Source organism: Arachis stenosperma, chromosome 7 (assembly GCF_014773155.1).
Source record: "Arachis stenosperma cultivar V10309 chromosome 7, arast.V10309.gnm1.PFL2, whole genome shotgun sequence".
Classification (NCBI taxonomy): domain Eukaryota; kingdom Viridiplantae; phylum Streptophyta; class Magnoliopsida; order Fabales; family Fabaceae; genus Arachis; species Arachis stenosperma.
This window is the reverse complement of record NC_080383.1, coordinates 90,847,622-90,906,013: the sequence shown is the minus strand read 5'-3', so window position 1 is coordinate 90,906,013 and position 58,392 is coordinate 90,847,622. Positions and strand designations below refer to the sequence as shown.

The following is a 58,392-nucleotide window of genomic DNA, read 5'->3' as shown; positions in this document are numbered from 1 at the left end:
TCAAGTGTTCTATTTACTTTATTGGAATTTTAATGTTCCATGTAAAATTAAGTTGCAAGTTGATTTTGTCTTGTAGCTATTCATAAAAAGACAAAAATAACCTTTTAATCATAAAAAAAACAAAAAATAACACATGTGACTTGAAAAAACGCTGCACAGTAAAATAATGTATAAAAATTTTATTTCTTTATTTATTATAAATTATATTATTTATGAAGTCTCATAAAAAAAAGAAAACTTTGTTTAAAAAATACTTAAAAATAAAATTATTTCCAATAATGTGAGATAAACTTATAAATATAACAAATTTATTAAAAAAAATAACACTTTTTTATATTTCAAAAATTATATATATCATGTTATTTTATATTGATTAAATAATTATGTATCTATTTTATATATTTTTTCTTAATTTAAGAAGTTATGATTTATAAAATTGGCATATTGATTTTAATTGAAAAAAAAAATTAAAATCATAAACTTTAATCTTATCTTGTACATGATACATGACAAATTATTAAATTTAATATTTGCAAATATGATAATATTATGTTGTTACAATTTATTTTTTCATTGCTCAAATAAAATTATTCAATTTGAGTAATTTATTTTTATTTTTAAAGGTATAAATGGTAATTATTAATTATGATAAATGATATGTCTAGTAAAAAAAATAATTAAAACTTATTTTACTTCTACTTTTTTAAAATCAGAGTATTATTGATTTTTTAAAAAATCAAATAATTTAATTTTTTAGTAAAAATTTTTGTTTTAAATACATCTAAATATGTTTAAAATTTAATAAAAATACTTTATTATTTTAAAAAGTATTTTTCACCAAAAAAAAAAATAATCCAAATAAATACTTTTTTGAGTAATACTACACATCTAAATCTTTTTATGAACCAACTCTAACCAAATTAAATTATAAGAATTGGAATATATTAGCTAGAACTGATTTTTGTTACGTTAAACTAACTTGGTTATACTTGATTAATAAAAATATTTGGATGTATAGTATTATTTTATTTTTTCTTTAGGTTATTCAATGTATTTAATGTTAATATTATTTCTCTTTAATAAGTATAGATAAACTAAAAAAACAATCTTACTTACCTTACATATAATAATTTTTTTAGTTTTTTCTTATATAATAGTATTTAAATACAGCATGAATATTTCGCTTTAAAAATATTTTTATAATATATGATTGAAATTTGTCTTTTACTATATTATTTTATTTAAAAAAACAAAGAAAAATAAAAGAAAAAAAATTGGTGATAAATATTAAATATATCTCTATAATTAAAAATATTTTTTTCTTTTTATTTTTTTTATTCTTTTTAAATTTTCTGTTTCTTTGCATTTGTTTATCTACTTATTTATAATATATTAAAGGTGAAACTAAATATTATTTATTCTATATTAAAGATAAAACTAAATATTATTATCTTAAAAAATTAACACATAATATAAGTAAAAAATATTGCACATGCATCTTAATAGTGAAGTTAACATATTTTTTCTATTCAATATTTTTTTCATCCTACTAATATTAAAATCTTTTTTCTTTCGTTTACTTTTCTTAATCATCATACGGTATGAAAAAAATATTAATAATAATATTTATTAAAATCTAAATTAAAAGATGATTATTCTAAATAGATTCTAAAAAATCACAACAAAAAAGTTCATATATGCTCATTTATTTCTTTGATAAGAATTATCACTATTTTTTAAAATGTTAAACTAAATTTTATCATAAAACAAATAGGAGAAAAGACTTAAACAAAATAATATTAATTTAGCACAATTATGATTCTAAAATTTTTTATTTAATCAATTATAAATAGTATAAGTAGATATCTTTAACTTTTAACTTATAAGTGTAAGCAATTAGTTAATATAATTTAACAAAAATAGATTTAATATTTTTTCATATCCTGACCCAACACTATGACCCAGGTCCAAACACATGCTAAAAGGCCCATTCCAAAGAATGACCTTCGCCAGACCTCCCAAAGAAGTCGGGCTCGATGGATAGCTGTCAGATAACACTTATTTAAATAAGTAACTGTCTCTGAAATCTCTCAATCTACTTCCAAGAGCCATATCCCAACTACCCTAAGATAAAGGGACGGTTATCCACCTTCAAAAGTGGAACTACTCCAACGGTGGTTATTGGATCACCATTATAAATACACTGACACCCCTCAGGTATCTCTAAGTTCCAATATTCTCTAAACCTGCTTACCCCCTTGCTAACTTAAGCATCGGAGTGTCTTTGCAGGTACCACCCCCCATTCTTTCACACATACAACTCAGACGGCGGCTCTCAGACGTGAACCAAGTTGGAGACCACCTTCCATTAACGTTTGGGCTAATCTTTCAAGCCCAATCCACCTATTTCAGATTACCCACGTAACAATATTAATTTTAAATTTTTTTTATTAAATAGTTTCTTATATACAAAAAAAATTAATCCATTATAGCTTGATAAAATTCACGAGTCTATAATTCTAGCTTTTTTTTTTAATTTGACTATAGATGTCTTTCACTTAAAGATGTTCATTAATGACTTAATATTTTAATTTTTTAATAAATATTTTTCACCAATAATATTAATGATGCACAAAATTTATTATTTATTTTTTCTATCAATCCCTTATTACTTATTTATTGTTAATTTTTAAGTTATTTTTTGCCAAGTCTTACCCATAAAACTATCCATACCACTATCTTATATCATAATTTAATTAACAAGAATGATGAGATTAGTTTTTTTTTCTAAGGCTTATAATTAATTAATTAATTAAAAATATTTTAATAAATTTATTTCTTTAATTAATGAATATCAGATAAAATTAATTTATTGTGAAATTCTATATTATCCTTAAAAATTTAGCACAATAAATTTAATACTTATACTTTAAAATGAGTTTAGTTGATAAAATTAAAATATAAGTAATATTATTCTTGCACAAATTTTTACTAATATTATTATAATAATACTTACTTGAGCAATTAAATTTAACTTATACTAATATTAAAATGGTCATTTTACTCTTTTTTTATTTTTTCTCTTTTTTAAATAACTTAATAAAAATAGATTAATATTTAAAACAATTCATATTTAAAATTTTGAAAAATAATATGCATTTAATAAAATAATATATATTTAATATAATAGAGAAAATTGAATTAAGTAAGTACTATATATGTAGAAGAGAAACAAACTAAATTACAAAATAGTATTATCTCATATAATAATAATAATATCCTTGTAAAATAAATAGATAAATAAAGTACATCGTGCCAAAGGAAGTCATTTGTTTTAAAGGAACGGAAAGGAGGAAAAAAAACTAACAGAGAGATAAAATGATCAATGAAAATTGGTTAGGAAAAAGAAAATAAAAGTAAAGAGTGTATCAAAAGGAAACAACACAACACAAGTAAAAGATAGTAATTTCTTCATTCTTTTCTGTGGGCTAAGGAAACAACTTGTCTTTGTTGTATGGTGCTCTTTAAAAAAGCAAAACTACTCAATATATATCTATTCAATCTTAGCCTTCTAATTATTTTATTATATATCTTAATGCTAAAAAAGATTGGAATATCAATGTACCAAAAAAGTACTGTGGTACATGTGAAAACCTTCCAATGGTATATTAACACTTTGGTAATAACGATACACGTAAGATTTTTCCGTTAAGAATTTATAGAAAAACTAAATAGAGGAAGAAAATTGTCTATTTGATCAATTGATTAGAGACTGAAAAGATGTTTTACTTTTGTGAAGGAACGAATTGTCATATATGTTTTACTTTTATCGAGTTTTTCTCTATATAATTTGAAGTCTAAAGTCAAAACTACGGTTACTTCATTAAGACTCGAGTGTATTAGTCAAATGATGAGCCGAAATATTAGAATTGAATCATACATGCTCTGTTAAATAATTAAAGAAGAGAAGAGAGAAAGTAAAAAAAATAATAAAAATAGACAACAGATTCTTCAGCTGTTTTAGAATTCATATCTGCCTCATAGACAATAATAGTCCAATGCTGAGTTTAGATAAAATTAAAGCCTTAAAAAAAGTTCCCATAAGATAATTAAGAAATTTTATATTTTATATATGTATTTTGGTTTGATACTTTATTTTAGAAGGATTATTATTAAAGAATATTTTAAGAGAACACAATGCACAAGGATTGAATGAATACTTGGTCAGGCTGTTGAAGAAAGCATAAAACAGTAATAATAATTATAATAAATTAATAATACATGAGTTTGGTTTGGTCAACAAACATGTTGAAGAGAAGACTATAATAATTGTGTTATTGAAAGTAGGTAAGCTAGCATCTATGGGCAAAGCAGTGGGAGAACATGGATACCCAAGGTAATACATTGGAAATCGATATTTCCTAAGACTTTAATTAAATTATCATAGCCATTAACATTATCATCACATATTGCCGTGACCATAAAAAAGGATTTCCATAACAAAATCAACTTTTAAATTGGTTGGACTAATTAAATCTCGCGTTGACCGCAACTTGAGAATAAATTTATTTCATATGGCTGGTTGTTTGTCGCTTTTTAATTTGAATATGAAAAGAAAGATGTGTTTTATTTCGTTGTGGGATTAGAAAAACTAGAATTTGGATTTTGTGAATTGTATTTTTGAAAACGGACGGTGCAAATTGTGTTTTGTTCAACAAATTTAGTCAAAACAAGTAAAATGGAGGGTCTAAATTACGTGTTTCAGATTTTAAATTCCATCAGCTGCAAATCAGACTATGTGATTTGTGAAGCAAAATTTTATTTCTAAAAAACTCACATGGTCCGAGTTGTTCTACCTTTGACTCAAAAAAATCTGTCTCACATTTTTATCTTATACGCTATAACTCCACATTTGGAAATAGTACATCCAAACCTTCCATATTCATAAAATTGAGTCATTTATTGTTAGTATGAGTATATCATACATTAATTAATAAGAAAAATATGAGGAGCCAATGAAATATTTATACAATGTGTACAATGGAGGTTTATGGAATATTAGAGATATAATCATTAGTGTTACTTTTTTCTATCAGCTGAAACTTTTGAAATGAGTGGTATCATGACATAATATTAAAGCGCTAGATCTAAAAGGTCAAGAGTTTGATTCTTGGTGAACCCCAAAATCAATTTAATTTTTCAAGAAGATGTTTATTATCTCTAGTACTCGGATGATTATTCTAGATAATATGGATGATGTTTATTTTGTAACTCAATAAACCATTGTATACATTATACAAATAATCTATTGTCTCCTTAGCGGTATCCTAATTAATATTCTAATTCTTCCAGATTCCTTATTCTTATCTGATCTGATGGGAAATCTGGCTTATCTTGAATAATAATAATAATAATAATAATAATAATAATAATAATAATAATGAATATAAGTGTGACCAATGCATGTGGTGGAGCCCAGTGGAGAAGAGATTAGAGTGTGGCAGATGCCACCCTCATCCCTCCCTCACTTCTCTGTCTCTCAATCATTAATCATAGTTTACTGTCATTAACTTTGTCTTTTTAAGGTTTGGGTTTCTTCTTCATTGAGTCCAGGGTTTGGGTTTGGAAGCTGAATTAATATGTCTTGTTTCTACACCTTGAGTACACCTAGGAACCTGTGTTCTTCACTTATCTTGAATGCAGATGAAGGTGCCAGATTCTCTCCTCCTCAAGCTAACAAGAACCTTAATTCTGGAAAGCTTGCATCTTCTACTCCTCTGTTCACTCATGGCACCACCCTTGGTATCATTGGAGGCCTCTCTGTTGATGCCACCCTCACTTTCCTCACAAAACTTGTCCACTTGCATGGAGGACATTCCATTCCTTTTCTTCTTTGCTCAGATCCTCTCTTGAATAAGGACCTTCTCTCCTATGAAAGGGGTCACTTTGTCTCTGCCACAAGTAAGAAATCTGAGTCTCTCAAACTGGATTCTTCTTCCCCAATTGTGCAGAACCTTAGAAACAAAAGGGCTTTTCTGGAGAAATCTGGTGCTCGTTGCATAGTGATGCCTTGTAACATATCACATTGTTGGTATGAACAAGTGTCTATAGGATGTTCTGTTCCTGTTCTTCACATGGCTGAGTGTGTTGCTAAGGAGCTCAAGGAAGCTAAGTTAAAACCACTTGAAGCTGGTAGTCCTCTGCGGATTGGAGTGCTGGCCACAAATCCAACTCTGGAAGCTGGTTTTTATCAGGAGAAGCTGAAGAGTGAAGTGAGTTCCCTCCCTTCCATTTGCAATCATATCTTTGAAGATCCATTTTCTTCACTTATCAATTACTCTCTTTTATAGAGTGCAATTTGATTCTTACTTGTTGAATGATTTATTGTACTAATTACTTTAACTTCCATCACATTGAACAACTCTGCACTGTAGTTTGGAGGTTGAATTGTTTTGACAAGCAATAGAAATTGAAATTCATATGATATGCAGGGCTTTGAGGTTGTTCTGCCTGATAAAGCAACTATGGAACACACAGTGATACCTGCAACTGAAGCCTTGGACAGAAAGGACATTGAAGGGGCATGCAACCTATTGAGAATTGCACTTCAGGTTCTTCTGGTGAGGGCTGTTAACTCTGTTATCCTTGCTTCTGAAGACATGCGCGCGCTCTTGCCCCAAGATGATCCTCTTCTCAAGAGATGTATTGATCCCATGGATGCCTTGGCCAGATCAACTATCAAATGGGTAAGATCAAGATCCTCTGGCGATAATACATGAACAACAATGGAAATTAACTCTTGTAGTTCATTGCATTATGCAGCAACAACATTCTTCTGATGTCATTGGTATTGTGCAAACCTTTTGTATTTACCAATATTGTAATCAAGCCAAGGGTGTGTGTTGAGTACTATAAGAGAATGCATTCATTCTGTGAAAAATCAATGTTGTTTGTTCTTATAGAACCCTTGTGTCTTTATATATTATATACTACAAAATCTGCAGAGGAATCCCCGGAATCATTTATAATGATGTGCTGAATAATTCTTGATATAATTTGTGTGGAACATTCCATTCTTCTTTTGAGCTAATACATTGAAGTATGCTCTACTAGAATCTAAAGGGGTATGTATATAACAGAACATAAAGTGTACTAAAATTGTGAGGCTTTATACAAAGAAATGAGTATTCATACATGCACAAAATACTTGCTAGTTAAGCATATCCTCATAACAATTCTGGTGAGGCTAAACAGCAAAGTAAACTGTTGTTAGTTTTAGATCCAATCTGCATAGATGCGACTGATCCTTTGGAGTTCATGATCCTTGAAAATGCACTTCACTCTGCATGGTGGTGGTTCATCAACATCATCATCATCATCATCATCATCATCATCATCAGTTGCCAATATGCTGCTTGAGGCATTTGTAGCACTTGTTGTTTGCATTGGCCTGAATTCTGCAACACCCAAAACCAAGTCTCTACTGAATCAAAAAATGGGCAACAAAAATGCTTTCTTTTTGTTGAAAAGGGAAAACCCAAATGATGATCACAAACTCAAAAGTGAAAGAATACAATTAAGGGGACCTGGTGGTGGAGCATGATGAAGGAAGTGAGAGGTGGTGGTTGGTGATGATGAGTGAAGGAAGCGACAGGTGTGGCCATAGGAGCAGTTTCTGTACTGAGAGAACATTCTGCAAACTTTAGGGCATCCTCCTCTGAGCTCAGAAAGCCCATGGGCATACCTGCATTTTGAGCCAAGCCCACAGGTACCCGCCATGAATCTCCTGCAAAGCTCTGTCTTGTACCTGCTTCCCATCACTGACATGGTGCCCTTCTTCTTCCAATTCAAGTCCTCCATCTCCATCTCCATCTGATTTGATCGCAACAACACTCAAAATGGCGCCTTTCCTTCTGGAAAGACCAAAATACCCTCTCTCAACATGCTTTATGTTTTGGGCTCAAGCTCTTTATTTATAGTTTACCCGTCATGCCTTTGTTTATCGAAATTCAAAACTAATATAACTTTTATTTTTTTTATTTGTATTGAAGTAGGTTTCTCGCATGTTAATTAATCAGAAAAAATATGATTAGCTTTCTTTTCGTTAGGAAGCAATTGGCAAAAGGATTGCAAGTACTAAACATGATTAAATTGTGATAAAGCACTGCAAAAACCGTACATCATTCTAAATTTGCTATTTACCGCACCACAATATTGCTTGCTAAAAAATCTCTAAGATAATTACAGCATTGCAATGGATACAATGAATTATTGAATCTTTATTCCAGGAAATGATGGCAATACAGCTATAACTGGGTCTCCATATCCAACCGGTTCTGCAAAATAAATAATAAAAAAAAAATCAATTTGCAGAGACATACTATAAGAGTTCAAGACTCTTCTTTTAAAATGACAAAAACAAATTGAGGTAACTAACCTCCATCCTTTCTCAGTATCTTGATGATCTCCCCTGATACATCAGACTGGAAACAAATATTAACAACATTAGTGATTGCAAAGCTAAGTCGTAAATCAAGGCATCATGGGAATTCAGAAAAGCAAGGCTACATTTGGAGTCAAGACCATTACCTCAATTGGCAGCTCGCCGCCTAGCTGTTCAATGAAACAAATCACTTGTCCCTCCTCAACTTTTTGATTCTGTCAGCAAGTATGGATTTCATCACAATCAATAATCTTAATTATTAACCAAGTATTTCGAATTTCTAGCCGGCGCTGTTGGCAAGAAATTTAAAAAAGAAGCAGCAAATTGAATGGTTTAGTCTGAACTCTGAAAGCCTTAAACAACTGTACCTCTTTACATGCTGGTGGAGTGCGTTTCCCCTTTATGGTTCGAGATCTCCTGAAGAAACCAACCTGCTCTATGGTTTTAGAGTGCATCGAAAGATATGCTAAATTGCTACAAGAAATGTGCTTTAGATTCTTACCTTTGGAGACTGAATTATTACCAACCCTTCATCTGTTGCTTTGTCTAGGAATCTCTGGATAGACTCTGGAGAAGGTAGTGGCTTTGAGATGGCCAATGACAATGCAGAATTAGAAGCCAATCCATTTGATTTTGGTGCCTCTGTGATGGTATTTACACTAGTACTAGCAGGAGTTAGAGGAGGTACAGTTTTATTTTTCTCACTCAAACCCCTCACTACACGCAGGTGAAATCCATCAAGCTGGTATCATTTGAAGGGTGCAATAGAAAAAGAAAACAACAATAAGAAGCAAGATTTAATGTAGAACTCCTAATGTCCTCAGAGAAGAGAATGAAAATTATATTATATGGGAGATTAAAATCTATAGGCCAATAACTCTGCTTACTTTTAATTCAAATTCCCCAACTGAACTTGAATCACATATTGTGTTGAGCAAGAACTCCACCTACAAACATATCGAATTACAGGTCGAATCGAGGATGGGAAACTGAATATAGACTTAAAATCAGTGGCCACATAATCATGCAAGATGCAGAAGATAAATCCAACAAAGTAGCTAAATCACCATATAAGGTCATAGACGAGGACTAAATAAAAAGAAGATGATTATACACAAAGTGCTGACCTCATGAAACTTAGGGACAAGCTCACTCGACACACCAGAAGAATGAATATCTTCAGAAGAATCTTCTGATCTTGTAATAGCTGTTATGTATTGTCATCAATAAAAGCAATGCATGAAAGCCTCACCATGTGACATAAACCAAGATAAAAGTTTTTGCAAGAAGTATTTAGAAGAAACAAATGAAACAACTTACATTGGATCTCTATTGATTGAGCAGTAGATTCAGTTAAAGATTTAACTGACTGTTGCTGCATAACCAAAGTAGTGTGCTGCACTGGCTTCCTACTGATCCAACTTCTTGCACCAAATCCTTGCAAGAATCCAACTCTTCTTCCACCAAATTGCAAGTTCAATAACTTATTATTTGGGGCCCCTAAGCTACCTGTACATAAATAAATGACACAAATTACATGTGTACATTAAAATTCTAACTAGTACATTTAGTAAGACACACAGGACAAGCTTCTAGATTGCAAACACAACATCAACTTCCAAAAAATTCTTACAGCTCATCATGTTGTTGATGAATTGGAGACAATTTTCTTTCTCAAACGAAGATGGAAAGATACTAATAATGTCTAGTGGCAATTCAACAATAACCTGGTTCCTTTATAAATGAAGTTAGTAATCTGAATGGAAGTTGTTTTGATTTTTGAACCAAAGGCTGCTTACCCTAAAAACTAATCAAAAGATGACAATTTAAATTTAAAATTTAAAATTGAATCCAAACAAATTAGATTCTAATCCTAGTAAATCTATTCTAATGTTATGATTGCTTGATTAGAATAACTTTCTGATTGGTCATGCTGTTTTACTAAGAAAATAAGAATGCAAACTCAATTGTGACTCCCAAGAAAATAAATTTAATATTGAGTAACCAGCAAATCAATGAGCATATAAAAAAAAAAGTCAAATCAAAACCCATTTTTGTATGTAGGTTAAGGCACCAAAAGAACACATTATGCATGGCATCCTAATCCTAATCCAAATGAAGTAGTTGGGGCATGCATGCATCAAATTTGAAGACTTTAATGGGCAGGCAAGCCCCACAATCTGTGAGAATTCAAAGAAGAACAGCAAAAGGATCGAGCAGGCATGAAAGGTAAAGCAGAGAAGTGAAAAATAAAGTGAGGAGAAGAAAGCAAAGCAGGAAGAGGACTCACATGAAGCCATTGGAAGGAATTAAGAAGAGAAAATTGATCGGAGTTGAAGGATTGAATGAAAAAAAGAAATAGCAACTACCGGAAGAAGACAAGAGAACATGGAATGAATGAATGAACCAACGTTGCTGCGTGCGTTCAAGCTTACAGCTGCTCTCTCTCTCTCTCTCTCTCTCTCTCTCTCTCTCTCTCTCTCTCTATACTTCCATTGCTGGGTCCCACCAACAAAGATTCCACAAATTTCCAATCCAAAATTTAAATTTGATAACTACTAAAAAATTTGATCTTATTTCTAACAATTTACACGATTAAATCGGATTTTGAATCAAATTTCGAATAAAATTTTAAACTGATTCAGTTCAATATAAATCATATAATATCTTATAATTATGCTGTTACTCATAAAACTTTTAATTTGTTGTATTTTTGGTTATACATAATTTTTGTTAAATACATTTTAATAAAAATATCATTATTATTAGTGAAAGATTTGTAATTTTTTAATAAATATATAACAAATATACTGAGAACTACTTGAATTTTGAATAATTTTTATAAATTCTTTTTTACTGATAACTTTAATCAAATGATATTACATGTATAAAAAAATTATCATCGTATGAAATATATTTTAAAAATATGTGACACAATATATATAGATATACATAAATATATATTGATTATATATATATAGAATATTTTTTTAATTTTAATACTTGTCCCCAAAAATACAAATTAGTTATATTTTAATTTACTCTTTTTTTTAAATAATTATTTACATTGTTCACCATTTATATTGTTTATTTATATTTTTTTATAGGTAGATAATAAAAATATTAAATAATACGAATAATGAATATATCGAATGTTCAATTCATTAGGTATGCAGATGGTTATTCTAATATTAAGATTTAGATAAATAATTTGGAGTGCAGTGTATTTTATTTAAATTGGATAAATTTTAGGATCTGTTGTTCATATTATTCAAGAAAGTCATTAATTACTTAGCATAACCCAATTTTTTATTTAAAAACCTACCAAGTCATGTACCGTTTTAATTAATGTTACCTTAACTCGTTTATTAGTTCTTTGCTCCCTGCTTAGCTAGGCATGCATAGCTAATTAATTTCCTGCACTATCTCGTTGTTCTAAATCTTCTCATTTTCAAAACTCAAAGTACTACTATCATGATCCAATCAATGTTTATTATGAATGTTGTGTTGGATTATACTTCCATTAATGCTCACGTAGTTATTGATAGTATGACAGTGCTAGAAAGACACAGGAAATCCTGCAGAGCCTTGTTTGGAGTGTTGCTATAGCTATCGGTCTCATCGAAATTTGAATGGTAGCATCCATTTTTAAGGTATAGTATGTATTTACACTCGGTGAAAAGGGATCCAATGTTAACTACTTTTGGTCTCAAACAACAACCTCCCTCAATTATTATTATTATACATGTCATTACCAATAATAAAGAACAGAGTATTTGCTTCAGCAGTGAGATTAGAGAGCCTCGCTCTGTGATGAAGAGAATGCTCAATAAAATGGGAGAGAACACATATACATGTATTGAAGAAGTAACTATGTAATATGTATAATGATATATAAATAGCTGGTAGATGATGGATTCTTTAAGTATAGTGGCAAATGCAAGATTGTATATATTAGATTCAAAAATGATATACCTTAAAATTAACCACAAAAATTAGTTATTATATATTTGTGTATAAATATATATAATTTAACTTATTTTTAATGTATATTTTGTATTTCAATATATATTTTATATTAATAATTAATGGTAAATTTTAATGTATTCCTAGCATTATTGTATTATGTAATACCTTAACTTTCAACACGTCATGATCGTACTAAAAGTGAGGCGTTACTGACCTATTTTATGTATTTACTATTTAATATTTAATACTGAGCCTTTAGTTCAATTTCGCATTTCAATTTTTAAGAAAAAGCCGAAGAGTTTTGTTTCTATTAATTAAAATCATATATCAAAGATCTTTAAGCAATATTAGTCACATAGTTAGTAAGAATAATAAATATCATACAAAAGAATACACATGAAACTCAGATACAACTCCTATCCCTCTATATAAAATAGAATCTTAACTAACAAAGGCGAGAAAATTTTAGAAAAGTGACTCAACACATAAACTTAACTCAAATAAGATTAGTAATCGCCCACAGCTTCAAACTGAGTCTTCGAACCTGTGTCACTGAAAGGGTGAAAGATTTGGAGTGAGAATAAACCACGCATTCTCAGTAGGGAATGCCGTAAGAGTAATGAAATAAAATACAAATAATTAACTTTACTCAAAAAAACTATATTTTTATCAAACCTTTTGAAAATATTTTTTACTTTTACTTTATATAATTAATTACCTTCTTTAAATTTTCGATCTTAAAACAAATCTCAATCACAATCTCAGTTCTCAATCACCTCAATACACAAACTAATAGCATAGAAAACAGATCAACACACAAACAAATAGCAATAAGACAAACATCACAATTACAGAGAGATAAGATAAGCAAACACAATCAAATGCAAATGTGCAAACGATGATGATGCATGTCTAGTCCTATCGCAGGTAATAAGCTAATTTGTCGGTTTCGACCCGCATCCGACGCAATCCGATTCGCAAGTCAGATAAGACATTCCAGCGGCATAACCTCTGCAAGTTTCTACTTCTTGCAGGCGCTGATTCTCTAGCTGAAGTATGCCGAACATGACCTCTGCAAGTACTTGCAGGCGCTGATTCTCCAGCTGAAGCATGTGCCCCTTTCTCCTGGAAGCTATTCCATACACACGAGCGTCCCCGCACAATCATTCACATATAAAGCCCACGGCTTAATATTTTCACATCACCACCCTAACTAGTTACTTTCCGTCACCCTCTCGTGACATTTTGTTCATTTTATAATCACACGTGTTGTGTTCTCTTTCCTCTTTCCTTCTTTCTCTTAACAAACTGAACTCAAATCATAACTTAAAACAAAATATATTCTAAAAAAAATTGAATGTAAAACCTTTTACTTTCTTAATAAATCGAAATCAAATAATTTTTAGTAATTAAAACGTTTTTTTTTTAATTTAAGACACTTTCTATTTTAATAAAATTCAGACCTTTCAAATCTTATGTTATTGAGTCAAACTAATAATTTTTAATAAATCAAATCAATAATTTTTTAAAATAAGTTTATAAATCATATTTTAAAAATGAAATTACTTTTCATATATTTTTACAAAAATTGGACAACATCTCCCTTTAAAATTGGATTTCACCACACTTTTTGGGTCCTAACCGAACCATTCTCAACTTTTTTTTAAATCATTTTCAATAACTCAAACTAATTCCAATATCAAAAATCATTTTCAAATCTCAATTTAATACTAACAAATCAAACCAAAACCAATCTTACCAATTAACCACTCACAACAATGAAACCAGTCATAATCACAGCCACAATTCAACCAATTTCATCACATTCAATTATATTCACAATCACCAACAATATCAATTTTATCTATTTTCATCAGTTAATCAAACGAGACATTTATGAATTATTTGCAGCTATTCACTAAATTTCAATGGCATTCGTAAATTAAAACAGTTAATTTTAAAATAAATCCCCGTATGAAATTAAAATCATCGAAAATTTTGAAAAAACTTTTTGACCGAGCTGCTAAAAAGGAAAGCGTTAGAAATTGTTTGGGATTCCTAGAACTCCAGTTAGCCAAATTTAAGGGGAAAATGACCTACGTCATCGTCAATTTCTACCGAAAAAAAATAATGCCAATATATAAAGGAAAAATATACGAACACTTTTATCGAATTAGATTTTCAATTGGAGTTACGAATCTCAAGAAATCGAAGTTGAAATTTTATCGGGGGTTCACGGTTTTCTTTCTCTCCCTCGGCTCTTTGATTTCTTTTTTTTTTCTTCAAAGCATGAACAACCATGCGTGTATGAGGATGATTAATGGAATAAAAGAAAACATGTGTCAATTATGTATGTATATGATTATATATAAACATGCCACGTTTGGCTTTTGCTTGTTTTTGTTTCTTTAGGCTTCGGCCACTAATATAATAATAATAATAATAATAATAATAATAATAATAATAATAATAATAATAATAATAATAATAATAATAATAATAATAATAATAATAACGATAGTTATAATATAATTATAACAATAATAATAATAATAATAATAATAATAATAATTAATTTAATTTTTGTTTTATTAATTTATTTTTTAATAAATAATTTAAATTTAATAAAATAAGTAATAGTTAAATTAAATTTGAATAATCATAAAATTTTATTTAATTATTTTTATTAAAAATAATTTTCTCAAAAAATTACATCTCAATATAATATATTAACTCATAAATAATTAATTATTTAATTTTCAAAAATCCATATTTTACATATTAGATTATATATGGATTACCTTAACACATGGTGAATATATTGTAAAGACAGAAAAAAATAAGGCGAATGGTGAGTTTCAATAAAGTTAGGTGAAGGTGATGTTGATGATGATATAAATACAATAATAAGCAGCCTCAATTTGACCATCTTTTTAATTATACTTGTTGCTTGATTAAGACCATTGAAAGAGGTACTAAACTCTATTTAAGAATTTACTGGTTGACTAATGAGTTGCTATATGCACAAGGTAAGATTCGAATTTTTGACACTTAATTAAATAGATTAGTGAGCTATCCACTAGGCCAACCCAACTTGGTTCTCCATTTAAATATTTAATTAGCTTTTTGGTCTCCATATAGAAAAAATATTATTTATTGTAATTATAATTGCTACCTGTTTCCCTCAACAATTATAAGTGTCATGTAATTTAGGCCGGGAAGAAGCAAGGCCTTTTCACTAAGAAGGGCTTGTGGGCTATAGCTTCTGTTTAGTTGCATTTACATCCAACTTCTACAAATTGATCCAATTAGCCCAAAACATATTGGCCCAATATCATAGTAAAAGCTAAATGCCCTAGTCCATTAATACTAGATAGAGATACGAGGCTGGGTTGAAACAATGAGATGGAAGAAATAAATCAAATTGTTAATAGAGGAGGTGAGTACAATTATTGATGATAACCCAAGTAGCACAGCTGCACAGGTTTATTTGTATGGTGACAATTGAAGAATGACAAGCAAGTTGTCCACAACCCTAACCCTACCAAAAGCATTTACTACCTCTTCACTATTGAATTCCTCTGACCAAAAACACACCACCACTCATAAGACATGCCCCACATTCTGCCTTAAATTCGGCATTTGCATTAATATGGGAGAATGTCCGGCGTTACCAATTTTAGCCTACTCCATACTATCTTTTATCTTTTTAATATAATAGAAATTTCATTAGCATTTTCTCTTGTGTTGATTTGCCAAATTATATTGATCCCCCCTATCAGTATCATAAGGTCTAATATATATATATATCTGCTGGTCGCCTTTTCCTTTTGGAAGTTTCAGAAATGCTCAAGTCATTAGAGGGCCAATGCAATGCATTGATTGATTATTTGATAGATATTGATGTACACCCTTACTTATTTCGTTTTGTCTTCTCTTCATATTTGGCAACAAAAAAAAAATATTAACGAAAAAAATTAGAACATGTCTTATTTACTATTCATAAATTATAGTTGGGTTGTAAATTTTCGAACCGGACCGAAAATTATCGCAAAATCGAATAAAAAATTACAACAATTGATTTAAAAACAGAAAAAATTGGTTTTTTTTTTCTTTTTATAATAAAACCGATTGGTTCGGTTCGATTTTCGGTTGGCTCGATAGAAATCGAATTGAATCGAACCGAACCGAAAATATGCATCCATATCAATATTTTAATCATTTTAACTTTTAACCAAACAACAAAAACTCCCAATCCCTAACTATTTCAATGTTTTACTCTTATTATTTTAGTTTATTAACTATTTTAAACATCTAGTTATTGGGATTCATATTTTACTCATTAAGAATCAAAAATCGAAAAAACTGTTGATTCGGTTTGGTTCGATTCGATTGTTGTAAAAGCAACAAACCGAATAATTGTGTATTTATAGAAATCAAACATATCGGTTTGATTGGTTTTTTGTCCAAAACCGAACCAATAACACTCCTAAATTATTGTAATAGTTTTTTTTTTTGTTTTTTGTCTTCTTAATATTACGATAGCTAGACATGCATCCACTCTTCCTTCAATTCAAGGATACACAAAAACACTACTTCTAATTAAGTATAGCACTATATGCGTATTGAATTCATACCTATATGCATTAATAATAATACATAATACGCACGTATACGTTAGTTTTAATATATTCAATGGTTCTACTGCATGCCTTAACTTTCTGGGTACAAAGTCACCTACCTTATTAATTTTACGTACTGATCGGGAAAGAGATCTGCATCTCTCACTATGTCACACAAAAACGATAAAAGAAACATCAACGTTCACCGATTTGTAAACAATAACAACAACAGGCAACATCATCATATCTGTCACGTTATACATATTTGTATGTCTATCATCACAAGTTTTATTCACTCAACTCATTATCAACTAACTCGTCTTGTCTTCTAGTATCTACGTAATTATAACCATAGATTATATATACTTTTTTACTGAGAACTCATTTTTTGTATACTTACTTGAATTCGTGATACTATATAGGTAGAAACTCACGTGTAGTTGTTTTCATGAGAAGTTGACATTTAAAAAATGTTAGATGGTTTGACAAATCAACGTCTAACTGTTATTAACTATCAACTTCGCATGAAAACAAACAACTGCATGAGTCTTCACCTACGATATAACGCAACTCTCACTTTCAAGCGATTATGCAGAAAACAAAGGGAAATGATATTTACAACCATGTTTTATGTTTGTTTTTCTTGAGCACTTTTCTTTTATGATATAAAAGATAAATTACTTATCAATTATTTGTAATACCAAAGTTAAAAAGATGTACAAAAATAAAGATAATACATATAAGATTTCTAGAATAGATCAGAAGAAAGGTATTTGATGAGGTTGTTGACCTGCAGACTTGTTCTTGAAAACAAGAGGTGGTTTAACTGATCTGATTAAGGCCCAGTTAATCCCCTGAAAGAACTCATGTCTCTTAATCTCACAAGATCCACTGTTGTATCCCATTCTCTTCTTTGGATTCTTGATAAGAAGCTTCCCAATAAGATCCTCTGCCTTGGCAATATCCTCCCCAGAATGTGTTATTGTTCCTGATCTTGGGAAACTCAACCGTTTCCTGAGAATATTGTTCATTGTTTTGTCATGGCTTGTTGCATCTTTGAAAGGTGTATCTCCATATAAGAGCTCATAGAGGAACACACCAAATGCCCACCAATCCACAGCACTTCCATGGCCTAATCCCAAGATAACCTCTGGTGCCAAATACTCATGAGTTCCAACAAAAGAATGTGATCTTCCGTTGTTAGGCTCAGCTGAAATCTCAATCTGTTGTGCATGGCTATCACCACCAATAATGCTTGCTTTCTTCCTAGTGCTTCTAGAACCTATATGCTCATAACCATATGAATCGCTGCAACACAGCATTGGCTTATTCTTCTTCATGATCCTATTGTTGGAAACTTGTTTAAGAAGAGTGGGGTGAACTTCCAAGTGAAGAGAGAGATCAAAATCAGTGAGCATGATGTGTCCATCTTCTTGAATAAGCACATTTTCTGGCTTCAGGTCTCTATACACTATCCCCATCATATGCAGATATTCAAGAGCAACAAGCACCTCAGCCGCAAAGAATCTGTGACATGACTTATAATAATAATATATCATTCTTGAAAAAGAAAAGAAAAGAAAAGAAAAGATTTTTGGTGTGGCTAAATTACCTTGCTGTGGAGACATTAAAGTGAAGATCTGGCTGGTTCTGCTGAAGCGTGAACAAGTCGCCACCTGGGCAGTAATCCATGACAAAACATGTGTATTGATGAGCTTCAAATTTTGCATGAAGTGTTGGCAGAAAAGGGTGGTCAACAACACTCAGTACTTGTTCCTCCATCTCTGCTCTTTTCAGCTTCTTCTTCAGAGCCAGAGACTTTCTGTCCACTACTTTCATGGCATACAAACAATTGGGCTGCGGCTTCAAGGACTTGCTGATCTCACACAGGAACACTTTTCCGATATCACCTCGGCCTAGGAGGCGCAAGAGCCGGAAGTGGCCGAGCCTAAGCTGACCACCACGCTCTGCACAAAGCTTCTTCATTGCTTGAGAAGCAGGGTGGCTTGCTCTGTGTGGCCTTTGATTGTGATCTAAGGCATAACAATTGTTTCTGCACCGCAAATTATCACTCAAATCTGAAATGCTTCTGGAGACCCTATTCATTTTGCACCACTTCCACACTATTTGAGGAATTCTTTTAGGATCATCAATGGAAGAGTTTTCCTTAGCTTCTTTTATTAGTATTTTCTCTCCTTTTGGATGCTACTAGTAATCTTGTACTTTGCTTCAGTATTTATAGCGGGCTGTTCTTTTCTACTTAAAGATGGGATTACATTTAAATCCAACTTTTTAAACTTTCTATGCCAGTTGAGTAACATCCCCTGTGACACTAATTGCTTAGCAACATGATGTTACGGAAAAGAGTAATGGGTCAAAAACAAAAGGGAAAAACAAGGTATAGAAATAGTATTGGTTCCAAGTTCCAACGACACTTTGGCTCTAAACGAGTTTTACTTGCGGTGCATCGATTTGAAATAAAGCTAGCTAGCTAATAAAGGTGACTGTGATAGTAATCAAAGAAAACAAAATAGAATAGTGCTAAACGATATGAATTAGTTGGCACAATCTTTTTCTCTCCACCGTCCTCCTTTTCTCGCAATCATGCTGCCCTGCTTTAAATTCTACATAAAGAGAAGGATTCACGTCAATACGAGGAGATATACGTTTGGCAACTTAACAATTAACCTGCCTCGAATCTTAAGCATGCATGCATGCATGCATGCGTTCCGTTTGATAACTCCAACAATTTCTTCAAAGTGAATACTGGTATTAAAAACGTCATTTTTACATTAGTAATAGACTACACTTGCAGAATACTTGCTCATTTAGCATCATGTCCAAAATAGCAGACTATGCTCAGGCAATATCATTTTCATGTACATTCCAAATACGTATCCTACACCCCATTTTAGCAAAAAAATCACGATTGCCATTAGTATTGATTGAAACATTTCTTTCAATCTGGGTTTTACTCTAGTATCCTTTTCGGGTCCGGCTACTGGGACTAGCTACATTCCTAGCTCCGAGGGGTTCGGCTGAGCTGTGCAAGTTTCTATGACCAAGAGAGGAGCTTCCTCGATTTGCAGGAGATGCGGGTTGTCGAGGGGATCCTGAACTTGCTTCACTCCCTCTAGATGCCTCAGTCTCCAGACTTTTGGCTTCTTCACGCAGTGCTGCTAGCTGTTGTATCAAAATCATAAGTGCAACACATGGTTAAATGATTGACCAGACGTTGATTAGCAGATGTGAATAAACAAATATTTCATTAGCTAGGCTGCAAGAATCTAGTGGGCAAGATCAAGAAGCAACTAGATCTAAATCAACACAGAACAAAATGAAATTAGTTCCCAATACAAATAAGGGCGTTCTGTTTTTTTTTTTTTTTTTTTTTTTTCGGAAGAAGGATTTTATGTGAAATACTCCAAATCTATAGAACTCAACAAAACACTGGGAATAAAGCCAACAAAACTATGGTATTGTGACTTGAAAATTTAATACATACCCGAATTTCAGTCTCTCTGAGTCGATCTTGAAGTGAATTTATTGCAGGACTTAAACTGTAAAGTGAGAAAGCAGAATGTGTTTATTTAAAGACTAACACGAAACAAAGAAAAGAGGAATTGAAGAATGGAGACTTTGCTCTGACCAATATTCCATCAGTTTGCACAAGGAAGCCTGATAAGTTGAGGTGTGATGTATGAAGGTGAGTGGATGCACTTTCCCATCCCTACAAAAGAAACCAATAGGGAAAATTAGAGTGACCACAACATATATAAAATTTAAGTGAACAGAATGCTTTCATTTTGCCAGAAAACAAAAAAGCTTCCATAGAAATTTGACATTTGTATTAAGAATTAGCATCTAGCATATCAAATTATCACCTCATATTTTGTAAGATGGCTTGGTTATATGCACTTCGTTCCTCTTCAAATAGTACATGTTGCAGATCCGTGTACGACGACAGGGGCAAATCAAGGCTGATAAGAGACAAGGCTGGCAAAACATAAAGGGGAATTTCTTTTCTTACATACTCTGCACCACTGTCATTAAATAAAACCCAAGATTTGAGAAACTATCTTGTCAGCCTCAATGCCTCATAAAGATGAAACATGGTTTACCTGACCAATCATAATAAAATGGAGACAGAAAAATGAAATATCAGACTTCTTATGAACGTTTATCTCCATCTCCTAAATGATTATGGTTTTTAATAGAAAGTTTTCAGTTGAAATGTGCCCAGAAAAGTTTCATGTAAGAAACGATAGAAAAATCAGCATGAGGAGTCTAGAGAGGAGTTTTGTTAATAGAGGTGAAACAGATGTTAAGTTCTTTTCAAAATATAAATTGATATTAGTGCCTTCCCATATTATTCCTAGTTTTTGTTTGCATTTGTAAGTACCCTGCAGTTATCCCAATGTCATGCCTCATGTTCCCTTGTATAGCAAAGGGACATGAGAGGATCCTAATCCCAAAAATAGGAATAAATTATTGAGTTGATAACAACAAAGGTATTCAAGGTGAATTACGTACTCATCTATACCTCATGTCCAAATTAGAACGGTGCACAGCTTCCTGCATACTTTCTGACATATCCATGGGATCAACATCAACAATGGAGACGTCTGAATTGTTAGGATGGTAGTTCACTCCCCCTTTTTCTCTCCCCATATAGTTGGCATCGGCATTATCAAAGAAATACCCCAAGTCTGAAGATTTCCCCACACCCTAGCCAAAAAGTATATAATTACAAAAATTAGAGAAAGCGTGAAGTAATTTTATCCTGCAGAGAAAAAAGTATGAGCAGAATTCTGCCCATAGAACAACCTCAAGGGACTGAACGAATCTCCCATAATATCAAAAACTAACTCTTTAAGATGGCATCACATTCCATGATATGAACAAAAATGTATACACAAAGCCACTATAATCGAAGATGAACATCTTTCATATAAATCATGCAGATCAATTAGTTTAGACGAATATTACAATATAGAATCATCCAATATCTACTTTTCACATGTTGCAAATGAGACAGATATTTGATCTCAGAATTCACAGTCACCTCCTCATCAAGCATACATACGCACTTTAACTATAGTATCATTAGGAAACAAGCTATTATAAAAACACGCATTAATATTCATGAAATGCATTGTTCAACATGATAGATATACACCGCAGCTCACTAATTTTACAATTCAGATTCAATAATGGCGCATATTCTACACTCTAAAAGAAAAAGGAGTACCTTAGCAGCTGGAGATGCAATTCTGGAATCACCAGTGTCCTGCTCGGGACTGTCGGGCTTGAATTGAGCAGATCTGATGGACACATTCTCAGAGGAACTGGGCGAGGAATCGATATCGATAACGGAAGTTCGAATGAGATGGTTCTTGCCATCAGAGGACTGGAAGGCAATGACCTGAATCCTACCGACCTTGTTGGCGTCATGGCTGAAACAGGAGAAGATGAGGCCAATGAAGCCGGAATCGAGGAGCTGGTACATGGCCTGGGTGCGGACATCGACGTGGGAAGGGAGGACGGTGATGTGAGGGTGTGAGTGGTACCAGCCGATGACGCGGGTGGTTCTGCCGGTGGAGGAGGTCATGCGGTCTGCGAGGGCGGAGGCGGCGGCCAGCTGCTCGGGGTTGGTCTCGACACGGTCCTTGCGGCGATCGGAGCGAGTCTGGGGGGATGCTCCCCAAATGAGAGCGGTGACGTGGCGGCCGTCCTTGGAGTGGTGGATGTCCCCCAAGAGGAGGCCCATGATCTCTTCTGTCTCCGTCGACAATGCGTGCGTGGCGCATGTCAGCCACACCTCCTCCGACATCTTCACCCCCGTCAGTGACATCCTCTCTTCTTCTTCTTCTTCTTCTTCTTCGCTCACTCAAAACCCTTCTCTCTTTCTCTCACTCAACCCAGCTATTCAGATTTCTCTCCTTCTCCCCTTCTCTGATTTTTTATGCAAATTATTATTAGTGTTTTCAGTTTGAATGCCTTTGTAAAGAAAAAATAATATTACTTATATATATGAACATCTCAATTAGGGTAATAAATTAATAAAAAAACCCCCAAAAAATAATATGTCTTGTGAGGAAGTAAAAGTGTAAGTCTGTAAGATGTCAAAGTATATTATTTTCAAAATAATTGAGGAAGTAATAATGTAAATATGTAATATGTTTTTTTTTTGGTCAAGTGGATTGGACAGATAGAGGCCTCAAGGCCCAATATTATAAGATGGATAAAGCCCAAAGGAAAAAAAATAATACAACAAAAGCCTAAGCTCTTCTTCTACAAAAGACAAAAAAAAATGGTCTTCTTGTACAGCCTACAGGCCGGTGCATAGAAACCCCAATTTCACGACGACGCAAAACTTGAATAACAACCTGTGCTGGCAAGTGGTAATGGCATCTTCTCCCAAACCATAACAACATATTAGAAGGGATAGTAGCAGGGACGAGCATGGCGGCATCGTTATCAAGCATCCTCTTCAAGGGATTAGCTTCTCGTTCTCGTTCTCCTTCTCTTGCAACTCCGGTAACGCTCCAAAACTCTTGAAATTGGAATTAGGTAACGCTGGAGATGGGGATTGTTTTGTCGGGATCCAGATATTGCTTTGCTTTCTTCTCAGCTGATTATCATTATAATTATTGTTGTTGAAATCTAGAAATTTTCTTCGCTTTTCTCATTATGTCGAAACAATTTTGTCGATTCTTTCCCTAATAAAAGATTTCGGATTCAATGTTTCCAGTTATCTAATTATGGAATGAGATACTTCACGACGGTGTCAAATGATCCTGACACTCATGACGATTTCAAGCCAGCTAATAAACTTGAGAATTCTGGCATTTCCTTGGCAGATGTTGTTGAGAAGGTGAATTATCTCATACTTGAAAGCTTTATCACCTGTTTCTTGTTTTCATAATGGCATGGTGAACTGTGTGACTTGAACTGTGTTTTGCAGGATGTCAAAGAGAATCCCGTTATGCTTTACATGAAAGGTGTGCCTGATTTTCCACAGTGCGGATTTAGTTCACTTGCTGTTAGAGTTTTAAAACAATATGGTGAGTAAATACAATTTTATAAGCTGCATTCTCAGTTATACAAGAAATATGTTCTGTGCTTGTATCTTCATGTTAGGAATGTAGTTTCTCCTCATGTTCCCAAATAATCTACCTATCTAACTACACAATGTGTTGCTCGTTATGGGTGTAGTATTACATTTTTAACAAACCATATAGTGATTCATTTTTTAAGGCATAATTTTCTCCTCATTGATGAATTATGTTCTTTTAGTTTACAGTAATTTGTGTCCAATGTGAATTTGTATTCATAAACCGTAAGTTGAGACTATAATTATATTGTGCTATTACAGATGTTCCCATTAGTGCCAGGAACATTTTGGAGGATCCCGAACTGAAAAGTGCTGTAAAAGCTTTCAGGTACATTCATGCTTTCATTTATGTGTTGCTTTCTACTTCATAAGAGTAAATTATTTCATTTTGCCAGTGCATTTAAAGTGGTGTAGTTATGAGTTCAGATCAAGGTAGAAACTCAGTTGCAGTCGACTTCACGTGAAGTTGATACCTGAGAGCCGTTAAATGATTTGACTAATTTGACTAAATTTTTATCTAACGACTCATAAATATCAACTTCACGTGAAGTCGACTTCACCTGAGTTTTCACCTCAGATCAATTGTTCATGATAGTTCTAGAAGGGAAGTGCTAACAAGTTAAATTACTTATGACATACCATTCTCCCGTGTTTTTTTCCCTGTGCAGTCATTGGCCAACATTTCCACAAGTTTTCATCAAGGGAGAGTTTATTGGCGGATCAGATATTATCCTTAATATGCACCAGGTTAGTTCACACTTCATTCGTTAATCTTTTGTACTTATTATTTTGTACTGTGTTTAAAATAATTTGCATTCATGTAGAATGGTGAGCTGAAGGAAAAGCTTAAAGATATTACATCCAAGAAGTAAAAGCACAACTATGGTGATGAAATTTGAGAGTAAATTAGCTTAGAAAAACTTGTTTGATGTATTACTCTTGTTTTTGGCCGAAAGATGCCATTATGTGACTTTTTGGTATCGGATTATATTGATAGTAATAAGTTTGTTTGCAAATAAAAATTTACTGCTAGTTCTGAGGTATTTCTTTGTATGAGAATTTTCGTGGATGTTCCTTGCCTTAATCTTCTCCAACAGTTGGGACTTGGGACTGAACTTCTTTTCAGTCAGTCATGTTATTGTGAACAAACTTGATATGTTGCGGAATAGTTACTCTATGAAAATAAACCAAGTTGGGGTTGGTCTAGTGGTTAGCTACTAGTCCGCTTAAGCAAGTGTAAATACCATGGGAAACAAAAAAAAAGTTACCATACGGAAATAAGACTAACAAATTGTTGCTTGAAACGAAAACATGAGATATGTTATCAACAGTTTAGAAAATGGAGAAATAAATACGCATAGCAGAATTCGATGGAATATCATTTTTGTTTGAAAATACGCATAGCAGAATTTGATCTTCTAATCTAATCTTCCTTTGGAGCTAATCGATGCGCAATGCGATTCCACGAATATATGTATTTCTCTAAAATGGCAAACATAGTATTACGGCAATTACATAAACTGTCCTAAAATGAATATTACGGCAATTTTATAAAGGAGACCCTCCAATAAAGACGTCTAAAATATCTTTTTTTAAAGATATTTTTTAATAATTAAAATTTAACACATAATTGATTAAATCGTGTTATTTTTTTTATTGAAATTAGACAAACAAATTAATTTAACTAAAAATGGTAAATCAAATTTTGAATCGATCTAAATTAATATTATTTTTTATAAAAAAATTATTACAATACCCTTATCATAAAAAATGACTAAAATACTTTTATTATATATATTAACTTTGAGAATTCTAAATTCTAATTCCTTTTTTTCTTCTGCCATCATGAGGATTCAGAGTATATATATATATATATATATATATTATAGATATTAATTTAGACCGATTCAAAATTTAATTTATTAAAATTTTGGCTTAGTCTAATTTTAATAAAAATAACACAATTTAATTAATTATATGTGTTAAGTTTTAATTATTTAAAAAACATCTAAAAAAAGACATTTTTCGCATCTTGATCTAAGTTGCTCTCATTTTATAAAACTGCCATAATGCTAATGTCATTTTATACACTTTTTTTTGTAGTGATATATATATATATATATATAATTTATACACAAATACATACTAAATAATACAAATGAGTTAAATCAATATTTCTATTTATTTTTCTTTTTTATTTTACTAACAAAGTTTCTTTAAACATTCTTTTTAACTCGTTTTTATATGGATTCTCACGCGTGAGTTATCTTCAGTTAGTCAATTCTGCATCTTATCATGCTTAAAAACCAACTCTAAACTACAACTTCTTCTTCTACCACTACTACTACTACTACTACGGCCAAAAACCAATGCTGCATCTGCATCTCGAGAAGCAGCCCTATCTTTTCCTGAAGGAAGCACTGCAGATCGAGCCACATTCATGCCTTATATTAAAATGAACAGTTTTAATATATTATAAATTATACTTCAAATAATATCTATATACTTTTAAATTTTAATACATGACGTAGACTATCATTACTAATAAAACAAAATTTTATATATACAAATTAGATATATTGTTTTTTTATGATTATAACATTTCAAGAAAAAAGACACAATACTAAAACAATCCATTATTTATGTTGATAAACAAAATCAATACAAAATATTAATTTAGTTTTAAACTTCTTTATAATAGCAAATAAAATTTAGGACTTGCTTGAATGCTATTTTTAGAAAAGATTTTTTTTTTAATAATATTTTTTTAAAAGATCTTTTACAAAAATAAAAGTGATTTATATTTGGATATCTCATGTAAAAAGATCTTTTTATCTATTAATTATAATTATATTTGGATAAAATAAAATAAAAGTATTTTTGTTTATTTATTATGTGAAAAATATTTTTTAAGTAAAAAGATCTATTAAAAAAATATAAATTGTAATTTTTCAAAAATGATGTTTTTATTTTTATTTTTATAGTGTTTTTACTTTTATTCTTACTATTAAAAATTTATCAAACACACTAAAAAATAAGAAAAATATTTTTTTATTGAAAAATGATATTATTTTTATAGATTTAATGACTCTCAAATTTCAAGGTGTTTTGAAGCCTGCAAATTAATGACAACAATTAAAAATGTTAAAAATGTATCTATATTATTAGATTAGAGAAAATGAGACCTCAAGTAGATGTACCTGTATGTGACATTATCCCATATTTTGACAGTAGAATCCTCTGAAGCTGTTATTATAATTGGAAGCTCAGAATGAGAGCACACTGCTATGACATTGTTTCCATGTCCCTTCAAGTGTTTGTACAGAGTTTTTAGAATGATAATCCCACACTTTTACAGTGTAATCATCAGAACCACTTATAAGATATTCTTTATCATGGCTTATGAAGTAATTAGCACAATTCACTCCTTTCAAGTGTCCATCCAGGGTCACAATTGGAGCAGAGGAATCAACACTCCAAATCTACAAATGAAGACACAATGGAATCAAAGTGTTAACTACTAATGAGTTGATTAGACTAATACAAAGACATTTTACTTGTCTTTATATCTGTATTATTCTCTAAACAGGTTTATATCTTTTAATTAATATCTCTGTATTTTTATTCTGACCATAGAACCAATAATTAATTAATTATACCTTTAAAGTCCCATCAAGGGATGCAGTAGCAAAGGTAGATGGATCCTTGGGGTTAAATGCTACACTCATCACATAATGTGAGTGTCCTTGAAAGGTTTTAAGACAAGCCCAACCCTTCTTCCAATCCCACAATTTTAGAACATTGTCATCAGAAGCTGACACAATTTTAAACTGATTTTTGTGTAAGAAAACGCAAGAAACATTGTTACAATAATTAAAACTGCAAATCTCTTACAATCATTAAAATTAAAACTACAAAGCTCTCCCATAAGATAATACAAGTGTCCAAGTGTCTAGGCTCTAGAATAATAATAGTTAGAGAAATACATAGAAAACACATTGATAACTCTTATTGCTGCTCAGGAACAAGACAAAAAGGGACCCCAGAAAATGAAATCTCTCCTACATACATATATATATATATATATCTATACCCCAAGAACTGTTGCCATGATCTATATCTACTTGTGCTTATGCTTTGTGCATCTCCATACAAACTTGTTATGGAGATCCCTCAAGGCCTAGCTTGGAGTTAAGCCAGTTGCATACCTCATCCATCTCTCTTGGAACTGTATAGTGACCAATCCTGCACAAACACACAACCAACAACTCAGATACATAGATAATTGCTTTAACTTAAAACTCAAACTTGTGTTGTGTCTCATTTTGCTATAAAATCAACTTACCCATCATAGCTTTTGAATGCAACATATCGAAATCCTGCTGAACATAAGCATTGGGCTGATTTCTCTCCATATTTGCATGGAACTACATCATCACCTGCAAAATGAAACTTAATGATGCACACATTTGCTTTTACTTGAACCTCTAGAATTATAGTCAATAATGATACTTACATATTCCATGACACAGCAACATGGGTAATGAAGCAGCTCGCCTTCTTGATTCATGTGACACTTCTATCTTGTTCCTTAAGCTCCTACAGTGACAAGTAACAAGTTTCAACCACAAAAAACAAAAGATATTATTGTTCTTGATTCAAATAATTTTATAATAATATACCTTGAGCCTGGAAGCCAGCCACTTAGTCCAACAACAGCTCTTAAGTTGACAGGGTATGGGATGCCATTTCCATACCTTCCCATAGCAAAACATGTTGCAGAGTAAAGTGCTATTGCTGCACCCATACTGAACCCTCCTATTCCAACTTTCACTGTCACATCAATGAAAAATTCATCAGAAAAATGAATCAATTCTCAACTTGGCAATTATTTAGGCCTGGAAAATTTGTTACCATCAGCTGGTTCTGTTGACAGCAAGTTAGCTATGTGTGCTGCTGAGGCATCTAAACCTTCCCAATCATCCGGACCCTCTTCTGAGAGTTCTCCCACATCAAACCCTGTTCAATAATTTTCTATCAGCATGTTACTTATCAGTAGAAAAGATTAGCAGTAGATAAGGATTTGTGATTACATGCAGTGCAAGGAAAGCCTCCAAGTATGGCCACAGGACGGGTAGGAGCAGTTGGGCAAATCCATTTTATCTGCACCATATCATATCATAAGATTAAGAAACATTTTATGATATTATATTATATTATATTATAGTACTTATCTAAATATTATAGGCACCTAGCTAGGGAGAGTAGTATACTAGAGAAGCAATTAAGAAATTCTCAAATGGAGTGAAGGAATAAATATTCTTACATTTGGAAGTGGAAGAGATTCCAGGAGCTGAGATGAGCTGCAAACAAAACAAACTCAAATTCAGGAAATCACAAGTTTCCTTACATAAGTTACTACTCAAACTCAGCCATGCATTTATGCTTCATTTTCAATAGATGTTAGAGAATAATTCTAGAATTTATCAACTGCCCTTCATAGAAATATATTCTTCTGTCAAAAGTGATGTATAGTTGTTCATTTTTTGATCCAGAAACAAGTTAAGTGAGGCTGTGGTCCCCTAGTTGAGAATTTAGTATATACTCTTGTTAATTTCGAACTTCCAAAATCAAAATCACAACAAACCACCACTTTCTTTAGCAGAATTTATTCCATATATGCAGAATCTCAACATTGAAAACCCTCATTAGGGAAAATTCAATTCTGATTTCCACTCATATATTTAGACATTCTTGCTCTCAAAAGTTTCATCCTTCATTTACGGATCATGTACTTGAAACAAAGAAAAGAATGAAGCTGAACACAAAAAGAACAAAAATAGGACAAGATTCTTGGATTGGAAAGTTGTGAATTTTAGATCCAGAGTACATGTAAACCCCTTGAGCTCCTTAAGCAAAAATAATTTAGTTTGCAGAAAGTTAACAATTAATATATTTATGAAGAGGTTTTATATCTACTTTTTCCTCCTTTTGTTAACACTCAATAGTATTTCTACACTTATCAACTGTATACTTTTTTGAAAGAAAAACAAAAAAAAAGAGCTTGGGACAGAAAAAAGGTCATTAGAAAACAACAAAAGGATAATACAGAACCAAAAAATTGTAACAAGGTTGAAGAGATGTTATGGCATCCATACCTCAAACCATTATCACCAAGACCATGCAGCCATACTATGGTGGCTTGGTGTTTTCCTTTTGGCCTCACTACATGTGTCTTCCCGAACTCAAAAGTTCTTCGAGCAGTTCGGCTACCTGCAATTGTAAGCCAGAAAGATACTACTTAATGGCATATCAAGTTTGAACTTTGAAGAGTAGGAAACAAGTCATGATAATATTTCAAATGGACAAAGAAAATCATGATCAAAGTTAAACAATGCAGCAACTTCAAGGCAGAAATAAACACATGTAACTATCTTAAATATAACAATCTGCAAAGTAACCTGCTGAATTTCATGCAAAGTGCAAGGAAGAATAAAGGAGTATGAAGAGGAAGGAGCAAAGGAAGAAACCTGAACCCATGTAAGGATGTCCATAGCTCATTTTTGGTGTCCAAAGCAGTGACAGCTACTACTACAACTCTACGAGTGCAATGAGTATGAAGAGTGTTCTGCAATGAAGAAAATGAAAGGATGGTGAGGCCTATTTTATACCAAGAATGGCATGGTGGAGTTTGGAATAAAATAAACGTGTGAATATGCACTGGCATGCCATGTATGCAATGCAATGCAATGCACTGCGCCTTGCAACCGCCTAGAAAGGGTATCCATGAAAAGGAGAGAGGGGAAAAGACAAAGACAAAAGCAAATGAACTTTTATGAGCAAAGAGAATCTAAGCAGAGCAAAGCACAATCATCCATTCTCCTAAACCGCACAGCTAGGAGAGAGTCTCAAAACACAGAGAATCTATGCCTTGTGGGCAGTGGCCACAAAATAAAGCAATACAAGCCACTATAAGCAACTCAAGAATATTACTGAAAACATGAAGGAATAACCTAAGTTTGTAAAAAAGAAAAATATCTTTTCACAATCATTTGTTTATGAATTTCTGCATGACTGATGGATACCCATTAACCTCAAAACCAAAGCTTTTTTTTTTTTTCAACTTTTTATTTTCCCTGCTCAAATTGTCAAAGAAAGAAGTAAAGCAATGGAAACCACCAAGAATTTGCAGCTGCAAAAGGAAGCTGAGCTTCTTGGTATTTTCCCTTAGCTTTTTTTTTTTTTTTCCTCTTGCTCTCAGGTCTTAACACATGGCAGTAGTAATAGCATAACAACCAAGCTCACTAACCTGAACTAGAACTTGCAATTTGAATTGACAACAATGAAAAGCATGTAAGCTTTTTAATCTAACCTTGTTCCTCTATTTTGCTTTCTGACTTGCAATTAAACTTGGTATGGAAAGCTCACACCCCACTTGAAGAAAAGTCTTGTTTGTTTATACTCATGAGAAACAGCATGTGTCCAAATGCTAGTAGACCTTCCCTCTTATGCATAGTGACAAAATTAAAATAAAATAACTTAACTAACCTTCTCTTTTAACACACTAAGGTGAAAAATAACCTCCTAAAATTAAAGTCTTCAAGTGTTTATAGACCAGTAATTTGTTTAGAAGAAAAACAAAAGAAGATAGAAAATAAAAACTATATATGCAAAAGGAATCTATATATGCAAAGGCCATTGTTTTTATCAAATTTGTGTGGCATTATTAGCAGATTTTCTGCAAAATCTTTAGCTTTGTCAGTTAGAAAGGGATTTAGTGGACTCCAACTTGAAATATATCCCACTATCCAAGTTCTTTTAATTGGTTTTTATGTTATGGTGGTGGATTTTCCTGTTTTTTCTGTCTCCAAGTTGTGCTGATATATTTGTTTGCATTGCAGGTTTGATTCTCACAGTAATAATGAATGTATCAAATATGTAATTTATATTGCAAAGTGAAAAGTGGAGCTGGCATATATCCCAGGCTCAATCCAACAAGATAAAAATTTGAGAGGTATACAGAGGTAGAGGCACTATCACTATGTATAGGTCAATGAGTACATTCATTATGCACCACTATGTGTCTGCTACCCTATAGAATGGACCTTTCATGCTGCTTACTTGGATTTCTTAAATTGTTATATGCATATTTCTGTCCTTCCCTTCTTCCCACTAACTGGTTTTATATTTTTGCACCATGCTTTCTCAAGTTCTATGCTTGCATTGATGGAGATTCTGGACTAGAGTGAAAAACAATATCAAATTCAATATGCAAAGTATTGGGATGCAATCAACCTTCAGAAGAACTCATACTCCCAATTTTATTGTTTCTTTTTGCCTAATGTCAAACTCTCATCATGTATGAATATGATTCCTTCTTTCCTTCTTCTTGTTAATCTTATCAGAGCTTCCACCTTCTCTTCTCTACTCAAAATCATTACTTGTTTTTATATTTATTTCTATTATCTGAATATTAATAAAGGGCATTCAGTCATTCACCAAATGTAATCTAACAATACTAGCACTAACACTTGCTACTTTTAACTGCCATGCTTTAATAATAATAATTATGAAGTCTCATTTGGAATTCAGCAAAAAAGTATTCTGCTTTTGGAACTATTGATTAGATAAATCTAAAGAAAGGAGAAAAATTTAAAAGGTAAACATAATGAGAGATTTGAAAGTGAATTTTTTTTGGGAGTTCAGTAAAGGATATCTTATGAGATCTACATTGCCTGAAAAGAAGTTAAGTAGTAGGGCCTCTTCTTCAACACATAAGACACTGCTAATTCACAACAAAAGCGACATCAATATTAAACTGGTTGACTTAAACTCAGAATAACTTGCTGACATGGCAGCTTCCCATTGGTTGACCTCTCAATATGGTCGAGCATCTAATATCCCTAGGTCAAAAAAATTGTTGAATTATTATTATCATTATCATTATTTTTTCCCTCATCCAAGGAGAACTTAAAAAGCCTTTTTGTATTGTCAACTGCTTCATAGCCCCACACTAAAAAAATACGGTGAAAACTCAGGTGAAGTCGACTTCACGTGAAGTTGATATCTGAGAGCCGTTAGATGAAAATTTAGCCAAATCAGTCAAATCATCTAACGGCTCTCAAGTACGTGAAGTCGACTGCACCTGAGTTTTCACCACAAAGTATACTAAGATAATTCAATTATGAGTATAAAATAAAAGGTGAAAACTCAGGTGAAGTCGACTTCACGTGAAGTTGATACCTGAGAGCCGTTGGATGAAAATTTAGTCAAATCAGTCAAATCATTTATCGACCCTCAGGTATCAACTTCACGTGAAGTCGACTTCACCTGAGTTTTCACCAAAATAAATTATTTGATGTCTACTAAAATTAAATACAAGAGTGAAAAGTGGGAGCGTTTGTTTATGTGCAGACAAGATATGCTGCTGGCACTAGCTTGGTTATTGGAGATTTAAAGCACAGTGTGGGTGTGGTGGGTGGGTATAATTTGCAGATTAGGCGGCTTAAATAGGCAAAACTTTACAGTAAAGGGAACATATTGAGTACCTAATTGAAAAAGCTTGTGTTAACTTCAAAATCTGAAAAAAATTATATAGTGCAACTAGTGTATGACCATTTTCAAATTATTTTAATTTAGAGCTCTCATATGCAATAAGCTGGCATGCATTAATTCATTCACACACACACACAAAAATATTCCTCCTGTTCTTGTTCTAGTAAAAAGTAGAATAACCAAACATTGAACATAAATTGAAAAATTAAATTGCATCCCCTTAATAATTAGAGAATTTAAACTTGAACATTACGCTTGTGACTTTCATAATTTCATTCATCTAGGGCTATAACTCTATTGACTAGACATTTGTGACTTGTGAGCCATACCATGCCATACCATACCATACCTATTTCTAGCTAGCTTCTCCTTTTTGTCATTTACAGAAATAGATTTATTAAAGGATCATTAATTAGGATAAGATAAACAATTTTATCCATGTTATACACCAACAACTGAAGACTTTTTATATGTCAATCATGCATGGACACGGTTTAATTCGTTTATACTTATTTTTCTTAGTGAATGTCTCAAATTCAAGTATTGTGGAGAGTTTTATCATATATACTGAAGTGGAAAAATATATATAAAGATGAATGCTATCATACCCATTTTAAAATAAAGGGTAAATTACCCTCTATGATATATATAGTATTTATAATTATAATTAAGTTTAATATTAATCATAATAATTAAGTATATGTTCTCTTCTTTTCTTTTTCTCTCTTGTAATTATTTAAATTTAGTTTAGTACCACTAATTTATGGTGGTGGTGGTAGCTCTGAAACAAATTTTTTGCGATAAACTCACAAACCCATCAACAAAATACAAGTACGTATTCAGCTCATTACATGTGGCAATATTTGTATTACCGAAGTATGGAGAATCTCACCCACTGTGTCTCCTCCACCCTCTTCTGTATGGTTATAACATCCTCGTAGTTCTCTATCCGCAAAATTTTGTCCATGAAAGTGATTAAATTCTTGTGCATAATTGTCACCTAATTGTCACCTCATCTTGTAAATCCTATTGATCTCCATTTCATCGACAACAATGTCTTTAATCTCATGAGAATCCGAATCTATCATCTCTTGAAACTTGTATTTGACATCATCAATAACAATGTTTTTAACTGTGTTTATGACTTGAGGATCTAAATTAAAGAATCTTTTCAAATATCTTCATGACTTCTATCATTATGAACCATAAGTTCTCCTCTACCTTGAAGTACATCAATTGCATTCGTAAAAATCTTTTTCACGTTATAAAACTCATCTGTTGAATCACTTTTAATATATATTGTAAGGAGTAATTTACTCTTTATTTTAGAGAGAATACGATAGAATTCACCATTAAAAAAATGAACGTGTGTATTTTTTTTATAATCCCTAAATTTTATTATAACTATATATTTAAAACGTCTTTTCTCATATATTTATTTATAAATGATTTAATGACTTGAACGTTCTCAAAAAGAGTGTATAACTATTAACTAATATTTCTTTAAAAGAGCATAGAAAGCACACTTTGCTGTCTTTCAACTAATAATAATATTTTGTTAAGCAAAAAGAAAATTCCTTGTGCTTCCTAATTATAGAATCTGTTGAGTGTTGATTCTTATACATTTTGTAAAATTATCTCAATATATAAGTCCAGCATCTCTCTTTGATGTAACACATATATCAATATATAAATGCTTAGTGTGTATAACATATTAATATTCTATAATTTATGTCACCTTATACAGGGATGAAATGACAGATAAGAATTAAATATAAAAAATTACTTAAAATTAATTCTAATTAAAGAATAATATATATATATTTTTTTAAAATTTGTCAAAAATTTTAAAAATCTCCTTTAAGTTTTATTTTATTTTAATTTTGTTTTAAGAATTTTTAATTTACATCAAATGTATTCTTGATAATTATTTTTTTTAAATTAGGACTAATCTAACAATAATATATAGTAAATATGTTTGATTTACTTGTGTTAAAGATTTTTCTTATAAAATTCTTCTTGAATTGGTTATATTTTTTTTTTAAAAATTAGTTGTTGAAAATAAATTTGATATAAATCAAAAATTTCTAAAATAAAATTAAAATAAAATAAAATTTAGAGATATTTTTAAAATTTTTAATCAACTTCCAAAAATAAAAAATATACTTTATTCTTAATTAAAATATAATTAGCAAGTACAAAATCATATGAGATATTCAAATAATATCTTCTGCATATATACTTGTGTTTGTCAGTAGAAATAATATATGGACAATTTAAAAAGTTGTTAAGGCATGAACAACTTTTTAAATAGTACATATAATTACAAATCTCTTTATATTTGTATCTCTTACATCTATGGTTTTAAAGGAGGAAGATGCTCTCATAAATATGTTTAAAATGTCTTTTTGTAAAAATGTTTACGTTTTACATTATTATTGGACGTATTAATGAATCGGTTATTTTAAATTTCTTAACAAATTAGAATAAAATTGATATTTTTATAACAATAACAATAAATTCTTTTTTTTAGAGATTTAATTATACTTTTAAATTTTTAGGGATTTAAATGTCCACAAAACAAAAAATCAAAAATATATTTATCTTTTTATCAAAAAATTTAAAGATATTAAGTTTAAATTATATAATTCAATCGAATCAAATCAGTTCTAATAATTATAATGCAAATAATTAAGTTTATTATTATTACTATAATAAACCAATTTTGTCCTGATTTATTAAAAAATAAATTATTAATCAGTTTAATCAAAATGTCTAATAATAACATGACACATATAAACTTCTTTAAAAATAAAAGACATTTTTAGTGTTTTTATTAAAATGATCTCCTTTAAGATATGGATAACTTTTTTTTTTAGCAGCTAATCCGTCTCCATTAGATTAATAAATTCAAAGGATTTACTGTATGAATACTACTATGCTGACTTTAGAATGAATAATACGTATTTTAGGCTGTGTTTGAAAAGAAGACGGAGATTGAGATTAGGAGACAGAGATTGATAAAGACTAAATTAAATCTATATATTATGTTCGGTATAAAATATACTAAATAAAATTATGTCTTAATATTATGTTTAATTTAAGATAAACATGGACATTGAAGGATAAATTTAAAATTTAAAGAGTTAAATAAAAATATTGTTAAAAAGAAATATTATTAAAATTTTTATTTCTGTCTCTAAAAATTTTAATTTTCTATTTCTCTATTTTTCAAAAATAATGAAAAAACTGAAATTTTGAGTCTCATATAAAAACAAACACTACCTTATCATTTTTTAGGAGAACGTTTCATTTTGCATAGTTGTGGTAGGTTTTATTTGCAGTATTTATCCTTGATGAAGAAAATGCCTAAAACTGTTTTAGATTTCATGAAAAACGAGACAAATAAATTTTCAGCTTCCACTTAATATAAAAAGTATAATTATCCAATTATTACATAAAGCTACAAAAGGAGGTTTTGATTGCTATGCAAATTTCAAAATTTGGTTTGATGATAGAGTGGACCAATGTGATTACAAGACAAAACTGGCTTAAAAAGTGAAAAGGAAGTATGAGATAACTCATCATTAAAAGTCAAATACAAATGATAAGCCACTTTGATATTGCACTTCATGTTAGGCCCTCGTATAATCATTAAATGTTGTGTGCCTTGGATTATCTAACGTCAATATTTTCAATATCAACATGTATTGGTGATTACACTTTGTCTCTCTATATTTTAAGATGACGTGATAACGAAGATGAATTAATTAATTTCTACCATTCATTAGGGAAAGTTGATATGTATCATTCAATTCATATATATTTTATTAACCATTTTATAAAGAATGCAAAGGCAAATTGATGGTTGCACTCTACCTACGTGTGTACCAACAATAGCACGACGAGGTAAATCGACATAATCATCGTATCTTTTCATAATTTGTGGTTGAATAAACTAGGGGTGTGTATGGCTCGATCCGGCTTCAAGTACTTTAAGAGTTAGTTTGGTGTGATTTTACGGTCTAAAGTCGGGTAAGAGTCTCAAAAATAGATTCGGTCATTATTTTAGGTCAGTTTCGGGTTATGGTTCGGCTCACCCGAAGTCGGCCCAGTAGTCCGGTCATCATACACAATTAATATTTTGTGTTATTAGTGATGAATGATGCCTATTTTTATGTGGAATTTAAGTATTGTAAATTTTAATATTTTGTGTTATTAGTTATTATAAGACTATAAGTTAATGTTTTATGTTTAAAATGCATAAGATTTTAGATTAATGCATAATATTGTGTTATTTGTATTGATTTAAATATTTGGTGTCATTATACAATATTAGTATTGATTATGGTTATATTTTAATTTTAGAGGAGTTGGTTCTTGTTATATTTTTCTAAGTGAATTTTATTATGTCAAATAATAGTTGGAGCCTTGAAAATTTGGATATTTTCACATGCTAGCTTATAAGAAGTGTATAGATTTTATCGAGTTTAAGACCAAGTTCGACTCTAATAAATAGACTCGGTATATATTTCGAGTCGAATCTAGATCATATCAAATTCGGTTTCACTCGATCTATGCACACCGCTAGAATAAACTTACTTTAAAGAATATATTTCATTTCGTACAATGACTAGTCTTTTCGTTGCCATCGGCTAATTATGAGATGTTTTTTTTTTTATTTTCAAGTTGAAATTTAAGACTTTCAATCTATTCTTTCTACAAAAGTTTAGATTAAATATATAAGGAGAATTAGTTAATGTGAATTGACACAAATACACACACAAAAATTAGTGTCATATTATTTATGAAAGTTTGATATTTATAAATTTTTGGTGTGTATTTTTGTCTATCTCCAAAAGTTTAAACTAATTTTGGAATTCACTAAGTATCGAACTCTTGACCTTTTAAATCTAGAGCTCTAATACCATGTCATGATATCACTCATCCTAAAAGTTTCAATTGATGGTTATATCTCTAATACTCCCTGAACCTTCATAGTACACATTGTACAAATATTTTATTGGCTTCCTATACTTTTTTAAAATAATATTTAAAATATACTTTAATATTTAAGAATCTTGTGTATATTTTTATTTATTTCAAACTCTTTCATATATACTTTTATTCATTTACTATAACTAAAGTAATGAGTTGTGTTATGTATATAATGGATTTTGAATTTTTTAAATTTTGAATTTCACTTTAAAGAGTAAAATATGATTTCTCATATTTATTTCATAGATGAGATCAAGTATAAATATGAGAGAGAAACAATTTAAAGATAAAAAATCACACTTTATCCTTAAATTTTCAAAATTTAGAAGATCTAAATTCTATATAATGTGACACCTTTGACAAGGTGGATTTTCTCATTTTCTTATTCTTAGTTAGTTGCATCCAAGAATTTATGAAATAATACGTTGATGAATGCCACAATATGATGTATACATAAGCATGCATGCATGTTATGTTAACAAGGGCTAATGCATCCATGAACTAACTTGAAATTCAACATCTTCAACCAAATTTGAATATATACTAAACTAGTATTATTGGATAGTAGCAGCAGTTCAATATTCAATATTTTTGTGGGAAAAAAAAACTATGTGCTAACTTAGCTAGCATACTGCTAGATAAAGTAAAACATCTGCACAAAATAATGATGGAGAAGGAATAATGGCTGGTAAAGCATTTCTTCATCTATATTTATGTGCCTCTGTGATTCCAATTCGGAACGATTGTGATATTTATTTCCTTTTCATTATTGGTAAGATGTGATGCGAGTGAGGCTTTGAATCTATTCCATTTTCATTCCAATTTCTTGATTTAGATTCATACATACATTTACATGCCATCTAATTTAATTGAGTAAACTATATATCAAGTCGACTCCAAAAAGTTTTTTCATTGGCAAAAAGAATCCTAAAAATTTAATTAAAACGATATAAATCCTCAAAAAGTATTTGAAGTTGATAAAATTAACCCGTCATCGATCAATTTGTCTAATCTCCGTTAACAGAAAATCATAAATATGACAGTTGATGTTTGAATAATTTTGTTAAAATTACTACTTTTGAAAACAAATTATCGTTTCAATTTTTTAAAATTATTTTTACTGCCATTTAATTTCATAAGGCTCACAAAAGGACAAAGGCATTTCTGGTACAGCTCCCTAGTTCATACGAATATTATTTAGTTGTCATTTCAGTGGATGCAATTTTCGTTCGTCTGTATCCTTTGGCAAAAGCTGAAGTTGGTGGCCTTAACCCGAATATCTTTCTTTTTTGATATTTTTTCCCTTCTACAAAAAGATAGGACACATAATAAAAATACTGTGTACTGTTCGACTTTATTGCATTTTATCTATACTTCAGTTTCTGTATGAATTAAATTCTACTCCACCATATTAGTATACTACCCACCCACCGTTTATTCCATAGTATGTTTTCCGTATTATTTTATTAGAGTTTATTTATTTATTTTATCAGCATAATTTCATTTTAGAACTGCAGGCGTTTTTTTATCAAGTCATATTGTATATAAATATTAAATACCATGTTGTGAGGGTCAAGAAATAGGGGTGCACGCAAATCTAATCGAATTGGATATGATTAAAATTACGATATGATTCACATTAAAATCATCTGATCAGATAGTTCAGTTTCTAAGTTTGGATCCCATTCGATTGGATATCGAATATATCTGCAAAACACAAATATTTTTAAAAGCTTATTTTTATTAAAAGAATATCAATAAAATTCATTTTTTTATTCTTTTAAATATGTTTACTTTTAAAATAATATTAAACATACTTTTCTTAAATAATAAATTAAAATGATACAACATATATGATAATTATTAGTTGAAATAAAACATAAAAAGAATATTTACTTATTTATTTCTTTATTTTTGCGAATACGCGGATATGCAGATACCTACACAAAATCCACAATCCAATCCTATTAGTTTGCGAATCGGATCTGATGCGATAGTCTTGCAGATCAAATCCATATCCACAATTTTCGGATCAGATTCAGATAAACACCACAGATATGCGAATCGAATTCAATCCATGAACACCCCTATCAACAAGGTGACTTTTTTGTTTTCTTTTAGAGGCATTTTTTGGGCTTACCACATGATTTCATTTAGTCCATTAGGCCGGTATTTGGGGCTTAGGCCCATGATATGGTAGAAATGGTGCACATGAGGTCAACAATTCAAACCAAAACAGAGGAACTTTAGCCCAAACGATTCTTTAATTAATACGATTCCAGCTTTTGACACCTTTTGCGGTTTAGCTGCTCAAAATAAAAAATGCTGCCAGTTCTACTACATATTAAAGCCGAGTTAATGAATCAGCGTTGCTATCAATTATTGCGCAAAGCAAAAATGATAACCTAACAGGATTTGATAGCTCAATCAAATGACCAGCCTGTGTCTAAATAACCGTAGAAACTTTCTATCTCTAAAGTTGCAAGACCGAAAGGTACATAAACCAATAAAAACAAAACAAAAAGGCCTCAATGATTTTAACGGCATGATTGTAAACAATGTCTCTCCATGTTTCAAGATTTTATTCCGGACGAAAATTGCAGGATGAAATCAATGGTGACCATGTTCATAAGGATCACCACCGGCTCCCACCACTTCAAGCTGCAAATGTAAGACCAAATATTTAGTTACAATGAGCTGTGACAGGCTCCTAGCTAGAAAACAGGCACTAAATTATCTCCAGTTATACTTCTAAATTGGTGCAATTAACAACTCATTTAGGCAAACACTTCATCCATCATAGAATGGCTATATGTTACAACCCATAAACGAAGGTTTGGTTTCCCCACTTATCACTAGCTTTGATGATGATAATAGCCAGGTTGAGTATTTAAATAGAACTTGTACCAATGACTTCATATATTAACCAATGGCAATCAATACTTAAGTACAAGCGCAAGTAAACAAGTGGATATTTTCAATCTATATATACTGCCATATTTTGACATTTAACTCCTTATAACTCATGGTATGGTAAAATACTGAATATGAATCTCAACTTACCTTAAAACATTGTGAGCATACTGGACATTCATAAGGCTTGCCCTTCTCCAGCCAAAACCAGACAACATCATGCTCATCCTCTGCGACCAAAAAAAATTTTCACCTCAATAAAAAAGCAAATTCCAGTAATTTTCACCACATTGTAAGAAAGCTTTCACATAGGAATTCATAAATAAAGATAAGTAACTTACCACCTTCACCGCCGGGGCATCCGACTATCCTTCTATCATAGACAGACTTTACAATAGCAGGTGCTTCCTGTAGATCAACATAGCATATTAACAATGAAAGTGGATATAAACTAAAACTAATATTTATAACAATAAAATAGGAGTAAATAAAAAGAAGCACAACAAATACCCAGACAGGTTTGATAGCCAATTTAGAAGTGAAAAACAAAAGTGAAGAAACTTAAGCACATAGTTAAGGTTCAATGGGTAATAAGAGGATTTCCCCACTTCAAATCCACATTATTCTAATAATAGTTTAAATGAATGCATATTTTTACTTCTGTAAAACCCAATACAAACCTAACAAGCTATAACTTTCACTAATTGGTTTTCCAGCCTCATGCTTACTTTTTATCTTTAACCACCAAGCACAAAGCAATTCAGGATAACATTTTCTCATAAAGGCTAAATATTCACCACTATTACCTATCGAATTGAATAATACAGATAGTCCTCGTGAATTTTAACATTTTTTATGGGCATCTCTATATTGATTGGCAGCTATTTCTATTAAGCATAAATTGATGCTAGAGTACTGTCTGAGCAGAAGCTCTGGCGGATTATTTCTGCATTGAACTCAACAGACAAATGGAGCATTAATGGCAAGTCATAGTTGTTCCAATGTGAGTGTCAATTTTATCAATTTAACCTTCTAAGTATTTTTATGCACTTGTTATGTAACAATGGATTAATAACTCAATATGTATTGGTTATGCTTACTTTATGCATTTAAACTTTTTAATGACTGTTTATTATGCTATATTTTATTTTAAATCATGATAGAAAAAAAGGTTGAACACGGTACATAATTCTGACACAGAGTACTCATACCCTCTTATGCAATCAAACAACTAAAAAGTAAACTAAAAACACCACCGAGCACTTTATCTTCTAAAATCTAATGGTTTGTAAACATCAAAAACTTTGCAATCTTATATTTCTAAAAATAACTAAATGCCACTAACGAACTAACCTTTGTGCCAAATGGACCTTCAGGATGGTTTATTTCAAGAATATTCCTTCCCTAAACAATAAGAAACAGATTAGATTTACCAACTACGAGAGAGAGAGAGAGAAAATCTTAGCAGACTAATAGTGAAGTTAAGAGATTCAAATAATAGCATGATTGAATTTAAAATAGCTTTTGATAAATTTCTTTATAAATGAAAATAATGGAAAGCATCCTCAGAACTTCGGAAAATAAAACTTAAAAACAAATAATCAATCGAATAGTAGTAGTACTCAGTGCATAAATCTCCCAATCTAAACTTGTACTAAATTTCGATTAAGAAGATTTCCACATTACGCACAGAATCGCAATCGTAGGGAATGAGGAAAGGAATAACCTCGAGATCAGCCTGAATCTCCTCGCGTTCGTGCCCAGTGGCAATGGGCATTACATCCTCAACCCTAAGTTTTACCTTACCACCTAAAATAACAGACAATCCAATAAAAAAAAATCGAATAACAAATAACTCAATAGGAGAACAAAAAAAATTGAAAAGAGGGGAACACCTGATTGGGTGGAGACATGGCGATTAATGAAGGGAGCGGAGGAAGGAGCGGCGGCGGCGGCGGCGAATCGGAGGGCTGGCGAAGCGGATCGGGAATGAGAAGAAGGTGAGAGTGCAGTTAGGGATTTGAAGTGAGAAGAAACGAGCCTCCGCCACATGGTGCTGCTTTGATCTGAGGTGGTTACGGCGTTGGTTGATCGAAGCAGAAATGGGAAAGTGTATTGAAGGAAAAGTGAAAATAGACTCGCTCGCTCTCTCAATCACTCACTTTGAACGAAAACCCAACACACCAAAGCCCGCGGCACGTGACCCATGCAGATACGCACGTGGCATTTAACATGATCGTGTGACTCTGCGAGAACAGCTTTGTTACTGCGACTGCGTCTATCGTTTGCTCATCACATTTTTACTCACTCAAATTCCATTCAACTTGCAATTACTACAAATTAGGAGATCACTGCTAAACACTGACCACACAATTTATCTTTCTTTTTTTTTTAACTTTAAAAGGGTTTAGTCTCTCCTCTTTCATAACTAGCCTTAATTATTTTTCATTCATTTTTTTTGCGTGATTCGTTAATTCAAAATTGTGATAATATGAGATCTTTGCCAATTGCTCCTCTTAATTTGTATATATCATTATGATAATATGAGAAGATTAGCATTCCACATACATCAGTTTTAATATTGAAAGAAACTCGCCAACTTTTATGGAAAAACAGGGTGGATAGTACATGATGATGAAAATTATATGGTACAGTAATAATAATAATAATAATAATAATTGTTACAAGAGATGCATCAACGATGCTCATTGAAACCAAATGGATCGGATCATCATGGAATGTGGTTTGATTGCACTAGCTTTGCAATCTTATAATAAGATAAACACTACATAACTATCCTGGATATAACTAATTAAGCATGTCTAGGGTAACGGACGCTAAGCAATTTGACGTCATCAATGACGGGTCCACAAAGCGAACCAGAGTTATCATTCTTCATGGTGTAATACGTGCTTAGGAACCTAACACGGGTCCGTGTTGACACAGCCTTGAACCTCAACTTGCCTCTGATAAACCCTCCTTTGCCCTTAGATTGGTAAGGGACTTGGACTGTGTCTTTGCCAGCGAATGCTTCAACCATCATGGACCCTTCACATGCATTGCTGGCGTCACCAACGGCAAAGGTGAGGTCATAGATCCTTCCAACTGTGGTGATCACAACTTGCGCAATTGCGCTCTCTTTCCCTGCAACAAGTTCAATGGCTCTTTTGCCCTCAGGGACAGAGAAGTGTTCTGAATCAATGTACTTCACTGCTTTCAGAGACTCAACTATCCACCCTATTAGAGGACTGTGAGCATCTTCAATGTGTGGTGGGATCAGAACCCCCCAAGATGCGTTTGGAAACACATATGGCCCTTCTTCGAAGTTTCCATTCTTCAGCAAATTCGCTGTAAAATCGTCTAACTTGGTAAAATTTTATAAAATCTTAACTAATAAAATGTAAAAATTTATTATATAAAGTTAATAATTGAGAATAGTTAAATAATTTAATAGATTTAACTAAGAATAAATTACCATTTATATTCATGAAAGATATAAACGTTCAGAAATATATTCATATAAGAATAAAACGACAATTATACTAGGAAAGATAGCTTCCGTGTGCCAAGAATGTCTTAACGGACCAATTGTGTAACTAACGTCTGGGTACTCTTGGCACACGAAACTTCCATAGTTATAATTGTCGTTTTATTCTTATATGGGTACATTTGTCAGCATCTATCAACAAGCTTGTACCTCTGGTTCTTCTTGGTGGGTTCAAGACCTTCAAGGCAACGGAATCAATGAGTGGGCCACAAGCAGGGTCTTCTTCAACACCAGGGTTATGGATGACAATCTGAGCATCTTGAAAATCAGCAACGAAGCCACAAGAAAAGGACTCCCAACCATTGCTACCATACATGGTTTGAATGGGGATCTGACCCCAATCTCTCTTCTCATTGGTTGGAACCACAGACACGTTGAGCTTCTCCTCCTGTGCGCACGTGCGTGCAGCACTGAACGTTATGGCATAGTGCAACCCCTTCACGAGCTTCACGTTTTGCTTGATGGAAGCTTCGTTGCCGAGCCTAATAGCGTAAGCACCTTCGGGCACAACAAGAAGCATGTCACCTTGTTTCTGCCCTGATTGTATGTATTCTACGTAGCCCGTTACGCTCCAATTAGGAATTGCATTTTGGGCCGTAACTACTGAGCCCTTTAGTTGGCCCCGTTTTGGGCCCAGTTCGAAGTTCCCATTCGGCAATAATCCTGAAAAGTGAAAAAAACCGTTAATGTATGGCCCACCACAAAGAAAATGAGCTAAGTAGTTTATCATTAACAACTTTTTTTTATTTATAAAAAAAATTGTGTTTCCATACTCTGAGAAACAATAGAACATGATATGTTTGGTGCAAGGCTGTGAGCACATGATGAAGTGTATAAGCCATGTGAAGAGATTGATTGACAAATATTGTTCTTGTAGATCCCCATGCCCATGAGTTGTATGTTTTTTCTTTCTTTTCTTTTAAAGGATATTGATCAGTAATAGCTCATTATATATAATTTAATTATTTTTAAAATATTTTATTTTACGGTGAAAATTCAGGTGCAGTCAACTTCACATAAAATTAATAGTTAAGAGCGGTTAAATGATTTGACTAAATTTTTCATCTAACAACTCATAGTTATCAACTTCACTTAAAGTTACACCTAAGTTCACATTTTATAGTATACTTTATAATTGTTGTAATAAAATATTTAGTTTTAGGCTTTTAGCACAATTGCTAGAGGATAAATTACTAAGAATTTGAAATCTAAATTTGCTATCTAAGGAAACCAGAGATAAAACTTAATATGATCTTACAATTTTCACTTGATAGTTAGTTTGGTTTCTAATGTTTTTACGTGCTTAGTTTGATCACTACATTTTTTAATGAATGAATCTGGTTATCCATTTCATCATCAATCTAACTAATAGAGACTCAAATACCAAATAAAGTTTTATATGAGAAAAACAATTTAAATGGATCGGATAAAGAAATTCAAAATGAAGAATTAAATGATGACTACAATTTCTAATGGTGCATATATCTCATGCATGGTATATAGTATATTTATGTAATAACAATGTGAATTAAGTGGAAAGTTAAGAAGTACTGACCGTCTGTGATGGAGAAAGCAGAGTGGGAGGTTGAGAGGAATAGCACTAAAAGCAGAGTCAGATTCTGCATTTTCATGGCAAGAGATGAATTGAAGAAGCAGAGATAGATGAGATGGATGAGATCCCGCACAGCAACCACTCGGTTTTTATTTGAATTGCCGCATGAAAACACCACTCAATCTTACCTAAACTACATTAATGCCACTGGATCTATCCCAATCCCAATCCCAATCCCAATCCCAATCCCAATCCCTTTTACTAAATTCCAATATTCCATGCATTTACTACATAACTATCACTTTCTAATTATAACAACTATTATTTTAAGTGCAAAATAATATAAAAATAAACAATTTCACAAATAATATTTCAAAAATACTATTACTTGTGTATATACATATATTATTTCTATACCAATCACTGATTTTCTTTAACGTATATGTAATAGAGAAGTGTTATGACAGTAATTTTTGAAATTTGTAACCATCAAATAATTATTAATGATGATTCTAGTGGTGTGAGATTTCATCCAATAACTCATTATTCTTTGTTAATTATATATTGGACAAAATTAAATGAAGTTGCTGGCTTCCTAAACTTTTTCTATATAATAATTATTCAAGTAAATATATGATGAGCACGCACGTGTTCCTTACTTAGCTTGCTTTGACTAATGAAGTCACGGTTTCATTTTAAGCATCACATTTAATTCACATTGTTTATAGTTAAAACTCAAGTGCAGTAAAATTTACGTGAAATTGATAATTGAGAGTTGTTAGATGATTTGATTGATTTAACTAAATTTTCATCTAACAATTTTTAACTATCAATTTCACATAAAATCGACTGCATCTGAATTTTCGCTTTGTTTTACTGATAGATAAACAGTGCAATAATATTCAGATTTCATTGCTTCCAATTTCAGGCAATGATAATGATAATAATATTATGACAAAGCTATTAAAATTAAACCCACATGTTACTTCCAATTCAGAACATAACATTGTCGGTTACCTCAAAAGTCTGCATACTCCAACTTCATGCGATTCAGATTTGATTTAATAATGTCACACACCTTAATTCATGCATCATATAAGTTTAATTGGAGAATATGTCGCCACCGCTTAGTAATTATGTCTTTCTAAGCTAAGTTTATACACATTCCGACATTATTTTGTCCCTTCAAAACTTTGTTTAAGTGGCATCCAAATGGGTTTGCTACGCCACCGCACAACATTATTTATAAACAAACATTATGGATGGGATTTAACTAAAAATATACTCAAGAATCAAATGATCATTTTAGTGTCGTTTTGTATAATGATACCAATACACATGGCTTTGGATTGGAATTGGATCATGTTCATACAGATCTTCTCATGAGAAGGTGGGTTACGCTGTGTCCTACTAGATCTCTCTGGAGTGAAAGGACGAGATTACCCTTCAATTATGTGAATTTGGCGAATGCTGTTTACCAAGTCTACATGTTTTAATGATACCCTCGTGGGGGATTGAGAACAGTGTGTCCAATTGACCTGTGAAAATCAGTGAAGAAGGGGATCCACCAGATTCTATCTTAGGCAACCCATGTTCTCGATTAATTGAACCAATACTATTCCAGCTTTTTCTGAAGAAATTTATTAATATGGTTCCATTTCACTGAAATTTCCGAAAAAAAAAAAAGCATAGACCTATTTTATTAAGGTGGTCGGTCTAGTTCTGAAAGATTAGTTTAATATCTTTCCTATAATACATTACTAGATATTAGATTGAAACTTTTTTTCATTAAAAATATAACTTTAATTTTGATGCATACACAGTAGTGTAATTACATTTATTTTTTTGGATGATCATTTACACAGTCAATATTAAAAATAATTATTTTTATTGATGTGGGTTTACATTAGATGCAGGTATAAAATTATTTTACACTAATAATATATCAAAATTAAATTCTAAACATATATAACAATCATACTATTGAATTTTTTTTTTGATAAAGAGTTAAATGTAAAGACAATGATACTTAGAATTTTACTATAGCAGTTTTGAGAATGATTGTTTTTGTACATTCATTAGGCAACAATTAACATGGTCGCATGTGGTTTCATACAGTTGATTACATCGTATCTGTCCACCGGATTTAGATTGAAATAATTAATTAACCTTACAAATAGTTTTCTTGTTTCTTGAGTGATGGAACAACAATTAGTAGGATATATATGAATATGATGAGATGGCAGTCCCAATAGCTACTTTACTAGGATATAATTAATGTATATTTTAGCAGAACAAAATGTTAATTTCACAATAAGATAATTACTCACATAAAAGTTAATTTTATATAAAGATGATACATAAAAATTGTTAAAAAATTTAATATTTTTAACTAAATTATCATCTATAAAAGATTCAACTCACTATGAATTTGCAAATTTTACATCTAAAATCCACAAACTATAACTGGTGGCCTTCAATATATCATATTCTCCTTTCATTCCTTTTCTTTTTCTATAAAACTTACCTATACAACATGATCATTGCCTCTCCCTATCATTGTGTGAGTGTGGATCCATTTCACTCACTCTTTCATCTGGATAAACCTGCAAAATATTAAAATAAAAAAACCTTGTGATTTAATTATTCATTAAATATATATATATTGTATATTTTTTTATTGGTATTGGTTAAATCTATTTTTGTAATTATTTTATTCGCGAGGAGCTGTATGAGGTAAAAATTTCATGTACAATTTTGGAATAGCGATAGAATTTCTAAACAACCATGAACTATAACCCCAAAAGAACCAGATTTCGTAAGTAACATAGAAGAAGAATGAAAGAAATATTTTATCGGGGTAATCATATTTGCTTCGAAAGATATGCTCTTCAAGTGTTTGAACCCGCTTGGATCACATCTAGACAAATAGAAGCAGATCGGCGGGCAATGTCACGAAATGTCCACATATATATATATATATTTGTGAGAAAGAGAAATGTCCAAAGAATTAAGCTGATTGGAAACAAATGACAGTTGAGACATAGTTACCTGGCTTTGTCTTTCTTCATTGAAGCTAAAAGTTCTGACCTTCACCTCTCCTCTGCTAGTAGTTAACTCATCTAACATTTCAGCATCATCTTTTTCTCTTGATCCAACAATAGGTGATTCCACCTCCTGATTGTAAATGCAAATAATTAACACCTCTTATTATGAAAAAGAAAGATGGAATAGTGAAAATATATATATATGAGCATCATGATGTACCTTAAAAGACATGTTGAGACTCAATCTTGGAGCACCTGCTATTTCTTCATATTCAGCAGCATCTAGTTCCCTTAGATGGTGAGGAATGAAGAATTTTGGGAGAATATGCTGCCTCAGTGTGATCAACACAAAGAAAGGCAAGGGAAACAATATTCCAGCTATAGGAATCCATGTCACTCCAAAACAAACCAAGAAATACACACATTGGAACAGTGTGAATAACATTATATGTTTGAATGGTACTGACTCAACAAAAGAAGCATGATCCCCTTCCAACAACCTGCAAAATTGGATTGCCATCAGAAACACCATTGAGTTTTTAAGTCTTTTACATGGAAATGAGTAGCTTCCACTTACTTGTACCACCTACTAGGTGTCACAAAGAGTAGTAGTATTCTTTCCCAGAATTGATTCCCTGGAAGACTATCAATGGCCATGTATGCAAAGTATCCCCATAGAACTGAAGTTGGAATCTTTTTTATGGCAGGCATAGCAAACACTGATGCTCCAACAAGGAGTGATTGTAAGAGATTGCTCACTCTCTGCTCATTTACTCTCACTGGTAGATATGCATCAATGTGTTTCTCAGGATCAAATGTACTCTCCTTGTTTTCTCCTTTATCTTCACCATTTAGGACAATCTCTTTTAGTTCAGCTAGTTCTTTGACCACTGAATGGTTCTGTGAACAATCAAAATTCAAGATGAATAATATGAACTTAGCTATTCTTCAATTGGGACAAGGTTTAAAGGATTATGCTTACATCTTGAGTGCTATCCATTTCTATAAACACAGCCTGCAGATTCCCATAGATTTCTGATTTGCTTGCTTTCTGCTTTATGCTTTCTTTGGCACTTTTAACCATCTTTCTTCTTATCAACTACAATTAAAAATTATAATATCAAATCTCAGATTCATTAATAAGACTTGCTGCTACCAATTTCAAATTCCAAAGCTCATTCACCTACCTGTTTCTTGAGAACAGCCAGGCTCTTGGTGTGCATAGGGGATTGAGGCAGAACTCCATTTGAAGGAGGCAGGCCAATTAATCCACAAAGCAAAGTCTGATCAAGTTTCCAATCAAATCAAAGTAAAAGTTCAGTTCTTGAATCCAATCTAATTACAATTAACATGATAGAGATATATTTAAAGAAACTATGTTTAAGACAGAAACATGCCATGAATCCTAGTAGCAATATGTCATAGTGATATGCAGAAGGCTTCTTTAGGTTGAATTCCTTCTGCTGTGCTAACTGTGAAGCAACACTGTGATCAAAGAAATAAAGTCCTGCTATCATTATGGCAGGAATAAAAGCAGCAAATATATATGTTGGTGAAACCTTGCCCATGTCCTGCATTAAATGTTATCTTATTAGTATTATTTTCCAAAGCAACAAAAGCAGCAACAAGTGTGATTGTATGGAAGAATATATGGCTTACTTTGATGACAGTCCAATGATGCAAAGATGTGGAATCCCAAGCAAGAGGAGAAACAAGTCTTCTTGGAACTCCAGAAGGAACTTTACTTGGTACTGTGAATGATAAGGCTGTCCAGAGCACCACCATGAGAGGCACCCCATAATCTGCAATGAAATTTCTGAACCAACCTGTTCAAACAAACAAACCTATCTCATCAAATTCTACAACATAGTTTTGGTTGTGGTAAAAAATGGCTTGAGAATCCACCACACAAACCTGTTCCATATAACCATGACCTTGCTCTTCTGCTTTTTAAGGAAGTATAGAGAAGGCCAAAGGTGAATATAATACCCAGTAATCCATTAGCATACAACCAATGAAACTGATACTTTTCCAATGTTGGGTTCCCCTCCTTAGGAACCTTAAACTCACTCACCATTCCCTGCATTTTCCAAAAACTTGTGTCAAATAATGTCCTCTCCCCCATCTGTTATGTTATGCTAAAACTCATGCTTCATTTGATGCCTGTATATATATATATATATCAGAAACTGACCTTAATAGCCTGTTGAATGAACAAGACTGTAATCAGCATTCCAAAAAGCTCACCAGCAATCCTTGTAAATCTATTGATGATATTTCCAGCATTGAATATTGCTAGAAGAAATAACAAGAGAGCAGTCCAAACACAAACCCTGAGATAGTGAAAAGATTTTGGTTATAACAACAAGTATATAAAATATTAAACTTTGGAATGATGCATGGAAATTAATCTTTACTTACCATCCTGCCCAAGCCAAAAAGAGTTGTTGTCCCAAACCATCTCTATCTTTGGCAAAGTTGTATAAATATGTATACATGATTATGGTTGGCTCAGCAACACCAAGTACAAGCAGAGGTTGACCACCAAATATTGAGTGTATAAATCCACATATGGCAGTAGAAGCCAGTGTTTCCACTGTACTCAAACTTCCATCTACATTCAAATTAAACTTGATTACAAATTCGCATATCTTGTATGGTATATAAATAAGAGACATGCATGCAGAGAAAGAAGATGAAGTAGTTACCTGTGTCTCTACTTATTTGCTCCCCAAATGCAATAACAGGAAGCGCAGAAGCAAAGAAAATATAGGTTGTTGGAGCCAATATCCTGAAGTTAACCAAAATAAAAAGCAAAGTGGTCATTAACTACATAGTTATTTATTCATAATTTTCTGAAAAGATAACTAAGAAATCAACTTGCCCAAATCCTGAGTGTATAGCAGAAGACCAATCTTGTTTATAGTGAAAAGATCTTGCACGAATGTCGTTTACAACACCCTTGAAAGGTGATTTTAAGCCTTCCATTGCTTCAAGTTTGGTTATGGTTTCTGAAAAATGTATAATAATAATAGTAGTGACATACATGCATGCATGGGTAGTGATGGTTGGAAAATATATATATATATATATATAGTATATATAATCTTGATTGTCTCTCTTGTTTAGAGAGAACACTGCAATGGATAGAGATATAAGAACATACCAGCAGAGATAGATAGATTTGTCTGATAAAAATAATCTCTCTATCTGTGTTCACCTTCTTCTTCTTCTACACCAACATTGACCAACCAAGAAGCCGGTTTAGTTGGTTATATAGGTGTGTTTTCTCTTGTTTTTTTGCCTGTCCTAATATATATATAAAATTGACTAAGCAGGAATTATTTAATTAATTCAGCATGATTAAGCTAAACTATGAATTAGATTAACAATAAGTTATGGGTCATGCTAATTAGTCTAATTTATGAGGTGTATGAATTCTTCTGTTGTTGGCAGTGGCAAAACCAGAAAAAAATAGGTATGGGGACCAAAAGAATTTGTATTTGGCATGACATGAATATTTTATTGTTTAAGAAAAGTTTATTTTTGAACCATGTACATGTATTTGTGTGTGAATACCAGTTTGTGATATTAAGGTAAGAAGACTATTATTGCAGTTTTCTTTTCTCTGTTTTAGAAACATGACAATGCATACATAAAATCATTGTAAAATTGTGACAAAGATTAATGTATTTCTTAATATAAGTTTTATAGAGAATCTATATATTTGGAAAATAAGGTACATTTAACAAGGTACATTTAATATGTACTGATATAATTTTTTTAGAGAATCTATATGTTTGCTTATTCGAGAGGCATTTAATTTGTGTACATGCATCCTCTTTCTGTTTTTTTCTTTATTGCAAAAGCATATTTGAATGATGATCTTCATGACCGTTTAGCTATGTTGTTATTATCATGGTAATTGTAAGATTATAACATTAAACTGATTGATGAAGCAAAATAATTATTATGAGAGAGGTTTTCAAAATGCATGAAAAAAGTCCCGTTTGAAAGGTTGTATCTGTTCATAGAGTTGTGATTTATTGAAAAGTTGTAACTTATAATGAAAAGTTGTGACTTATTGAAGAGTTTTATTTATTTAAAAAGATGTTTCTTTTCATGAATATATTGATGTGTATGAATACAGTGCCTATAAATAAGATGTCATCAAAATGGCAAATCAAAATACATCGATTCATACAATAATTCTTCATCTCATTTTATTTTTTTTGAGAAAATGACAAATAAATCATTAACTTTTTGATCCGCAAATATTTAGGTTTTTGAAAATTTGAAAATACATTTAAATCCTTAACCTTTTTAAAATTTGGACTTATCAATCTCTTCTATTCACTTGGGTCTGTCAGACTCAACAGAAAATTTAAATGTGACTCCTGCTATACTAACATGATTGATACGAATGTACACATAAGAGAATTTTTAAAATTGGACAAATTAAATTCAGGGATCGATATATCCAAATTTTAAAAAGGTCACAGACTTAAATGTATATTTTTAAATCTTCAGAGATTTAAATATTCGCAAAACAAAAAGTCAAGGATCGATTTATCCTTTTCTCTTATCTTTTCTTCTCTATCTCAATACTTTTTTATACTTTTTTTTATTGTATCTTGCAGTGTGTATATGTATATGTATAATTTTAAGTTGCCACCAAGAAAACTTTTAAACTAATATAGAATATATACATCTCCTTCTATACGAATCCAGTAACTAATCTTTGGATGAGACTCATTTACTTTAAGGATAAATGACTCATCGTTTTACTTTCAAATTCTATTTTTTGTGTTGGAATATAATTAAGATCAATTAGAATTATTTAGTATATTTGAATATTTATTATAGAATATTACGTCTTTATTATTATAATTCTCTTAACATCTATAAATACTTTTTTATATTGTATCATTCTAGACAACTTGAATAGATAACTTGAATACATTCAATAATACACAAATCTTTTCTCCAGTTTAGTCTCTTGTTTCTAACATTTTGTATGTAGTAGTTTATTGACCAATAATAAATACTTAAATAGAGTTCTCTAATTTAAATTTACAAATTTTGTTTTGTACAAATTAAATTATATAATGAATAACCGAACACAACAAATATGATGTGTTGATATATAAAGAGAGAAGTTTTAGGGTATCATTATATCATTAAAACGTGCACTGTGACGACATAATAATATAACGCTAGTTGCTATAGCATCATGTTTGCTCAACCAATACCATTCAGGTTGATTTTACATGCATCATGCATTGCATATATAAAGTTACGTAACACAGAGATTGCACACCACGTTATTGCTCATCACAATATATCTTTGCTAACCATGATCATCATATTTTATATATATAAAAAAAGGAAGATCCGTGTAACTTATTCTTAGTGACAACAATGACCTCTATATAGTAACCACTTCCATGAATAGCCACATCAAGCAAATAAATTAGGTCCAATATATTGTGCTTACTGATGATATAATAGTTAGGCGTTCAATAAAGAGAAAGTATAAGGAGCCAATGACTTAAGCGTACAATGTGTACAATGAAGGTTTAAAAAGTATTAGAGATATGATTATTAGTGTTACATTGTCCTATCAGGTTATGCTTTTAGGATGAGTGGTTTCAGGACATGGTATTAGAGTTCTAGATCCGGAAAGTCAAGAGTTTGAACCTTAGTGAACCTAAAATTAGTTTTTTATAACATGAGATGTTTATTATCCCTGGTATCCGGATGGTTATTCTGATAGTATATGTGATGTTCATTTTATTCATAAACCAAAGATTTAGCCCATTGTACACATTGTACATTTAGACCATTGGCTCCCTAGTACTATAATTAATTAACCTACGTACAAATTTGGATCTTTATTATAGTGTGGGGACAAATAATTTACCATGCCTGAAATTCTCCCCTAAAATTTGGCCTAAAAAGCATGTATTGAGGAAGCACCACTGGATTCCATTTGAGGATTTTTTATTTGTCACTCTTTTATATTATGCTTCGGATTTTTCGAATAATGGTCGTTCCAATTTACCCTTTCTTCGAGGTTAGGTTCCAACAAGAATAATGAGAACGGCTTCAATTTTTGGCACGTGAAGTAAAGGGAGAAACGCATTTGCATTGCATGTCATAGGAAAAGAAGAGTCTATAATCTATATCCCTAGCTAAGGTATGTTGTAACTAACTTATTTAATTCCAAGCTGCACTATACTTCATTATATGATTCATCATTTATTCAAATGTACTAAATTATTGACTCATTATACTTTATATTAAGAGTGTCATCTAATCAAATTCATATATTTAAATAATTTTTTAAGTAATAAGACTGGAAATTATATTAGTTATTTTTAGTAATCTAGTAATATATGATTAAATATTTTTCTAAAACTCTTTTATGTTATCAATATGTATTGAAATTAAACAATTGAATTTCACCAACCCAAGTTCTTCGCATTCAATAATAAATAACATATTAATGCAGAATATTATTAGGATAATTATATTAATTAATTAAGAATTTATTTAATATGTGTCTTATAAATTTATTATTAATAAAATTTTTTAAATATTTTTAATATAAACTTTTACTAATAATAAACTTAGAGAAAGTATTGAAACCAATATTAATTGTGTACAATGAATTAAAAAAGATAAAATTATAATTAAAAATTAGATTATTAATTAATTATTTAATTTAAAATTTTAAAATTTAAAAAATTAAGATTAGCATTTAAACTCATTCTCACTACTTACAGTTATTTCTAATCTTACCATAACCTCCAATACACATTCAAAACTCACCGTTACCTCGCATCACTGAATTTCTCGCTATACCGACGCCGCCGCATCCTCCAACCGACACCGTCTTCACCTTTGTTGGTCAGTCCGACGCGCCTCGCTGCCGTTATTTTCGCACCTCTCTTTCAAACCGGCTTCGCTTTCTCCCAATCTTTCAAGCTTCTTCTCACCGATAATACCACCATGGTCTTCTTCTTCGGATCCAAGCATGATTAGCTTTCTTCATGATTTGAGACCTATGCTTCACAATAGTGCCGCTTTCGTCATGCTCTAGTTCTTCAAAATTATGTTTCACCATAATAGTTGTTTCTTCTGTTTATTCATCTTCTTCTTCTATTTTAATGGTGGTCAATTTAGGATGGTCATTTTGGTAGGTATGCGGATGGTTATTTTAATTTTTATGTAAATGATTATTTTGATTGGATTAGGTTTAGTTATAAATAATTAAAATATGTTAGATGTTCAATTCATTAGGTATGCGAATGATAATTTTTATCCTTAAGTAAATGGTTAATTTTTTACTAAGGGTGAGTGGCGTGTGCCAAACCAAGTAGTGATGGTGAAATGTGATGATTATTGATGAAGGTGAGGTGGCCGCCAGTTGAAAAAAAGAGAGCATTGGAGTAAAATACTTTAGTGAGTTAAAATTTCAGATGGTTATTTTTTTAAAATAATTAACTAAATTTTTTAAGAGTTTGACATTTGAAATGAGGAGATTTAAAATTTGAAATTTGATGTAAAATAACTGAACGAAAATTTTTAAATTTATTATTTATTCCTATTAAATTAAATAACTAACTCATTGTATACATTATCAAGAATTTTTATGGACTCTCTAGCAAAATTCATAAACTTATTATGTATGTTAGCTAAACTCATTAATTAAACACTTGTACATTGTTGGTGGAGTATAGAAAATTAGAAATTGTTGGTGGAAGATGGCGCAGAAAGATGGATGTGACCTATGTGGCTATGTCCCAATGAAAGTATAATAGAGATTGATTCCTTAAAAAGATTGCATCCTCTTCACTCAATTGGAAATGGAATAAGCGTGGGACAGGAGATTGCGTATCTGTTGGAGTGGGATTCCCAACTTTGGTGTCCAAATAAATATTCAAGCCGACAAAATTGAACGAGCAAAACTAATTACTTAATTATTTGTGAGACTAGTGCATGAAAATTGAAAAATAATAACACCTTTGCATTGCCAATGATGTAGAGTAGTAGAATACCAAACAATAATTAATGATGTGGTGAAAAAATTGTACTCCATTGAATTGAAATGGAGGCATGTCCACATGACCGTGTGATAGACATTGGTTATAGCTAGAAATGTGTACCTTAAACAACATCAACACACAAAATACCACACAAATTATATTTAGTAGTCACCACAAGTGAATGATTAAGACTGCGGAGAAAAGGAATATAATAAATAAATGAAACGGTTTAATTTTTCCCATGTTGATATCGTGGACGACCAGAGAACGACCATGCTATCTATGGGGACACACACCATCCGCATCTTAAACCTTGTATATATTTTGGGTTGATGGATAAGTTTCAACCATCAACTTCAAGAAAGGAAAAACCTATCAACTTTCAACTCCAAAAAATAACGTGCCAATATTCAGTGACCAAAATAAATTTTGATTTCGCTTTCCTATTTGCTTCTCCTTTTGTTATGTGGATAACCTGAAATTGGTAGTTTAGACTTGAAGAATTGGCTCAAGTATTATGAGAAGTTGGTCTCCGACTTGTTAGCATTTGGGAATTGCCGTCCAAACTGTGTGTTTGA

At 31.6% G+C, this 58,392-nt stretch overlaps 11 protein-coding genes across 13 annotated transcripts; 2 read left to right on the top strand and 9 right to left on the bottom strand.

Annotated features, from left to right (window-relative positions):
- Nucleotides 1–5,491: 5,491 nt before the first annotated feature.
- LOC130941650 (uncharacterized) lies at nt 5,492–7,055 on the top strand. The gene is made up of 2 exons (XM_057870210.1): nt 5,492–6,272; nt 6,492–7,055. The coding sequence occupies exons 1-2, from the start codon at nt 5,640–5,642 to the stop codon at nt 6,777–6,779; spliced, it is 921 nt and encodes a 306-aa protein (XP_057726193.1). The 5' UTR covers nt 5,492–5,639; the 3' UTR covers nt 6,780–7,055.
- A 101-nt stretch (nt 7,056–7,156) lies between these two features.
- LOC130941652 (uncharacterized) lies at nt 7,157–7,884 on the bottom strand. Its single transcript, XM_057870212.1, has 2 exons — nt 7,587–7,884; nt 7,157–7,457 (listed from the first exon to the last, which is right to left on the bottom strand). Exons 1-2 carry the CDS (start codon nt 7,870–7,872, stop codon nt 7,276–7,278), a joined length of 468 nt encoding a protein of 155 aa, XP_057726195.1. The 5' UTR covers nt 7,873–7,884; the 3' UTR covers nt 7,157–7,275.
- A 243-nt stretch (nt 7,885–8,127) lies between these two features.
- Nucleotides 8,128–10,892, bottom strand: LOC130941651 (uncharacterized). The gene is made up of 9 exons (XM_057870211.1): nt 10,734–10,892; nt 9,764–9,952; nt 9,571–9,650; nt 9,331–9,390; nt 8,946–9,185; nt 8,812–8,874; nt 8,590–8,658; nt 8,438–8,483; nt 8,128–8,336 (listed from the first exon to the last, which is right to left on the bottom strand). Exons 1-9 carry the CDS (start codon nt 10,741–10,743, stop codon nt 8,269–8,271), a joined length of 825 nt encoding a protein of 274 aa, XP_057726194.1. The 5' UTR covers nt 10,744–10,892; the 3' UTR covers nt 8,128–8,268.
- Nucleotides 10,893–17,792: 6,900 nt separating this feature from the next.
- Nucleotides 17,793–19,140, bottom strand: LOC130940132 (protein kinase PINOID 2-like). The gene is made up of 2 exons (XM_057868180.1): nt 18,647–19,140; nt 17,793–18,561 (listed from the first exon to the last, which is right to left on the bottom strand). Exons 1-2 carry the CDS (start codon nt 19,138–19,140, stop codon nt 17,793–17,795), a joined length of 1,263 nt encoding a protein of 420 aa, XP_057724163.1.
- A 664-nt stretch (nt 19,141–19,804) lies between these two features.
- LOC130941577 (uncharacterized) lies at nt 19,805–23,020 on the bottom strand. Its single transcript, XM_057870134.1, has 6 exons — nt 22,286–23,020; nt 21,578–21,762; nt 20,919–21,077; nt 20,684–20,764; nt 20,540–20,594; nt 19,805–20,217 (listed from the first exon to the last, which is right to left on the bottom strand). Exons 1-6 carry the CDS (start codon nt 22,886–22,888, stop codon nt 20,011–20,013), a joined length of 1,290 nt encoding a protein of 429 aa, XP_057726117.1. The 5' UTR covers nt 22,889–23,020; the 3' UTR covers nt 19,805–20,010.
- Nucleotides 23,021–23,349: 329 nt separating this feature from the next.
- On the top strand, nt 23,350–25,332 carry LOC130941578 (monothiol glutaredoxin-S15, mitochondrial). The gene is made up of 6 exons (XM_057870135.1): nt 23,350–23,574; nt 23,789–23,911; nt 24,002–24,101; nt 24,413–24,479; nt 24,820–24,898; nt 24,976–25,332. The coding sequence occupies exons 1-6, from the start codon at nt 23,500–23,502 to the stop codon at nt 25,021–25,023; spliced, it is 492 nt and encodes a 163-aa protein (XP_057726118.1). The 5' UTR covers nt 23,350–23,499; the 3' UTR covers nt 25,024–25,332.
- Nucleotides 25,333–26,428: 1,096 nt separating this feature from the next.
- LOC130940131 (coatomer subunit beta'-2-like) lies at nt 26,429–28,262 on the bottom strand. Its single transcript, XM_057868179.1, has 6 exons — nt 28,245–28,262; nt 27,811–27,981; nt 27,508–27,633; nt 27,352–27,458; nt 27,241–27,266; nt 26,429–26,571 (listed from the first exon to the last, which is right to left on the bottom strand). The coding sequence occupies exons 1-6, from the start codon at nt 28,260–28,262 to the stop codon at nt 26,429–26,431; spliced, it is 591 nt and encodes a 196-aa protein (XP_057724162.1).
- Nucleotides 28,022–31,621, bottom strand: LOC130940580 (uncharacterized). 2 transcript variants are annotated; one of them, XM_057868767.1, is made up of 10 exons: nt 31,524–31,621; nt 30,682–30,779; nt 30,310–30,424; nt 29,478–29,514; nt 29,245–29,314; nt 29,066–29,170; nt 28,834–28,984; nt 28,668–28,750; nt 28,497–28,590; nt 28,022–28,396 (listed from the first exon to the last, which is right to left on the bottom strand). In XM_057868767.1, exons 2-10 carry the CDS (start codon nt 30,710–30,712, stop codon nt 28,312–28,314), a joined length of 771 nt encoding a protein of 256 aa, XP_057724750.1. In that variant the 5' UTR covers nt 30,713–30,779; nt 31,524–31,621; the 3' UTR covers nt 28,022–28,311. The 2 variants fall into 2 exon arrangements, with proteins under 2 accessions (XP_057724750.1, XP_057724751.1); XM_057868768.1 differs by lacking the exon at nt 31,524–31,621 and adding an exon at nt 31,461–31,479.
- A 9,307-nt stretch (nt 31,622–40,928) lies between these two features.
- On the bottom strand, nt 40,929–43,775 carry LOC130940608 (cytochrome c oxidase subunit 5b-2, mitochondrial-like). 2 transcript variants are annotated; one of them, XM_057868805.1, is made up of 6 exons: nt 43,513–43,775; nt 43,308–43,426; nt 42,971–43,021; nt 41,959–42,025; nt 41,768–41,847; nt 40,929–41,365 (listed from the first exon to the last, which is right to left on the bottom strand). In XM_057868805.1, exons 1-6 carry the CDS (start codon nt 43,667–43,669, stop codon nt 41,315–41,317), a joined length of 525 nt encoding a protein of 174 aa, XP_057724788.1. In that variant the 5' UTR covers nt 43,670–43,775; the 3' UTR covers nt 40,929–41,314. The 2 variants fall into 2 exon arrangements, with proteins under 2 accessions (XP_057724788.1, XP_057724789.1); XM_057868806.1 differs by having other exon boundaries at nt 43,344–43,426; nt 43,513–43,767.
- Nucleotides 43,776–44,249: 474 nt separating this feature from the next.
- LOC130939199 (protein DUF642 L-GALACTONO-1,4-LACTONE-RESPONSIVE GENE 2-like) lies at nt 44,250–46,869 on the bottom strand. The gene is made up of 3 exons (XM_057867320.1): nt 46,720–46,869; nt 45,315–45,827; nt 44,250–44,965 (listed from the first exon to the last, which is right to left on the bottom strand). The coding sequence occupies exons 1-3, from the start codon at nt 46,793–46,795 to the stop codon at nt 44,430–44,432; spliced, it is 1,125 nt and encodes a 374-aa protein (XP_057723303.1). The 5' UTR covers nt 46,796–46,869; the 3' UTR covers nt 44,250–44,429.
- A 1,973-nt stretch (nt 46,870–48,842) lies between these two features.
- On the bottom strand, nt 48,843–53,137 carry LOC130941474 (boron transporter 4-like). The gene is made up of 14 exons (XM_057869997.1): nt 52,930–53,137; nt 52,648–52,774; nt 52,472–52,554; nt 52,185–52,377; nt 51,958–52,096; nt 51,678–51,843; nt 51,423–51,589; nt 51,161–51,334; nt 50,951–51,046; nt 50,746–50,862; nt 50,341–50,663; nt 49,984–50,263; nt 49,768–49,893; nt 48,843–49,322 (listed from the first exon to the last, which is right to left on the bottom strand). The coding sequence occupies exons 2-14, from the start codon at nt 52,749–52,751 to the stop codon at nt 49,257–49,259; spliced, it is 2,034 nt and encodes a 677-aa protein (XP_057725980.1). The 5' UTR covers nt 52,752–52,774; nt 52,930–53,137; the 3' UTR covers nt 48,843–49,256.
- Between the last annotated feature and the right edge of the window lie 5,255 nt (nt 53,138–58,392).

What these genes read in the sequence shown, in the direction of transcription:
- LOC130941650 (XM_057870210.1), top strand. Translation starts at nt 5,640, where the DNA reads ATGTCTTGTTTCTACACCTTGAGTACACCTAGGAACCTGTGTTCTTCA. An exon ending in AGGAGAAGCTGAAGAGTGAA is followed by an intron (nt 6,273 to 6,491) that starts GTGAGTTCCCTC and finishes TATGATATGCAG; the next exon opens with GGCTTTGAGGTTGTTCTGCC.
- LOC130941652 (XM_057870212.1), bottom strand. Translation starts at nt 7,872, where the DNA reads ATGGAGATGGAGATGGAGGACTTGAATTGGAAGAAGAAGGGCACCATG. An exon ending in TCATCATGCTCCACCACCAG is followed by an intron (nt 7,458 to 7,586) that starts GTCCCCTTAATT and finishes TGGGTGTTGCAG; the next exon opens with AATTCAGGCCAATGCAAACA.
- LOC130941651 (XM_057870211.1), bottom strand. An exon ending in TTGTCCCTAAGTTTCATGAG is followed by an intron (nt 9,391 to 9,570) that starts GTCAGCACTTTG and finishes ATATGTTTGTAG; the next exon opens with GTGGAGTTCTTGCTCAACAC. An exon ending in TAATAATTCAGTCTCCAAAG is followed by an intron (nt 8,875 to 8,945) that starts GTAAGAATCTAA and finishes ACCATAGAGCAG; the next exon opens with GTTGGTTTCTTCAGGAGATC.
- LOC130940132 (XM_057868180.1), bottom strand. Translation starts at nt 19,140, where the DNA reads ATGAATAGGGTCTCCAGAAGCATTTCAGATTTGAGTGATAATTTGCGG. An exon ending in TTTAATGTCTCCACAGCAAG is followed by an intron (nt 18,562 to 18,646) that starts GTAATTTAGCCA and finishes GTCATGTCACAG; the next exon opens with ATTCTTTGCGGCTGAGGTGC.
- LOC130941577 (XM_057870134.1), bottom strand. Translation starts at nt 22,888, where the DNA reads ATGTCACTGACGGGGGTGAAGATGTCGGAGGAGGTGTGGCTGACATGC. An exon ending in GCCATCTTACAAAATATGAG is followed by an intron (nt 20,765 to 20,918) that starts GTGATAATTTGA and finishes TTTCTTTTGTAG; the next exon opens with GGATGGGAAAGTGCATCCAC. An exon ending in TGCAAACTGATGGAATATTG is followed by an intron (nt 20,595 to 20,683) that starts GTCAGAGCAAAG and finishes CTCACTTTACAG; the next exon opens with TTTAAGTCCTGCAATAAATT.
- LOC130941578 (XM_057870135.1), top strand. Translation starts at nt 23,500, where the DNA reads ATGGCGGCATCGTTATCAAGCATCCTCTTCAAGGGATTAGCTTCTCGT. An exon ending in CTCCTTCTCTTGCAACTCCG is followed by an intron (nt 23,575 to 23,788) that starts GTAACGCTCCAA and finishes CAATGTTTCCAG; the next exon opens with TTATCTAATTATGGAATGAG. An exon ending in TAGAGTTTTAAAACAATATG is followed by an intron (nt 24,102 to 24,412) that starts GTGAGTAAATAC and finishes GTGCTATTACAG; the next exon opens with ATGTTCCCATTAGTGCCAGG.
- LOC130940131 (XM_057868179.1), bottom strand. An exon ending in CCCTTGATGGGACTTTAAAG is followed by an intron (nt 27,634 to 27,810) that starts GTATAATTAATT and finishes CTTCATTTGTAG; the next exon opens with ATTTGGAGTGTTGATTCCTC. An exon ending in AAACACCTTGAAATTTGAGA is followed by an intron (nt 26,572 to 27,240) that starts GTCATTAAATCT and finishes CTCGATCTGCAG; the next exon opens with TGCTTCCTTCAGGAAAAGAT.
- LOC130940580 (XM_057868767.1), bottom strand. Translation starts at nt 30,712, where the DNA reads ATGAGCTATGGACATCCTTACATGGGTTCAG. An exon ending in AGGCTTTCCTTGCACTGCAT is followed by an intron (nt 29,171 to 29,244) that starts GTAATCACAAAT and finishes ATTATTGAACAG; the next exon opens with GGTTTGATGTGGGAGAACTC. An exon ending in GTCAACAGAACCAGCTGATG is followed by an intron (nt 28,985 to 29,065) that starts GTAACAAATTTT and finishes TTGATGTGACAG; the next exon opens with TGAAAGTTGGAATAGGAGGG.
- LOC130940608 (XM_057868805.1), bottom strand. Translation starts at nt 43,669, where the DNA reads ATGTGGCGGAGGCTCGTTTCTTCTCACTTCAAATCCCTAACTGCACTC. An exon ending in ATGCCCCGGCGGTGAAGGTG is followed by an intron (nt 41,848 to 41,958) that starts GTAAGTTACTTA and finishes TTTTGGTCGCAG; the next exon opens with AGGATGAGCATGATGTTGTC. An exon ending in TATGCTCACAATGTTTTAAG is followed by an intron (nt 41,366 to 41,767) that starts GTAAGTTGAGAT and finishes TTACATTTGCAG; the next exon opens with CTTGAAGTGGTGGGAGCCGG.
- LOC130939199 (XM_057867320.1), bottom strand. Translation starts at nt 46,795, where the DNA reads ATGAAAATGCAGAATCTGACTCTGCTTTTAGTGCTATTCCTCTCAACC. An exon ending in TGCTTTCTCCATCACAGACG is followed by an intron (nt 45,828 to 46,719) that starts GTCAGTACTTCT and finishes TTCACTTTTCAG; the next exon opens with GATTATTGCCGAATGGGAAC. An exon ending in CCCACCAAGAAGAACCAGAG is followed by an intron (nt 44,966 to 45,314) that starts GTACAAGCTTGT and finishes ACGATTTTACAG; the next exon opens with CGAATTTGCTGAAGAATGGA.
- LOC130941474 (XM_057869997.1), bottom strand. Translation starts at nt 52,751, where the DNA reads ATGGAAGGCTTAAAATCACCTTTCAAGGGTGTTGTAAACGACATTCGT. An exon ending in TCATTCAACAGGCTATTAAG is followed by an intron (nt 51,844 to 51,957) that starts GTCAGTTTCTGA and finishes TGGAAAATGCAG; the next exon opens with GGAATGGTGAGTGAGTTTAA. An exon ending in ATGAAGAAAGACAAAGCCAG is followed by an intron (nt 49,323 to 49,767) that starts GTAACTATGTCT and finishes AATATTTTGCAG; the next exon opens with GTTTATCCAGATGAAAGAGT.